We start from the raw sequence: 72,089 nt of genomic DNA, 5'->3' as shown, positions 1-72,089 counted from the left end.
TTATCTCCTTATTAGATTAGGAGATAGATCCATAAGAGATTATAAAAGAGGAGGGGGCAGACCAGACCAAGATAGCTCCATTTTTTTTTGTAATTTCTAGTCCTCTCTACACCCTTTTGTCTCCTAATTTTTTTCCAGTTCAACCTCAACTATTTGGGACTGATATAGATTAGTTTTTTCTCTGATTTTTGTAAGAGAAATCTAGAGGATTTTCATGCTCACGTACCCAGTTTGATCCAAGCAGTTGGGTTGTAGTTTTGTTGAAAACTACGTTGTTGAACCGGCTTCAAGAATACACTATGCCATCTTTAGTGGGGGCTGGTTTTAGGACTACCGATTTGGGTGTGAACTTTCCCCTTGGGATCTACATTTGTGGTATTTGTATCAGGTATACATTTCCCTCTTTGGTTGGTTTCAAATCTAGTCCGATTCAGTGCAAGACTGATCTTGAAAAATGTAATTTTTCAAAACATAGGGAATTCGATTCCCAAAAGGATTAGGAAATTTTTGAAATTTTACCCGACCATCTAGCATGGTTCAATCATCAATATGATAGATCATAACCCTTCATTCAGTTTGGTTTAAAGGAAAAGGTAGGGAAAGGAAGGGAAAGACAGGAAAACCTAAACAAGATTTGTATAGGTTTTTGCAAAACACCAAACTGATTGGTTTGGTTAAATGAATTTTTTGGTCCAATTTCCTTGGTTCAGGTAAGTTTTTATTATATATTTGTGCAGTATTATGTTTTATGTTCCACCATTGCTTACTATTTGTCCAACAGATTTTGTAACCAATATGGTTGCAGAGGTAACAATTGGAAGTACTAGATCTTAGTTGTAGGGAGCAAACAACCAAAGGATGAGAAAGTGGCCATATTTTCATATGCCATGAATTATGCCTCAATAGTTGATGGTGTCTTTCTTGATAAGCTTAAAGAAGTAAAGGTGTGATGAAATGCACAGCCAAAAGAAGAAAGTTGGAACAGCCAACCAAAGCAAGACAGACAGATACTAGCAAATTTAGCCATTGTTTGAATAAGCTTTGGCTTTTAAACTTTTCAAAGTCCAAAGTAAAAAGCTAGTTTCTAGATTTCTACTTTGGACTTTTTTCTATGTAACTTATTTTGTAAATTTTTCTTCCAAAGCATTTTTTCAAAGTAAAAGCCCAAAATGGGTATTTGGTAACATTGAACTACTTTCTGACTCCTATAAACAAGCAACTATCTCCCTTCAAATCATCCACAATTATCATCAATATTTAGATAGATAGATAGATATAATAGGGTTGCTAGTTTTGGATAAAAAAATAGATCGAAATAACATGGTTGTTTGATCCTAAACAAAATAATAAACATTTAATACATGAAACATTCAAATGATACATCCATATTCAAAGGGGGTCTAACACGTGGCTGTTAAACAAACAATGGATCAAACATGGAGGGGTGTTTCATGCTTGTTTTCAAGTAACAAATCAGATCAATAATAGGGCTATTTATTTCCAAAAGCATACACAGAACATACATTCGAAATGGCTGTTAAACAATCAATAGATGGAAATAACATTGAAATGATAAATTGAAATGGGGTTTAAAACATGGAACTTACATTCAATAATAAAGGGCGCTTGATTTCACATATGAAATAGGTTTTGCACAGGATAAGCAAATAATAGATAGAAAAAAATGACAAAGAAAACAGAGTAAAAGGAATTAAGATGCCATACTTGAGAATAGTTGGGGTTTGGTCGATCAAAAATAGAAGAAAATGGTTTTCTTACTATTAAGGAGCTAGGCGTGCGATAGTCGAGAAAGACAAGAGAGCAAGATAGTTGAGAGCATCGTTTTTAAAACCGATCCGGAGACCGAATCCATCCGTTTTGACAAAAAAATTAAAAATGGTCAAAACCATTTAAATGGTTAACTGCCCGGATCAACAGTCGGTTGACCAAAATCAATGTTTTTTTAAGAAATCCCAGTTTTGGAGAAAAACGAAAACGGTCACCTGACCGGTTCTTGGTTTTTTCGGTCTGACCGTCTAGTCCGGTCCAGTTTTGAAAACCATGGTTGAGAGGCGAGTGATGTGATATGCATTTTGACCAAAAAGCCCAAAGCCTATTATTTTGACTTTGGGATTACGGACCTTAATGGGCTTTTGCTTTTTGGACTTTGGCTTCCAAAAGTAAGCGCTACCGATACAAAGTAGATTTTTTGGCTTTTTGACTTTTGGAAGCCAAAAGTCCAAAAGCAAAGTTTATCCAAACACTGCCTTTAGACTCTTAGAAGTTACTCTCTTTCTTTCTTTGGGGTGCAAGAAAAGAAACAAGATTGAATTACAAATGATACTTCACAGAAAGCACAATGTTTTACTCTATGATGTTTACTAAGCTTGCCAAATGTCACCGTTTTTATTTATTTATTTTTATCAATAACAACATTTCATTACTTAATCACAAAAGTAATTACAGAGAGGAAGATAAACTTTCTTATCTTCCAAAAGGAGCTTAACACACCCAAGAACAAAAAGGAAAAATTACACTTGTGCCCAAAACATTGACTCCCTCTCGACTCCTTGCTTATCTAACCCATCCGCAAAGGAGTTAGCTGATCTGTTCACCCAGCTAACCTTAACTTCCATCTCTTAAACTAGCCACCTAAACTTCCTCCTCTCATTATTGTACATCCATAAACTATTGTTTTCTTTATTCAGCCACCCTACCACCACCTCTAAATCCCCTTAAATGATGAGTTTTCTTATATTCATTTTCTTGGCTCTTTGAACTCCTTCCATAAATGCAAAGATTTCAGCCCTGAGAGAGTCACCCACTCCAATTGGGCCGAAGAACATGACTGAGACAAATCCATTCTCATCCCTAAACACACCTCCAATCCCCGATTGTCCAGGATTCCCTCGACTACTCCCATCAAAGTTCAGTTTTAAGAAGCCAATCGGTGGGGGAGTCCAGGACACACACAAGATTGCTTTGGTCTGGGTGTAGTTAGCAATCTCACCCCACTTCCTCAATAATCAACCACTATCAAATCTGTAAACATGTTTGAAGATTTCATCCACTAAGCAACCCTTATATGAATCAATTCTCTTAGTTCTTCATTACTTTTTTCTACTTTAGAAAAGATTATGGAGTTCCTTTCCTCCCATAGGGCCCAACAAATTGCAGTCCTCAAACATCTCCACATGGTCCTTCCCCTTTTCCTTCGGCTCCTAAAGAGAGAAGGGGACAAAAGGCTTTGCAAATTTGAAGGATGACTCCAACTACACCCAAAAAGGGAAAGATCCCACCCCCCAATGGACTTAGCAAACTGGTAAGTCACCAATAGGTGAGAACCAATATCCCCCTCCACTTTACAAAAAACACACCAATAAGGGGATAAACAAGTCTCATGTCTTTTATTTTGGAGCAGATCACCAGTGTTGATTATTTCCAGATAGGCTTCCCAACAAAAACTACCAACTCTAGGGGGAATAGGTCTACACCAAACCTCCTTAACAGGACTAGGGGGCTGACTTAAGACTTTGAAAAAAGAGGCACAAGAAAATGAGCTAGTGGGAGTGGAGGTCCAAATTCTAGAATCCAACTTAGTCAGGTCCAAGAAAACATTATCAAGGATACCTAGGAGGCTCGAGATATAGTCAAAGTCTATATCTCTCACAACACTTCTTAAACCCAAATTCCAGGAAAACCTAGAAGAGAAAGGTGAAGGGCTAATAAAGAAAGAAATTGGCCCATTTTTTAAATCAGAGAGGGTATACACAAAAGGGAACAAATCCTTAAGAGGGGCAATCTCCACCCGAGTTTGTTCTCATAATTTTGTGGAAGTACCTTAGTTCAGATCATACCTGATGAGAGGGGTGAAAGATGGAAGCAAATTGTGAATGGCTTTCCACAATGTCGTACTTGTGGTCCTTGCTCGAATCCTTGCATCCCATCCATTTTGCTCCATCCCATGTATGCTTACCACTATTCTTGACCATAGTCTCTCCTTTTCTATGGGGAGCCTCCATAACCATTTCCCTAAAAGATCCATATTCCTTTTCCTGATGTTCCAAGCCCCAAGCCCTCAAGGTTTTTACTTTTGGTCACCACCTCCTAACTCGCCCTATGGTCTCTTCTATCATCTCCTAGATCCCAAAGGAAATCTCTCATCACCTTCTCCAATTTGTTAGAAACCCTTGTAGGAATTTTGAACATTGAGAGGAAGTAAATGGGTAAATTAGCTAGAGTAGCCTTAATCAGTGTAATCCTCCCGCCAAGGGGGAGATAATTCTTCTTCCAAGAGGCAAGTCTCTTTTCGAATCTTCCCACCACCGAATTCCATAAACTCTCCTTCTTTGGGTTATCACCCAAAGGCATCCCCAGATAATTCAATGGCCAACTTGAGACTTCATAACCCAAAATTTCTGCACTTTCCCTTATCACACCCTCCTCCAAATTCACACCCACAACACAACTTTTTCCAAAATTCACCTTTAAGTTGGACATCTGTTCAAATAGTTGTATTGCCAACTTCAAATTCCTGATATAACTCAGGTTCCCACCTTCACAAAATAGGATTGTATCATCTACGAACTGTAAGTGGGTAAGAGGAATACCCTGCCTCCCTATTCTCAAACCTCTAATAAGTCCCCTAGAATATGCTCTATGAATAAACCTGCCAAGAACATCAATAACCATAGTGAACACAAATTAATGAACATTCCAAACACACCCCAAGATCCATTTGCACCATCTTGTGCCAAACCCAAAATTGGACATAACTTAGCCAAGGGTAATAATTTTGGGCAAGACACAAAATTTGGTGCCGTTGCCGGGGAATCCATACCAACAACTAAGTTTGAACATTCTTTACTTCTCTTTTATTTCCTATGTTCGTTTCATTTTCTTTAGTTGCATTTTATTTTCTTGATCTTATTTTCCTTTTCTTCTTTTTGTAAGCTAAACAAAAAACAAAAAAAATGAGCATGGGGTGTATGAATAGACCAAGGGACAAAAGATGGAGATTCGCTAGACAAATATGAATAGACCCACCACCGCTTACTAAAGAAGAAGTAGCATCTAGTTTGTCCTCTGATTCTAAAACCATGAGTCAACACGATGACAACCCTGTTAGGTCTTTAAAAGACTATTTGCACCCCACCCGGACAGCCACACCATCATGCATCATGTTCCCTCCGAATACACCACAATTTGAGTTCAAACCTGGAATGATCCAACTCTTGCCTAATTTCCATGGTTTAGACAGTGAGAATCCATATGTGCATATTAAGGAATTTGAAGAGGTAGTGGCCACCTTTCATAACTGAGCTGATATTGCAGACATTGTTAGGCTGAAATTTTTCCATTTTTCCTTGAAAGAGAGAGCTAAGAGTTAGCTATACACATTGAGACTGAGATCCATAGGTACATGGGTGGAGATGACCCAAACTTTCTTTAACAAGTACTTCCCACGTAGACCAACAACCTTAAGAGATAGATCTCAACCTTTTTCCCAAAAGGATAGTGAAACCTTATACCAAGCCTGGGAGTGATTCAAAGAGCTATAGAACATGTGTCCACACCTTGGGTATGAAAGTTGGAGGCTAGTTGGTTACTTTTATGAGGGATTAACCAGCAGGAAGCGCCAAATCATAGAGATGATGTGTAATGGTGAGTTTTTGCAAAAGGATCTTGAAGAAGCTATAGATTACCTGAATGAGTTAGCTGAGAAAGCTCGCACGTGGACTGGACCTAGTGCTACTGATAGTACTAATAGGTTATGTTCAACCGGGATTTACCATCTTAAGGAGGAAGACAACCTCGAAGCCCAATTAGAAGTTGTAACTAGGGAACTTGAGGCCTCAAAGATGAGAAATAATAAAGTCAGCCACATGGTTGCTATGGGAGAAACTCAAACCTCATGTTTTGTCTATGGATGATTGGATCACTTAGCCCAAGATTGCCCAACCTATGGTGAGATGAGAGAGGTTTATGAAGAATAGTGAAATGCCTTAGGAATGTATAGAAAACATTTTTCACCCTATTCAGAGACCTACAACCCTAGCTGGAGGAACCATAACAATTTTAGTTGGAAGGCTGATCAAAACCAACCCACATCATCCAACAATAATTGGAGTGTAGAGGTGCAACCATCTAGATTTCATCCTACACCTCAATACACTGCTCGATCGAATAGGAATCCTTTAGAGGAAACACTTCAATATTTATGGAGGCACAGAATAAGACTAACCAAAAGTTAGAATATGTTCTTGCACAGGTAGTTGAAAACAACAAGGATATCAAGAGTCAGATAACTAAGCTTACCCATGCTCTTATTATACAAGAGAGAGGCAAAATTCCATCTCAGCCTCAAACCAATCCGAAGGGACCACATATGGTACAGGGATCCACCTCTGATCTGGAAAACATTAAGAGGGTTCATGCCATCACTACTCGCAGTGGCAAGGTTTTAGATGGGCCTTTTCTAAGCCTACCACTCACAAATGTCACCACTTCAAGCAGAACTGAAGATGCCCCCTCAAAAGAGCCAGAAAAGGATGCTACGATCCAAGTGCCCTTTCCCCAAGCTCTCAGATCTGGAAGAAAATTTTCAGACAACCAATGTGAGATTTTGGAACATTTGAAACAAGTTAAGATTAATCTACCTTTGTTGCATGTGATTAAGCAAGTACCAGCTTATGCGAAGGTGATTAAGGATCTATGTACCATGAAAAGGAGACACCATTTCAAGAAAATTGCATTTCTAACAGAATATCTAAGTGCGGTGATTATGTAGAGAACGCCACCAAAGTACAAAAATCCAGGGTGCCCCACAATTTCCTGCCATATTGGGACACAAGAATTCGGTCAAGCTCTCTTGGACCTAGGAGCAAGTGTAAATTTATTGCCTTATTCAGTTTACTTGCAATTAGGTCTTGGAGAGATAAAACCCACGTCCGTGGTGTTACAGTTGGCTGACCGTTCTATTCGAAAACCAAGGGGGATAGTGGAAGATGTTTTGCTTTAGATTGATAAATTCTATTATCCTGTTCATTTTTTGGTTTTACATACCCAATCTGTAGTTGATAGTGAGTCAAAGATTTTGCTTATTTTAGGAAGACCATTCCTTGCTACATCCAATGCTCTTATTAATTGTAGGAATGGTTTGATGAAGCTTTCATTTGGAAATATGACTCTTGAGGTGAAAATTTTTCATGTTGGGAAGCAGCTCCGGGACGAGGATGAGTGCTATCATACCAACATGATAGACTCTCTCATTACAGAGAAAGTAGATGAAAGGGAATATTCTAAATCTTTAGAATATCTCCTTTGTAATTCTAATTTGAATTCTGAATTTTTGTTTTATCCCATTAATGATGTTTCTAATGTTTCCTCTATTTCTAATGATATGTAGGATAAGCAAAAGAAGTTTTGGCAACCACGCTTTGAGGAGTTTCCACGTGAGAGAGACCAGCCAAAGCCATCTTCTAAGGACAAACCCACAGTGGATTTATCCCCACTACCTGAATGATTGAAACATGCATTTTTGGGACCAGGTGATACCTTTCCTGTTATAATATCTTCTAAACTTAGTGCTGAGTAGGATGAGAAATTGATAAATCTGTTAAGAGAACATAAGGCTGCACTAGGTTGGACCATAACTAACATTAAAGGTATAATCCCACTAATATGTTCCTATAGGATTCATTTAGAAGAAGGAACTATCGAGACCCCCAAAGAAGACTGAACCCAATGATGAAAAAAGTTGTTAAAAAGGAGGCTTAAAACTATTAGACACAGGAATCATAAAATCTTATATCTAATAGTAAATGGGTTAGTCCTACATAGGTTATGCCAAAGAAATCAGGGGTCACAATAGTTGAAAATGAGGAAGGAGTTCTTGTTCTCACTAGGGTAGTAACTGGGTAGCGCATGTGCATTAACTATAGGAAATTAAACACAGCCCCCCAGAATGACCATTTTTCATTACCATTTATTGACCAAATCTTAGAACATGTGATTGGCCATCCTTTCTATTGCTTTCTTGGTGGTTATTCAGGCTATTATCAGGTTGAGATAGCTTTAGAAGATCATGATAAGACTACTTTTACATGTCTTTTTGGTACTTATGCTTTCCGTAGGATGCCATTTGGTTTATGTAATGCTCCAACTACTTTTCAACATTGCATGCTTAGTGTGTTTTCTGATATAGTTGAAAAATGCATGTAAGTCTTTATGGATGATTTGACTATTTTTTGTGATTCTTTTGATTCATGCTTATTTAATTTGAAAGCGGTTTTCACTAGGTGTAAAGAAAAAGGACTTGTGCTTAACTAGGAAAAATTCTATTTCATGGTGTCTTCATGTATAGTTTTGGGACACATTGTGTTTGAAAGAGGAATAGAAGTTGACAAGGCCAAAATGGAGTTGATCTCTAAATTACCCACTCCCAAAATGGTAAGAGAAGTCTAATCTTTTCTTAGACATGCTAGTTTTTACAGGAGGTTCATACAAAATTTTTCTGCTATAGCACGACCATTATGCAACCTCCTAGTCATAGATGCTGAGTTCGATTGGACCCCAAAGTGTGAAGAATTTTTTAGAACTCTCATCACTAACCTAACCACTGCACTGACCATGCAATCACCGGATTGGAACCTTCCATTTGAGATTATGTCTGATGCTAGTAACTATGCAGTGGGAGTTGTTTTAGGCCAATGAAGGGAGGGGAAGCCCTTTATTATTTATTATGCTAGTAAACTCTTAATATTGCTCAAAGGAATTATTCTACAACTAAAAAGGAGCTACTAGCAGTTGTTTTTGCTTTAGATAAATTCTGTACTTATCTCATTGGTTCACCTATCACTGTGTTTACTAACCATGCAACTTTTAAGCACCTTCTTTCTAAGAAGGATGCTAAGGGTTGCTTGGTTAGGTGGATTTTTCTTTTGTAGGAATTTGATCTAACGATCAAGGATAAGAAGGGTGTTGAAAATGTGGTGGCTGATCATTTGTCCCGATTAGAGTTCAATAATTCTACTGATGATGACCCACCCATTCGAGATGACTTCCCCGACTAGCATTTGTTCTCCATTAGCCAAGTGTCACGGTATGCCCACATTGTTAACTACTTGGTTTTAGGTGAAGTTCCATTGAACTGGAGTGCACAAGATAAGTGTAAGTTCTTAGTTGAGGTGAGAATTTTTTTTTTGTGATGATCCCTACTTGTTTAAGTATTGCCCTGACCAAATCATGAGGCATTGTATTTTAGAAATTGAGATTAATAGTGTCCTTAATTTTTGTCGTTCTAAAGCTTGTGGTGACCATTTTTATATGGAGAAGACTGTTGCAAAGGTTTTGCAAAGTGGTCTCTACTAGCCTACTTTGTTGAAGGATACTAATGCCTTTTGTCGATCTTGTGATAGGTGCCAAAGTTTAGGTACATTAAGTCATTGTCACATGATGCCCCTTAACCCCATCTTGGTAATTGAGATTGTTGATTGTTGGGGTATTGATTTTATGGAGCCATTTTTGTCTTCTTTTGGTTATCTTTATATTCTACTTGCTATTGACTATGTGTCTAAATGGGTTGAAGCTTTGCCCTGCCATACTAATGATAACAAAGTTGTTGTTAAGTTCTTAAAAGAAAATGTGTTATCTAGGTATGGTACGCCACGTGTGATCATTAATGATCAAGGGGCACATATTTTGTAATTGTTCTTTTGAAGCTTTGATGCGCAGGTACGATGTTATTCACAATGTGTCAATTGCTTACCATCCATAGACCAATGGGCAAGCTGCGTTAGCTAATAGGGAGGTCAAGAAAATTTTGGAAAAGACAGTCAACCCGAATCATAGAGATTGGTCTTTACACCTTTCTGATGCACTTTGGGCATATCATACTGCTTACAAAACTTTCCTTGGGATGTCACATACTGACTCATTTATGGGAAAGCATGTCAGAGATAGAAGAACTAAAAGTGGCTCATGATAAACAAATCATAAGAAAGAATTTTGAGCCAAACCAATGGGTGCATCTGTATGATTCTTGTTTGCATCTCCACATAGGAAAGCTAAGATCTAGATGGATAGGTCCATTTGTGGTGAAGCGAGTCTTTCCCAACGGTGCTGTTGAGATTGAGGATCCAACCGATGGGAGAGTTTTATGAGACAATAGACAACGGTTGAAGCATTATGTGGAGAGGGTAAACCAACCTGAGGAGATCGCTTTTGTAGCTCCGGTCTACAATTCTTAATCAAGTTCTATCTTTCTGCACTACCACTTTTATTTTTCTTCTCTTTTCTTTGTTTTTGTTTTTGTTTTATTAGTTTTTTATGTTTCCTTCTTCTAGTTGATAAATTTGCAAGTCTAGTCTCAATCCATCGATCAGGTGTCCCCTACTCTTTACTTTGCCATCTCTTTTATTTTTATGCCAATGAGGACAATGTCTTGTTCAAGTTGGGGGTGATAGGATTGCATGCACATAATATGCACACTTTTTATATATACATTATTCTTGTGTGAAAGAGAGACAACCAACACTCTACTTATTGTTTATATTCTGGTAGTTTTTGTGTGAATAAGTTTGCATTGCATGCTTGAGAAGCTTAGAATGGATTTTCTGCTCTTCTATCCATGTATGATTTCAAAATTATTTGATTTAAGTCACTTTTCTATCTTGATTATCAAAGAATAACTTCTAAAAACTTTTTACACACGATACTAAGCTTTGTGGTTTGATGGATGTTCAATATATATAGCTAAGAGAACTGTCATGTTTAAGCACACATTTTTCTAGACTCACACATCTTTTGTGAGTAATGGAGTGTTGAGGAAATGACTTATGAACTTTCATTGATCTACTGAATTGATTAGTTGTTGTTTAGAATGGCATTACTTGGGTTGAGGAATGTTTGGATAATAAGCTAAAGGATGATATTAGTCAATTTCCAAAAAAAAAGAAAAAAAAAAGAGAGGGGAACAAGTTCGTGTTATGTGAAGCCTTTGGAATAACATGTGTAATATTAGTTATGTGAGAAACTCTGCACTTTCCCTACTTTGCGTAATCAAAAAAAAAAAGAAAAAAAAATAAGAGAAAAAAAATGAAACAGAAGACTCAGTACAATAAAGTTTTCTGTCAATTCAAAAGACAAAATTCTTTTCTTCGGGAACAGTCTTTCTCACTAGGCTTGATTTCTATTTGTATTGCTCTCATATTTGACTAATCAAAATCCTGAAGCCGATTTGTGGTAAGAAAGGTGGAGTTCTAAATAGCTAACTTCCCTATCTTCTGATAAATGATCATTTGTTTGTTTGTTTGTCCATAAATTTGGCATTTTTCTTAAGTGATTATCTGATTTCCAACTCTATGAGATTAATCCCTTGCCTTAAAATAGCTTACCTTTGAAAATATGGAGTTGAGGCTTTTACTTTGATTATTTCTCAAGGATATATGTGTTGCGGTTTGTGGTATGAAGGTTTTGCTTAATTCATACACATTCACTTTTGGAAGTTATAAATTAAATAATCTTGATAGCATTTGTGATCTTTTTTCGACCTTTTTGTTTGAAATGCTTAGGTGGTTTCGCTAGATTTCTGTTTAATCTAATCATCATGCTTTGTCTTTTTATTTGCACTTAAATTTCTAGGGACTAGCAATAAGCTGGTTGGGGGTTGTGACAAAAGCATGAAAATGTATATCTAAAATGTGCTCAACAATAGACATTTGTAAAATAAAGAGCTTAAAAGTAATATTTTTCCAACAAACCCAAACCCAAGTTCAATGAGACAAGTATTAGTGTTGATTCATTTCCCGTTTTACTCTAAACAGAGTCCAGTATTTTGGGCATATATTTCTTTACATAAGTCAAAATTCGGTGATTCTTGAGGCTATGGACATCTAAGAGATAGAGCTACAATTCAACTTTTGATAGCTTTCTATAAATTAATTTATCTAAGCGAAAATTGGGGGACAAGACACAGATTTGTGCTTAGCAGATTGAGGAGCTTGGTAGCACAATAAAAAGGAAAAGTCTAACCTAAAAGGGGGATGACTTTCAAAGGTTATTTGTGAAGGGATAGGATATCCATCACATGGATGCCCAAATCATTGGAATGGACTGGGCGAATTTCAAAAAATTTCTCCCATCTTTGTAGGGAATCGAATTCCCTATTTTAGAAAAACATATTTTTCAATGATCAATTTTGAACCATGAGGAGAGGTCAGGAGCAATGGGAGATGTCCCACAAGTTCCAGGTAGTGACCAACCTAGATAATCCACTCGGGTACCCAGGCCACCAGTCTGTTATGCTTATGACCAGGATAGTTACTTGGTGAAAACCTTGACTAGTGAGGAGGATCCCATGACTTACGCGGAAGCTATGTTGGACATAGATTCCCAGAAGTGGGTGGAGGCCGTGAGAGCAGAAATGGACTCAATGGAGACCAATGGAGTCTGGACTCTAATAGATCCTCCCTCTGGGGTAAAAGCAATCGGTTGCAAATGGATTTACAAGAGGAAGAAGGGCTCCGATGGTAGGATTGAGACCTTCAAAGCTCGTCTGGTGGCGAAAGGGTACACTCAGAAAGAGGGCATCGATTAGGAGGAAACATTTTCGCCTGTGGCCATGCTTAAATCCATTAGGATCCTGCTAGTTGTAGCAGCATACCATGATTATGAGATTTGGCAAATGGATGTCAAAACTGCATTCCTAAATGGAGATCTTACTGAAGATATCTATATGCAGCAGCCACAAGGCTTCATAGCTGCGGGTCAAGAAAACATGGTATGTAAACTCAATAGATCCATTTATGGACTTAAGCAAGCTTCTAAAAGTTGAAAAATACATTTAGAATCTACTGTCAAATCGTTTGACTTCGAGCAGAATTCGGATGAACCCTGTGTTTACAGGAAGTACAATGGAGATAAGGTTACCTTCTTGGTTCTGTATGTAGACGACATTCTACTCATTGGGAATGATGTAGGAATACTGACTATGGTGAAAGTATGGCTTTCACAGCAATTCTCCATGAAAGATCATGGAGAAGCCTCCTATATACTAGGTCTTCGACTCTATAGAGATAGATCGAAGCGGATAATAGGATTATACCAATCTACCTACATTGACAAAATAGTCAAGAGATACAGCATGGAAAGCTCCAAGAAAGGAAATGTTCCTTTCAGGCATGGAGTCACTCTCTCCATGAAGATGTCTCCTAAGACTTCTGAGGAGATTGATGGCATGAAAGACGTTCCCTATGCCTCTGCCGTAGGGATCATCATGTATGCCATGCTGTGCACTCGCCCTGACATTGCTCAGGCAGTGAGTGTAGTAAGCAGATTTTAGGCCAACCTAGGGCAAGAGCACTGGACTGCTGTGAAAAACATACTTAAGTACCTTCGAAGGACAAAAGAGTTTTGTCTAGTATTCGATGTTAATTCACTATAGATCCAAGGGTATACAGATGGCGATTTCTAGTCGGATCCAGATGAGAGAAAATCTACATCCGGATATGTTTTCACGATAGAATCGTGTGTTGTTTCCTGAATGTCAGCAAACAGGGGTCCTGAGTAGGGAATTAATAGTCCACAACCCAAACCGAGCGCATTGCCGTAAATGAGGCTGCCTTATGAATGAAAGTGTTCATTCCTGAATTTGGAATTCAGCACATCACCCATTCCACTGTTGTATGACAACACTGGACCTACGGGAGGATGATAGTAAGAAGTAGCATCAGCGTAGAATGTGGTAGACCCATTGACTAAGCCACTATCACAGCAAGTGTTTGACAAACACATGGAAAGCATGGGACTCCGGCTAATACCTAATTGTACCTAAGTGCAAATGGGAGTTGTTAGATAGTTTTGTATGCCCTTAGCTTCAATCAAAATGATGTACTTTATGAGTTTACTGTAAATGAATAAAAGTGCATATTTGATACATGTTCCCTTGGTATGTTTCTGTGTAATACCCTTAAACTGGACAATTAATGAGACTCATGTTAGTTTAGAATGTTCAGAGCCAATGGGTCGATCTGGGGAGACCTATCCTGATTAGGCTGACACTGTGGTGCCACCAAGTCGGTTGGGGTGGCTTCTCTCAGCTACCGGGGTGAGACCCTAGGCACATACAGTGTGGGATTAATTGAATCTTTGAATTAGACCAGATTTCCAGTATTGCCCTGGACCTTGGAGATTGATGGGAAAAAACTGGAAAGTTACACCCGACCCCTAGACTCGATTATGATACTGCACTAGGTGTCCGATTGGGCAGTCTTTGATGTACCAATCAGTGAGATCCTTAATAGGGGTCAAAAACTGGGTATGTTGGGACAGTCTGAGAATTCATTTGAGTGGGTGATCATAGTGACAGGATCAACCACTTTGTCGGACAAAGGTAATGATCGGGGATGCACTCTCACTAATGGAAACCAAGACTGTCGGCAACCAATTTCAATCGTTGAAATTTTTTTTGCAAAACATATTTTATATGAGATGTAAAAGTATATAAATTATGGTTTCGAAATGATTTGCAAAAGGTTTTAATTCCCAGGATCCATAGTTGAGAGAGTGCAACACTGTTCCTTGTAGCCGAGGGAGAGGTCCTTTCTTGTCGGGCAGTGTATGATCATTATGGGCTGAGAGATTAAGTGTAAGACCATTGAGGATAATACCAAATGGGCTAACCTTGCATCCGCCCACAATCCCTGTGTGTTACAAGATGGTTTGGCCCAGGGACAACTTAGGGTAAGTGTTAGGCCCATAGATGGGTTTCAGGGAGTGCACTGTCCATAACAGAGTATTCAGCCAGGCCTTGTAACTAAGGCTGGGCTAAACCCATGTGCCTGATGTGTAGATCAATGTTTGGGTCCCACACCATACAAGGAAACCCAAGTGGGCAGCAGTTTGGAAGGCTAAATGAATACATAACCCTGAATGGGCCTTAAGCCCATTACGAACTGGGCTAATTTGATTAGTCATTAAGGGGCGAATTCTGAGATAAGATCAGCTAATAGGATTGGGCCCACACCCTATCCACTTAGAGCGTCCAAGATCTAAATGAGATTTAGATCTGGAAACTTCTTAGTTAAATTAGGAGATGACTGATCTAATCTGCAGATAGGATAAGGACTATCCCTTATCTTAAATGGACTTCTAATTCAGATATGATTTGAGTTAGCAAATCCTAATGGGATTAGGAGCTGATCCCTTTAAGTCTATAAAAGGAAGAGGGGGCGGCAGCCTTTAGACACACAACCATCAGCAACAGATAGTCTTGTCTTCAGATCCAAAATCACAGAAGAGAGAATTTTGCACCCTACAAATACTCTCTTGCCACCTCCATCCTACAGTCGCCACCTACAGCAGTTCGATCTCCAGCTCTTGGGAGAAATCAAGATTGGATCTTGATTCCAATCTTTTGGAGAAAAGATTGGTGGGAGTTGTATTTACAACCGTTCAGGTGATTTTTGAGAAGGATCAAGTTCTTTTGGAAGAACACTGTTGATTCTGCTCCACCCTACACTGTGCCATCTTCAGTGGGAGCAGATTTTGGATCCTACCTTGGGCGTGAACACCTCCACTGAGAGATAATGTTTCTCTGTATCAGGTATTATCTCTCCCTACTCCTTTTGGTTCTGATCTGGTTCAGTTTATGGTTCAAGAATGATCCTTGAAAATATGATTTTCTAAATAGGGAATTCGATTCCCAGTTAAAGGGAGAGGAAAAAATTTTGAAATTCGCCCCCTTATTCCGCAATCTTTGGGCGTCCATGTGATGGATTTCCTATCCCTTCAGGGACTGTCTGAGAATTCACCTGAGTGGGTGATCATAGTAACAGGATCAGCCCCTTTGTCGGACAAAGGTAATGATCGAGGATGCACTCTCACTAATGGAAACCAATACTGTCGGTAGCCGATTTCAATCATTGAGATTTGTTTTGCAAAATATATTTTATATGAGATAAAAAAGTATATATATATATATATTGGTTTTGAAATGTTTGCAAATAGGTTTTAATTCTCGGGATCCATACCAGAGAGAGTGCAACACTGTTCCTTGCAGCCGACGAAGAGGTCCTCTCTTGTCGGGCAGTGTATGATCATTATGGGCTGAGAGGTTAAGTGTAAGACCATTGAGGATAATACCTGATGAGCTAATCTTGCATCTGCCCACAGTCCCTGGGTGTTACAAGGTGGCTTGGCCCAGGGACCACTTAGGGTAAGTGCTGGGCCCATAGAGACCACGAGATGGTTTTCAGGGGATGCACTGTCCATTAGTGTATTCGGCCAGGCCTTGTAACAAAGGATGGGCCGAACCCATGTGGTTGATGTGTAAATCAATGTTAGGGTCCCACGCCATACAAGGAAGCCCAACTGGACAGCAGTTTGGAAGGCTAAATGAATACATAACCTTAAATGGGCCTTAAGCCCATTTTGAACTGGGCTAATTTGATTAGTCACTTAAGGGGCGAATTCTGAGATTGATCAGCTGATAGGATTGGGCCCAGACCCTATCCACTTAGAGAGTCCAAGGTCTTAATAAGATTTAGGTCTAGAAGCCTCCTAATTAGATTAGGAAATGGTTGATCTAATTTGTAGATAAGATAAGGGTTATCCCTTATCACTTAAGGGGACTTCTAATCCAAATATGATTTGGGTTAGCAACTCCTAATGGGATTTGGAGCAAATCCCTCTGAGATTATAAAAAGAGGAGGGGGCAGCAACCTTTAGACATGCAATACACAGATCCTTGTCTTCAGAGCAGAGATTAGTAGAAGAGAGAATTTTGCACCCTGCAAATACTCTCTTGCCGCCACCTTCCTGCAGTCACCACCTCCAGCAGTTCGATCTCCAGTTCTTCGGAGAAATCAAGATTTGATCTTGATACCAATCTTTTGGACAAAAGATTGGTGGGAGTTGTATTCACAAGCCATCCAGTTGATTCTAGCGAAGGGCCAAGTCCTTTTGGAAGAACACTGTTGATTCTGCTCCACCCTGCACTGCGCCATCTTCAGTGGGAGCAGAATTTGGATCCTTCCTTCGGCATGAACACCTCCATTGGGAGATATTGCTTCTCTGTATCAGGTATAATCCCTCTCTACTCTTTTTGGTTCAGATCTGATTCAGTATATGGTTCAAGAATAATCCTTGAAAATATGATTTTCTAAATAGGGAATTCGATTCCTAGTTGAAGGGAGAGAAAAATTTTTGAAATTTGCCCCCTTATTCCACATTCTTTGGGTGTCCATGTGATGGATATCCTATCCCTTCACAGCCTTTGTTACAAGGCCTGGCCGAATACACTGTTATGGATAATTCACCCCCTGAAACCCATCTTATGGGCTCTATGGGCACAACACTTACCCTAAGTGATCCCTGGGCTAAGCCACCTTGTAACCCCCAGGGACTGTGGGTAGATGCAAAATTAGCCATCAGGTATTATCCTCAATGGTCTTACACTTAACCTCTCAGCCCAGAATGATCAAACACTACCCGACAAGGGAAGACCTCTCCCTCAACTGCAAGGAACAGTGTTGCACTCTCTACTTATATGGATCCCGGGAATTAAAACCATCTTGCAAACATTTCGAAACCATAATATATATATACTTTTATATCTCATATAAAATATATTTTGCAAAACAAATCTCAACGATTGAAATCAATTGCCGGCAGTCTTGGTTTCCATCAGAGAGAGTGCATCCCCGATCATTAACTTTGTCCGACAAAAGGTGTTAATCCTGTCACTATGATCACCCACTTAGATGAATTCTCAGATTGTCCCAACATACCTAGGTTTTGACCCCCACTAAATATCTCACTTATTGGTATATGAAAGACAGTCCAATCTGACACCTAGTGCAGTATCATAATCGAGTCTAGGGGTCGGGTGTAACTTTCCAATTTTGCCCATCAATCTCCAAGGTCCAGGGCAATACTGGAAATCTGGTCCAATTCATATATTCAATTAATCAAACAATGTATGTGCCTTGGGTCTCACCCTGGCAGCTGAGACAAGCCACCCCAACCGACTTGGTGGCACCACAATGTCAGCCTTGTCAGGACAGGTCTCCCCAGACCGACCCATTGGCTGTGAACATTCTAAACTAACACAGCTTCATTAAGTGTCCAGTTTAAGGGTATTACATAGAAACAAACCAAGGGAACATGAATCAAATATGCACTTTTATTTATTTACAATAAACGCATAAAGTACATCATTCTAATTGAAGCTAAGGGCATACAAAATTGTCTAACAATTTGGCATTATTTTCTCAGTCTTTCACAGGGAAGAGGGGAGAATGACGTCCAAGTGCGGCTAAAGCTTCAATAAGGCTAGGGAGGATCTTGATCGATGAGTTTTACTTGTTATTTTACTTTGATTCCTTGAGAGATTTCAATGTTTAATTTTGTTCTTGAAAGATTTTTTTTTTATCATTTTGATAAACCTATAAATTATATTCTTCAATTTCCATATAAGGTTAGTCATGCTCTTTTTATGCGCAATTTTTTAAAAAATAATTGATTGGGTAGATTTATTTTATGAGTTGACTGCAATACTGTCAATTTGATATATTGTCATTCTTGGGTAGCTTGTAAGAATAGTTCATTCTGTTCTTTATTGAAAATTAATTCTCCCCGAACAAATACTTTTGTTCTTGTCATTGGCTTTAAAGTTATATTTTTTGATTGTTTGTTTGGAATGTGAAACTTGCAATTGAGTGATAAATAGGAATCAACGTCGACACTAGTTAAAGCAAATCGATCTAGTGAATCTCGAATCAAAGTCGAGACTACTTTTCATCATTTAATCATCGTTACTTTTACTCAAATATTTTTTCTCTTCTTTTTATTTTTAGGAAATCCTTTTCTCTAGGTTATTCACTCTTAGCGGTAACTCCTTTTGTTGGTTTAATTAGCTTCTCTATGGATTCGACACTTAACTATGCTTCAACGACCACTTAGCCAAGGGTGATAGAGATGAGAGATCCATCACATGGATGCCCAAACATTGCGGAATAAGGGGCGAATTTCAAAAATTTTTCCTCTCCCTTCAATTGGGAATCACATTCCCTATTTAGAAAATCATATTATCAAGGATAAATCTTGAACCTTAAACTGAACCAGATCAGAACCAAAAGGAATGGGAGAAAATAACACCTGATACGGAGAAGTAATATCTCCCAACGAAGGTGTTCACGCCCAAGGAAGGATCCAAAGACTGCTCCCATTGAAGATGGCGCAGTGCAGGATGGAGCAGAATCAGTAGTGTTCTTTCCCAAGAACTCTGTCCTTTGCAAGAATCAGTAGAATGGTATTTCTCAAAGAATTGATGTCAATATCCAATCTTGACTTCTCCCACAGCTGGATATCGAACTGGCAAACAGGGCAACAAGAGCAGGGAGGCGGCAAGAGAGTATTCGTAGGGTGCAGAGTTCTCTCTTCTTGATTTCAGCACTAAAGAGGATCTGATGTGTTTCTAGCTAGTCTCTCTCAAAGCTGTCGCCCCCTCCTTCCTTTTGTTAACTTGAAAGATCAGCTCCTAATCCCATTAGGAGGTGCTCATCCAAATCATATTTGGATCAGCCTTCTCTTCTAGTGATAAGGATAAACCCTTATCTTATCTGTAGATTAGATTAACTTTCTCCTAATCCCATTAGGAGGTTTCTAGATCTGAATCACATTCAGATCTGGACTCTCTGAGTGGATAGGATTAAGACCCTATCCTATCTACTAATCCATCTCAGAATTCGCCCCTTTAATTAACTAAATAAATAGCCCAGTTCGAAATGGGCTTTAGGCCCATCAAACTTATGTGCTCACTTAACCTTCCTAACTGCTACCCAATTGGGCTTCCTTGTATGGCGTGGGACCCAAGCATTGATCTACACATCAGCCACATGAGTTCGGCCCAACCTTTGTTACAAGGCCTAGTTGAATACACTGTTAAAGATAGTGCACCCCCTGAAACCCATCGAATGGGCTCTATGGGCCCAACACTTACCCTAAGTGGTCATTGGGCCAAGCCACCTTGTAACACCCAGGGGCTGTGGGCAGATGCAAGATTAGCCCATCAGGTATTATCCTCAATGGTCTTACACTTAACCTCTCAGCCCTTAATGATCATACACTGCTCGATAAGAGAGGACCTCTCCCTCGGCTGCAAGGAACAGTGTTGCACTCTCCACTTATATGGATCCCGGGAATTAAAACCTTTTTGCAAACATTTTAGAAACCATAATATATATACTTTTATATCTCATATAAAATATACTTTGCAAAACAAATCTCAACGGTTGAAATCGGCTGCCGGCAGTCTTGGTTTCCAACAGTGAGAGCGCATCCCCGATCATTACCTTTGTCCGACAAAGGGGTTGATCCTGTCACTATGATCACCCACTCAAATGAATTCTCGGATTGTCCCAACATACCCAGGTTTTGACCCCCGCTAAGGATCTCAGTGATTGGTACATCAGAGACACCCCGATCCGACACATAGTGCAGTATCATAATCGAGTCTAGGGGTCGGGTGTAATTTCCAGTTTTGCCCATCAATCTCCAAGGTCCAGGGCAATACTGGAAATCTGGTCCAGTTCAAAGATTCAATTAATCCCACACTGTATGTGCCTAGGGTCTCACCCCGGTAGCTGAGACAAGCCACCTCAACCGACTTGATGGCACCACAGTGTCAGCTTTGTCAGGATAGGTCTCCCCAGACCGACCCACTGGTTGTGAACTTTCTAAACTAACACGAGTCTCAATAAGTGTCCAGTTTAAAGGTACTACACAAAAACATACTAAGGGAACATGAATCAAATATGCACTTTTATTCATTTACAATAAACTCAGAAAGTACATCAATTTTGATTGAAACTAAGGGCATACAAAACTGTCTAACAAAGGGTAATAATTTTGGGTGAAACAAGCATCCACAAACCGATTAAATTTCCTCATACTAGTTGTCACCCTCTGATTGCTAATATTGGATTCCTCCATGAATCTAATAACATTGAAATCCCCACACCCACACAAAGGCCCATCCCAAAGTCATCTGACATCAGCTAGTTCCTCCCACAAATCCTTCCTCTCTCTATAATCATTCAGACCATAAACATTTGTTAAAACCCACTCGTAACCATCCGCTTGCTACTTGATCTTCTGTGAAACTGAATATTTCCCAATAAGCTCCTTTGCACCTTCAACCACATCCTTTTTCCACAAAGTAACTAACCCCCTTGAGGCTCCCCATGAGGAGGAAGCCACCCCAACTGATCCCCTTAGCTTTCCAAATACTACTAACCCATCTGCCATCAAAATTCATTCTTTTGGACTCCTGTATTAATACAATGTCAGGATCAAACCACTTTTACACCCCTTTGATCATTGCTCTTTTCTTGTACTTCCTATACCCCTCACTTTCCAGTTAAGAATCTTCATTAACAACTCTCACTTACATCCCTTCTTCACCTGCCCACAACTTCCTCCCTTTTCTTCTATCTCCTTTCACCCGAAACTTTTTATCACCTTCTGCAACCCTTTTCAACCTCTCAACTTCACTTAGTTTCCTTTTCTTCACTTTGATCTCCTCCTTTCTCTTCTGTAAGCCACCTTTTAGGATGTTCAAATTCTCCAATCTACAACGCAGTTTCCCCACGAATTATGTTATTGAATCCTTTGTCCTGTTTTCTTCCACTAACACACTCCCTATCATTTCCCTTTCATTTCTCCTCTCCTTTCCTAATCAACTCCCTCTTGACCCCTCCCCTCTGATCTCAGTCACACCCTCTGATGAGAACGAAAAATATCATATTTTTCTCCCTTAGTAATTATCCTTTTATGTTTATTTTATGCCCAAATGCATTCATAATTCTTATGTTTTGGTTTAAGGCACGAAAGGAGACGTTGGGTAAGAAACAAGACTAATCGGGTCATTTTACACAGTTTCGCTGCTGTGTGATAGATTGAGCATAACTCTCTCATCCAGAATCCGATTGAGATAATTCAAGATGCATTGGAAAGATAAAGAAAAATTATACAACTTTTCTATTTTGAGTTTTGATAGAATCGGAATATATTGAGGTCAAAATCAGACCCGAATTCTCTGCAACTGCACTAGTGACGTGTTGAAGACATTCCTTAGACTTGAAGCTTTCATCCGCAATTTCACCATTCTCCCACTCATACAAGAACTTTGTTTTATCTTATTTTTGAGTCTTTTCTAAATAAATCAAACTTGTAGATTGACCTAGAGGAATTTTAGGAGATTTTGTAGGCTTCTCTTGGGGGAAGTAGATAAGAGGAGAAAACCCTAGAGAGAAGGCAAGCAGATTGGGAGCAACCGAACCTCTCTTCTCTTCTCTCCACCCCTCTCTTCTTCATTCTCTGATTTTCTTGGAGTTCTCACCATGACCATGCATGGCTAAACTCTTGTACTTGGTTGAATGAAACAGAAGCCTCAAAATCCACCAAACTGTGAGATCTAATTTGGTTTTTATTATTTAATTCATGCTTTGGATATCGAATGTTCTTCTATGTTTATATCTATGATTGTTTCGTTTGATTTCTAGGAAGGCCTACTAATTTATTATTTGTTACAATCTATTGCTAGATTAGATATCAAATCCATAATTGTTTGGTCCCTCTACTCTATGAAGCAACTAGGGTTTAATGATTTACTGCGTCAGAAATCGTTAGATCTTAGGAAGAACACTTGACTAAATTAAATGCAACCGCTTGTGCTTGTGTTGTTTAGCTTCATCGATATCTAATGCTTAATGCTATTGCTGGATTAAATCTTTAACTCTTGTTTAGGGGTTATTCAATAGTAAGGGTTAAGAGGATCGCTTGTTTTCCGATTAACTGATAATAGGAAGATGCAGGAAATAATTCCTACGATGAATATTCAAAGTCTGAATTAATTTATTTGGGCATCAATGAGCAGTAGTGAAATTCTGATGGTGGATGTTATCCTAGACCAAGATTTGTTCTTTTGGTTAATTACTGCACTCTAAATTGTCTTGCTTCACATTTAAATTTTGTTTTCTTTAATTCTGATTTTCTTTCTTTCAAATCTGGTTTTCGTTACACACTCCCCCACCCCACCATCTCTGATTCACGTAGTACATAATTCAGGTTAGATATTCTCTGTGGGAACGATCCTTATTCGCACTACTACATTTTTTCTCACGAGTATAGGTTTTATTTTTGGGTGCCTACGGCAGCACGCCAAACTTTGGCGCCGTTGCTAGGGAGTTTTTCTAATTTGTTTTGTGCTTCTCGTGATCATTGTTTAGTTCTTGAAATTTTCAAAAAAATATTCCTTGTTTTTCTATAGATCACTTTGATTGTTTGTGTTTTAGCATAGATTATTTTCCGTTTTATTCATTTATCTATTTATTTAATTGTTCCTGAATTTTTTTTTTATTTGTTTTATGGTATGTCGTTTAGGGTTTATTAGGTTTTCCTTAATTTATACCTATAACCTGATTCTCTAAGAAAGGTAATTTGCAGTTCGATCCGGAAATAGAAGGGTTGCCAAGGTTAAGGAGGGAAGCTCGGAGTCATTCCGAGAAGAACGATCCAGCCTTCGATTCTCTATCTATTAGCGGATCTGATTTGAGAGAAGAGGACAAAATGGCCGGAAACCGAACCTTGAAATAGCTTGTTGCACCGGCTTTAAATCAACAACCCTTATGCATAACTTTTCCTGTTTTAGATGTTGATGTTAATTTTGAATCAAAATCTGAATTGATACATCTCTTACCCATTTTTCATGGTCTTGCAGGTGAGGATCCTCACAAGCATTTGAAGGAGCTGCATGTGGTATGAACGAGCATGATACCCAGGTAACTGAAGAGCAAATCAAATTGAGAGCCTTCTCATTTTCTCTGAAGGATTCGGGAGTGTTACCATCTTGAACGAGATGAAGAGGCTATTCCTAGAAAAGTACTTCCCAGCTTCAAGGGCTGCCAATATCAGAAAAGAAATATGCCGTATAAAGCAATACAATAGGGAGTCCCTACATGAATACGGGGATCGCTTTAAGAAGTTGTATGCAAGCTGTCCCCATCATCAAATCAGTGAACAGCTACTTATTCAGTATTTTTATGAGGGACTTCAACCTACTGATAGGAGCATGATTGATGCTGCTAGTGGAGAGGCTTTAGTAGATAAAACTCCCGAGGCCACGAAAAATCTGATTGCAAATATGGCGGCCAATTCTCAGTTGTTCGGCTATAGGCTTAACCCTCTAGCAAAGCATGCTAATGAGGTAAATATCTCTTCCCTAGAACAACAAATTGCAAGTCTGACCTCTCTTGTTCGTCAAATGGTTGTAGGTAATATGCAAACGGTGAAAGCCTGTGGGATATGTTTGACAGTAGGGCATCCAACGGATATGTGCCCAACTCTTCAAGAAAAGCCCATCGAGCAAGTAAATGCGGAAGGTGGTTTTCCAAGGCAAACACAAAGGAAGTATGATCCCTATTCGAGCACATACAATCTAAGATGGAGGGATCACCCCAATCTCAGCTATGGGAATTAACAGAATCACCCAAGTTTCCCACAATATCATCCAACATTCCAGCAATATCAACCGCACCCCCTAGACAATAACCAGCCCAAAATTCTTATTCAGGTATGCCTTTAGAGGATATTGTGAAATCTCTTGCCACTAACACTATGCAATTTCAGTAGGAGACGAGGGCCAATATCCAATGCATGGACAATCAGATGGGCCAAATGGCGACCACAATTAGTCGGTTAGAGGCACAAAGTTTGAGGAAATTACCCTCTCAAACGGTTGTGAATCCAAAAGAAAATGCAAGTGTGATTGTTTTGAGAAGCGGTAAAGAGTTTGAGGCACCAACAAGGGCAGCCCCCGCATTGTCAAATCAAGGAAAGGAGAAAGAGATCATTCCCAATGACGATGAAGTACCCAAGCATAAGTTTCCTGATTATAAATCGGTACCTCCTTTTCCTAATGCTTTAGAAGGATCTTGGAAAGAAGATCAATTCAAAGAATTCTATGAAACTTTCCATAGATGCGAGGTAAACATTCCACTCTTAGATACTATTAAACAAGTACCTCATTATGCTAAATTTATGAAAGAATTGTGTACACATAAGAGGAGACAGAAACTAAAAGGATGTGAAAAGGTGAGAGTAGGGGAGAATGTTTTTGCAGTCATTAAAAAACTCCCTACAAAGTGCAAGGATCCAGGTATGTTCACTTACCCCTGCATGATAACACTAGAATTGAGAAGGCCACGTTAGACTTGAAAGAATGGTAGGATCCATCGTATGGACACCAAAAAGGTTGCGGAATGGGTGGGCGAATTTCAAAAATCTCCTACCTTTCTTCCAACTGGGAATTATATTCCCTAAATTTAGAATACAATATTCAAGGGTCCTACTTGAATCATAACCAAACTATATCTGAACCAAAAGACAAATGAGGGATTATACTTGATCCGGAGAAATAATATCTCCAAAGTTGGTGTTCACGCCCAGAGAAGACACCAAGATCCGCTCCTACTAAAGATGACACACCAGCTGTGGAACAGAACCAACAGAGTGCGTCCTACACACTGAATTCTTCAGAATAATCCTCTGGAAACAATGAAAACCGAACTTGATCAGTTTCTTTTGGAAAACTGATATCAAGGACAAATTTCTTGATTTCCTCTTCTCAAAGATCGAATCTTGCAGTGAATGGCGATGGCTGGAGGAGAACTCTTGAGATGAAGATGGAGAATGCTGATTCTCTTCTCTCTGGAGTATATGAAATCCTTATCTCAATTCGTAGGAGGATTTTCTGCTTAAACCCTAGGTTCAAATTCTGTTAATCATCCTTAGGGTTTCTCCTCTATCTTCTTGATTATGGACACACCACCCGGCAGCACACTGCAGCGTAGTCATAGGTAGCAGCACTTACAGCGGGCCGCCCGACAACGCGGAGCACATACCGCCCAGCAATGCGCAGCATGTACCGCCCGACTGCGCGCTGCACGCACCGCCTGGCCACAGCACTAGGCAGCAGCATGCACCACACGACAGCAGCACGCACCTCATGGCAGCAGCACCGCGAGGCGCGCGTGCCACCCAGGGCAGGGCCCACATGATAGCTCATCAGGGTGGGGCCCAAACTTATCTTACCACATCAGCTCTGCCCGCCAACTTGCCGCCAGCTACACCACTCCTCATCCCTTATCCCTTATCTTATCTTATCTTAAGTGAGAATTGTGTTATTATTAGGAGTAGGTAATTAGGAGTTTGAGTTTAAGTTGGATTTCCTTAGCCTAGCCGAATCCAACAAGGAATTTCCTTTTGTAAATATCTTATTTAAGGAGCTATGAGTTGAAATAAAGCATTCAGTTTTCCCAGTCAAGAGAAGAGTAAGGAGAGTTCTGGTGGTCTCTTGGACAAATCACCCATTAGCAGAGTTCGGGTGGTCTCTTGGACAAATCACCCATTCCGTTTCCACAATTGGTTATGCACGCAAGGGAGCATGCAAGGGGAAAGCAGGGCTTTCTCCCCGTGGACGGATCCGTGACGAGATCCTACGCGCGGGCCCATAACATTCTGGCATTAGAGGCTACCGTCATGGGGGAACAGGAGTTGCTATCTTCCAAGGTCCACGAGCTAGAGCATAGGCTCGCCAAAACCTGCTTGGAAGCTTGTGAGGTCAAGGATGATGTCCGGGAGCTGTGACACCTGTTGGAAGCTTTCCTTTCCAACAAAGAAAGAAGCTCTGAGGGAACCGCCACCACCAACAGTTGTCGTCCGAACGGGGCGGAGACGTCCAGCGAACAGCAGATCGCTGCCCCAACAGGCGCTATTATTCTTGAGTATAGCCAGCTGGAATTTCCATCCTACAACGGCACTAGAGACCCACTGGGATGGTTGCACCGCTGCGAACAGTTCTTCCGCAACCAGCGCACCGATGACAGGGACAAGGTCAGCTTGGCCGCGTTCCACCTGACTGAAGAAGCACAGCTCTGGTTCTACCGAGTGGAGCAAGAGGAACCAAGTCTTAGTTGGGGGCAGTTCAAGTCGTGCTGCCTCTTTCAGTTCGGACCCCCACTATCAAACAACCCTATGGGGGAACTCATTAATCTCAAGAAGACCGGTACCATAGCAGAGTATTAGCAGTAGCTCCAGACCCTTCTCGCCAGGGCCTTTTCAGTACGCTCAGACCAGCAGGTGGATATGTTCACAGCTGGTCTAGCCGAACCCCTGAGAGTTGATGTAGAGATGCAGAGCCTGCCTAACCTGGTCACGGCAATGAATTTAGCCCAAGCCTTCGAGCGCAAATTGTAGATTAGCCGAGGGACGTTCAGCATGGGATACCCAGCAGTGGCTGGGACAAACTCGAAGCCTACTGGAAGAGGGTCTTCGCCGACAGCCAACAGGGAACCACTCGAAATGGCTCCATATCCAGCAGCTAGCCCAGAACGGAAGCCACAGACGAGCACCAATTCCAGATCAGCATCCAGTGTGGGGAGCAGCGGCGGTACACCCCCTATTAAACACTTGTCCAGGGCTGAGATGGCAGAACGGAGGGCGAGGGGGCAATGTTTTAATTGCGATGAACTCTACTAAGCAGGGCATAGGTGCAAGAGAATTTTTTGCCTCCTGGTGAAACAAGAGGAAGATGAGGATTAACCCCCTCCACAGGAACCCGATCCAGGAGGGCAAGGCCACCCAGGATTTTTTTGAGGGTGTTTTCGACACCCAATTCGAGCTTGAGGACAAGCTCATAGTCCGGGAGGGGTGTGATGTTATGGACACACCACCTGGTAGCGCACTGTGGTGCAGTCATAGGCAGCAGCACGCACAGCAGGCCGCCCAGCAGCATGCATCACCCGGTAGGGCGCAGCACATACCACCCGTTAGCGCACTGCACGCACTGCCTGGCCATAGCACTAGGCAACAACACGCACCACATGGCAGTAGCACGCACCTCATGGCAGCAGCATCGTGAGGCGCGTGCGCCGCCCAAGGCAAGGCCCACATGACAACTCATCAGGGTGGGGCCCACACTTATCTTGCCACATCAGCTCTGCCCGCCAACTAGCCGCCAGCTACACCACTCCTCATCCCTTATCCCTTATCTTATCTTATCTTAAGTGAGAATTGTGTTATTATTAGGAGTAGGTAATTAGGAGTTTGAGTTTAAGTTGGATTACCTTAGCCTAGCCGAATCCAACAAGGAATTTCCTTTTGTAAATATCTTATTTAAGGAGCTATGAGTTGAAATAAAGCATTCAGTTTTCCCAGTCAAGAGAAGAGTAAGGAGAGTTCTGGTGGTCTCTTGGACAAATCACCCATTAGCAGAGTTCGGGTGGTCTCTTGGACAAATCACCCATTCCGTTTCCACAATTGGTTATGCACGCAAGGGAAAGTAGGGCATTCTCCCTGTGGACCGACCCGTGATGAGATCCTACGCGTAGGCCCATAACACTAACCAAGTAATCCTAAAAGTGAGATTGAGCATAAAATGCACTCACTTTCACTAAAAAAACAAAAGAAAAGAGAAAAAAAAAACAAAAAGAGAGAGAGAGAGAGAGAGGAGATAAAAATGTTTTCCGTACTTTACTACCTAGTTTGTAGTAGCAAAAATTGGATTGGTTGATCTATGAGTCATGTATAACTTAGTTGTATTCATTTAACGGTTTGCAATAGTGAACCTAGAATATTTGTGGAAAAAGATGAAGGAAGATTTTGGTAGAATAGTTTGCTTAGTTTGCTTAAGTTCTGTCTTGCCCGAGGACGGGCAAGGTCTAAGTCACACCCACACCTCTGATCTCAGTCACACCCTCCCTCCTCAAGACATTTTGTTCCAACTCATTAAAAACTCCTTCAATAATTTCCCACACCTTCTCATTTTTGTACCTTCCTATAAGCTCCCCTTCCTAACCCTTCATCAACCTCTCTATGAACTTAAGGTACCCACCTTTTAAATTGGCTTCACATACAGGGGCTGCAAAGCTTGGAATGGGATCGGAATCTGGAACAAAGGACACAGAAGACTCATCAGTAACAAAAACTGAATTGACTCGGTTACCTGGGATTAACTAGAGGGGTGGGGTTGCCTCTAGGTAGAATTTCTCGGCCTCCCGAACTGGTTCAGAAAGTTGGTAATTAGTTGTCCCCCTAAGTTGGTTGGGAATCAAATCTGTCCTATGGCTAATCTGGCAACCTGTCCTCTCTCCCCAATGTTTACCCCTTGGTGATGTATTCATGCTCTACTTCAGGTTTTCCTAATTTTCCACCCTAAATGCACCTTGCACAATCTAAAGCCTTGAAGATGGGTTACACCCATAAGGTTCAGCAGCCTCACTTACTCCCATTGTTCTAGGACCCCCCACTATTCCGATCAAGCCTTCAAAGCCGCCTGGACTGCATCTCCTCACCACTTCTATGTCCCCCTGAAATAATCCCGCAATGTTCAGGCCCAAATCACCTTCATCAAGACCCGCCTCGTCCTCCACACTACCAAGACTAGAACCGCTAACTGAGTTATCGTCCAAGTCCTCACTGATCTCCCTACAATGATCCGATTCTTTGTTTGCCCTAGCATCTTCTTCGCACCTTTCTCTTTCGAATCTAGGGTTTGGTCTCTTGGCATAACGTCTCAAAGAGCTTGGACCTTCACGATCTTGCCAACGCAACCACAACATCTCACCCTATATGCCCTATTTCCACCGCTGCTTCTTTTCCCCAACAGATCTCCCCATTGAAGACGATGATAGACCGAAGGGGCAGTCTATAGTCAGCCCAACTACCACCCCCTTTAGATTCTAGTGGTGGCCCCAACAACCAAAGGCCAATTCAACTAGAGGGCGACACTAACAATGGTTAGCTCTTGCCTAGAAGAAGGTGCAAAATAGCACTAACCCATGTTCTAATCTTGGTTGCATCTACCATGAACCATTGTGGTCTTTGGGATTAAAGCCGACTGCTAAGCGTTATCGTAATTGTGTTTGTGGAGGAAGAGTTCAAAGGATGAAGACAATGGGTGGGAATTACCTAGATAATAAAGACTGTAAAAATAGGCTCCAAGCGGATCAAATAGGCGATGGATACCACAAGTAGTAACTCAGCAGGTCCCCTAAGAACCAGTATCGAAGTGAAATTGATATTAAGATGATGTGACCTCATCTCATGGTTGGTTTAGAAAACCAAGGTATATGATTACACATAGAGTTCCATTGAAATTTAGCATGAAGCATCGCTGCCAGTGTTTTAACACGACGCAAATCACCTTCTGTAGCCAACTCGAGTGATTACAAGGAGTACACCTACCTCACCTCTTCATTTGATCTGTCATAATACCCCTTCATGTCTATACCACATGGCATCTTTCTTACTGAATTAGTCACATCTATAATATCTGCTATGAGTAGACTTAATATCTTTATGAAGTTTGCTATTTCGATTTGAACTATCTTTTATAGTTTTCTTGTCTAGTTACTCGTTTTAGTTGATCCAGTAATCTTTTTATATAGCCTTATATTTTTTTTACTTTATTTTCATGCGTCTTTCCCTCTGGTTTTCCGCTTTCTTCTTCTTCTTCCTTCTGCCTATCTATTTCCTTCCTTTGAACCTCACTTCCTCATCATGTTCCATATCGAGAACTTGGAAGCTCTTAATGAAGCCTTCCAGCAAATGCTCCAAGGAAACGGAAATGCTGGAGTAGATGTGGTCAACATCCAACACCTCATCCCTCCCAGTATAGGTGAGAACCGGTAGCTCTCCCTCATTTGTAGACTCTTTCCCCACTTAACTGACCAATTCGAGGATATAGTGCAAGGCCTATGAATTATAGAACATGGATTTCAGTAGCCTTCTCCTAGCACCTTTCAATAGAGGCCACTTCCATCTAAATTTTAGATATGCTGAGGACTTTGATTCAATCAGAACAAACGGCCTTTGGACCCTCAATGACCAGTGGATCCTTATGCAACCTTGGGTCCCGGGTCGTCCTCAATATGCCTAGAACATCCATCAAATTGAAGTTTGGGTTCAAATACATGACCTCCCTTTTGAAACCCTTTCTGTCGATGTAGGATGTCCTCTCTTCGAACGCATTGGTCCTACCCGTCTAGTCTCAGTCGTTCACAATTATATTAGGGCCAAAGTCACTATCTCTAATAATTGTCCTCTTCAAACTGGTTCTTTTGTAAGTATCCATAACTGGATTACTTACAGATATGAAGACCTCCCTAGAATCTATAATGTTTGTGGAAGAATTAGTCACCTCTATCGTCAATGTTCTCAATCTCTCCCAAATACCTCTGGATGCCCCTTTGAGCAGTTTTTTAACAAGCAAACTATGAACCACCTAGGACCCTAGCTGAGAGCGGAGCAAGCCTTACGATGGTCATGGCGTCATCCCACTTTCGATGATTTCTTAAACCTCAACAATCCTACCCCCCCCCCTCCCTCTAAAAACCTTCAGGATGTAGCAAACACTTCCCCACCCCAATCAGCCCACAATAATGAAAACCCACCACCTGCACTGCCAGTTTCTAACAACCAAGCTTCTCCCTCGAGTTCTACACCCCTTCCTTTACGCGTTTTAGTAGAGACTTTTCAGCTGGCATCAACTACCTAGGATATTGTCAATTGTATTTTTGAAGATGAACCCGGTCCCTCTTCTTCCAGAGGTAAAAGACCCTGCACTGACCTCTTATCAAATCTAGAATCTGAACAGCTGACCCCTGATCTACTCACTGATAGAACTAAGCCATCACGTACAACAGACCAAGAAGAGAAAATTGTTTCTATCAATCAAGTAGTTTTGACTGACTTGAGCAAGAATCTCAAAATCAGGAAGCGATAAATCTCTCTCTATTTTATTTATCTTTTGTTTCATTTTCTATGGGTGGGGGTGACTGGCCCTTATCAGACCCACCTATTCCAATGATTGTCTTAAGTTGGAACTATAGTAGGGTTGGGTGTCCCAAGGTGGTTCAGGGTTTATAGGACTTTACCATTTAAGCCCAGATTTTATCCTTTTATGTGAAACAAAAATTCCAAAAGAAAAAATAAATACTTTAGCTACTAAACTCTGTTATCCTAATCTAGTCAATATTAATCCTAAAGGAAGAGCAGGAGGTCTAGAAATATTTTGGAAAGCTGATTTTTTGGTTACTGTTGAGCTCTCTACCCAAAGGTATGTCTTCCTTAAAATTCATTCCTCAAACAATGATTGGTTCTTGATCTTTATTTACGGACCTCCTGTAAAACATCTTAGAAATAAATTTTGGTTTGAATTTCATCAAAATCTGCATAATTTAGATAGTCCTTACATGCTTATAGGAGATTTTAATAAAGTTGCCTCTGTTAATTCTTTGTCTCCTTCTACTTCTTATAACCCTTCGAGATTAGCCTCCAAACAATATAGAAATATGATAATTGAACAAAATCTGCTAGAATTAAACTTACAAGGAGGAGGCATTTCTTGGACAAATAAAATATCCATATGACATATTCAAAAAACCTTGGATAGGGTTGTTGTATCTCCAAATTGGCTCTCTCTTTTTCCTCATGCAACCCTTTCCTTAGGTTCAAAATGGAGTTTGGATCATCACCCCCTCCTAAACCTGAACCCAAAACTTCTTAGTCACCCCAAACCCTTCAGATCTTTTGAGATGTGGTCGTCTAAGTCTTCTTGTACTCAAATCACTGAGGATAGTTGGCAAACTGTCATTAAAGAACATGCACCCTATCGAGTTACAAAAAAAAAATAGATATCCTGAAGCACCATTTAATAAGTTGGAGAAAATCAAAATTCATAGAACCCATAATTAAAATCCAAAAGTTAGAAGAACAAATTCTCCAACTAGAGCAATTAAACACCTTGGGTCAAGAAAATTATTTATACAAGGAGCTAAATCATGCAACTAGCCTTCTAGAAAGTTTTTGGAGACAAACTTCACGTCAAATTTGGTTGTAATTGGGAGATAAAAATACAAGTTTTTTTCATAAGAGTACTCTTTTTAGAAGAAAAAAGAACTGCATAGAAATTAAAGATGATCAAAATAACTAAAAAACTGAGCATGCTGATATCACTAAGATTTTCCTTGATTATTTCACTAATCTTTACTCTTCTCAACCCTATGAACAATAAGACGAACTTTCAAATCTTTTCACTCCAATAATCTCAGAGGAAGAAAATAGCATGCTCACAGCTATCCCTTCAGCTGAGGAAATTAAAGCAGTCCTTTTTAGTATTTGGAGTTTAAAATCCCTAGGCCTTGATGGTATGCCTGGACTCTTATTTAAGGAATTTTGGGATCTAATGGTACTGAATGTAATTCTGTTGGTACAAGAATTTTTTCAAAACAAAAAAATACTGAAAAGACTAAACCACACTTTCATTTGTCTCATCCCTAAAAAAGTAGACTACTCTAAGGTCTAAGACTATAGACCTATCAGTCTTTGCAACGTGCCTATAAAATAATTGCCAAAGTTATAGCTGATAGGCTCCATAAAGTCTTAGACAAATGTATCTCTCCCAACCAAGAAACCTTTATTCCTGATAGATAGATGTCTGACAATTCGGTCATTACCCACGAGGTCTTTCACTTTCTCAAACATAAGAAACGAGGAGCAGGCTACCTAGGTCTAAAGCTAGATATGTCAAAAGCTTATGACAGACAAGAGTGGCATTTTCTCATCTAAATTCTTTCCTTATTGGGTTTTGCCTCAGATTTCTCATCTCAACTGTTTCGTACTCAGTCCTTACCTATGGTACCTCAGAAGGACATTTTCATCCTTCTAGAGGCTTAAGGCAAGGAGATCCCTTATCTCCTTATCTTTTCATTCTAGCAATGGAGGGATTTTCAAGACTCCTCCACCAAGCTGAACTAGAGGGAAAAATCCAAGGTGTACCCATATCGAGATCTTCACCCAAAATTTCTCACATTTTTTTTACAGATGATATTATGATTTTCATTAGAGCCCATAGAACTTAAATAGATAACCATATCCAAATCATAGATAAATTCCAAGCCCTCTCAGGTCAACTAGTTAACATAGACAAATCTGGATTATATTGCAGCAAAAATATCCATCCCCAACTTCAAAGATTAATCTCTAGACAATTAAAAATCAGACCCTTCCACAAAGATTGAAAATATCTAGGACTTCCCATTTTTTGGAATAAAAATAAACATTCTAAATTAACCTTTATCCTAGATAATCTAAAATCAAAACTAAATTCCTGGAGGGCCTCAGCCATAAGTTAGGCAAGGAAACAAGTTTTAATCCAATCGGTTCTTCACTCCATCCTAGTTCATGCCATGACATTAACAAAATTCCCCCAAAAAACCATAGATAAAATGGAAAAAATAATAAAAAATTTCTGGTGGGGAACCTCCCCTTCTAAACCTAATCCTTTCCATTGGTGTTCCTGGAATACTTTAATGTTACCCAAATCCCAAGGAGGCTTAGGCTTTAGGAATCTTCAATTAACAAACAAAGCTCTCTTCAAAAACATAACTTGGAGATTCTTGAATGAACTAGATAAATTATGGACCCAAATAGGAAAATCTAAATATCTCAAATCAAAAAAAAAATTTCCCCCACTCCACATCCTCAAGTTCTTTCTTCTGGAAATCCATGGCACCTTTCCTAATCGAGCTTTCTTCTGAATGTGAAGCTATAGTTAAAGAACATTCTAATTTCCCGATTGATCAAAGACCCTGGACACAAAATCAGCATCAATTTTCTTGGTTAGCTTTTCCGTTAGCTCCAAGTCTCAAAAATATGAATATAGATCAGCTTATCTAGCAGGGTCATTGGAACAAGGACTTAATTCAAACTCTTTTTAACATAGAAGAAGCATCTAAAATTTTAAAGACTCCCATTTTCTTAGAATCCTACTCTAACGATTGGATCTGGACTCATCATAACTCAGGCAAATTCACAGTAAAAGAAAGCTACAAACCAAATTTATGAGATGTGGATACTCAGATTGATCCAAACCTGTTCTTTTGTCTTAAAAAACTATGGAAATTGAAAACAGCACCTCGTTTTCAATTCGTTTTCTGGAGTGTGTTAAATAATTTCATCCCTGTTAAAGATAAACTTTTTCATGATGATCAACTTAAAACTTGTTCTTTTTGTGGACTACAAGCTAAAAACGTAAACCATCTGTTCATGGATTGTACTTACAGTCGAGTAATTTTATTTGCAATCTTTGGAATATCCAGTTTCATTTTCTTTATCAAGGATCATGGAGTAATTGTATTAAAAACTTATATAATCAGATCCAAGATAACTCATTATTCGTGAACATTCTCAATTGGATAGTTACAGCCTCCTACATTTGGTATGCTCAAAATGAATTGATATTTAATAATAAACTCATTCACCCAATCATCCTTCTCCTGAAAATTACCAGCTCTTATCAAACAGCTCAATACCAAAATACAAAGAATCCTAACAGAGATTTGCATATAATGAATAAGATCCCTCTTAATATATCCCGTTTAGTAGATCTAATTATTTTTATTGATGCAGGTAAAATCTCATATTCTCTTTTACTCCTATGGTGTTGTATTTATCTCCAATAACGTATCCTGTATTCGAATAATTGGAGGAAGAACAAATGATATATCATCTGTTTTGCAAGATGAATTATTTGCTGTTTTGCAGGCATTATCAGATATTTCGCAATGGGATGTAAATGAAGTATGTATATATTCGAATGCTCAACGAGTTATAGAAGCTCTGAATCAGAAGAGTACTCTTGACTGGTCCTGCCATCGGTTTTTGTCGAAGATCAGTTCTTTAGTTTCTGAATATAGACATGTATACTTAACTATGTAAATAGGAAATATAACTACTCAGCCCACAAGGTATCCCATCTAGCTAACCACTATCGTACTTCATTTTTTTGTCTATCTAACTATCAGGAAGGGATACCTAAACTGGAAGACCTTGTATCTTTTTGTTTTGTTTAATTATAAGGAATCCTTCAAAAAAAACTATTCCAGTGGCTTTTATTTAGTTTCATTGGATTTATTTGTTGACATGTATTTACCTCTTTAGATTCTAGTGATTTTGAAAGGTAAGAAATTTTATTGTTACTAGCTTGCATTACTTTTTGCTTCTTTATATTCTTTTTTGTAGAGTGAACACTTGCCTTCTGAAGAGGTTTCATCATAAAGTGTGTTAATAAACATAAGTTAATTCTTGGATTCCAAATGCTTCACCACAAAATAAGAGGATGTTTTACTCTCTCACCACTACTACAAATAAGCTTGAAATTCTTTTATTAAATAAAAACAAGAAAAGAATAAGAGTATAAAAACATTCTTTAAATGCTTCACTTAAGACCATTTATTTTCGCTCCCCACTTTTACAACCATCACAAATATTGTTTGAATTCAGGAGAGAAATAAATGGACTAAAGGACAAGATGCAATATAGTAGAAATTTCCGTGCTGGTTTAGAGATTCATTGTAAAACACTCGGTATAATCCTTGAAGCCAGTCTTCTAAACAAGGCTATGTGCTCTTGGATATAATACATCTTGGATGCTCTACAAACTGGCCCCAACTTGGTAGACATGTTATAGAACCACACAGAAAGTTGGGTATTTCCAAGCCCAAACTTGTTCTCTGATCAAAACAAAGTGAGAACATTAGGGAACATTCTTATGCAACAATAAAATCTTAGGCAAGCGTGAGAAGATTTCAATATAAGAATCCACATCGTGCAAAAATTCCAAATATTAGATCCATGTCCAGCCCACCCCTCCCTAGAGACCCCTGGGCCCTGGCAGTTAGGACCACCATGGGTAAAGGTCTTTTATTGCATTCGTTGAAGACTTGAAGCAATAACCATTAAAAGGAATATGATACAATGTCTTTATAGTATTCCCTAATTTCAGAAAATGCACTGTGAGGGACATGATACACTATCCTCATCGATCCTTTCTGAAGCAATGAATATTATCTCTTAAAAGTAATTTCTATTTATCTCCATTTTTGTTAGGGGTTGGATAACAAACTTTTCCACATCACAATGCTAACAACTTCTACATTGTTCTCAGAATCCCTCAAAAGAATTTCATACAAAAAAAAAAGAGGATGCTCTACTAATTCCATTACGTCACTAAACATCTCTTCCATTACAAAAGACAACTGCAGGGGTTGATTAATCAATATCCATATTAATATCCTTGTCATTTCTACTGCTTGACCATAGCTTGATGGTGCGATCATGTGCAACAGTTGCAATGTATTGTCCTTCTGCCACATAAAAAATAATAATTAAAAAAATAAATAAATAAGAAAGGAAAAGACTCAGCTAAACTTATAGCCACATTATCCATATTCAGGGTATTCATAAAAAGTAAAACACAGGTGCAAGATGCAACATAAGCAGTATTATCAATGCAATGAGGCAACGAGGCAACGAGTAGTTTTGGCTTCTGTGGTCAATGTGATGACTAGTTGTAGGGGAGAGCAAAAAAAACCGAAAAATCAGTTAACCGAACTGGTCGGTTTGGTTTCGGTTCAGTGTTTTAAAAAAAAACCAAAGGTTTCAGTTTTGGTTAACCAATATAAAAAATCGGCAATTAACCGAACCGACCATCATACATATACTTCTATATATTTATGTATATTATATATATTTTATATATTATAAATTAATAAATAAACATTATATATAAATATATATTTATAATATATGATATATTATTTATTATTTAAATATAATATTTTATATTTATTTATAATTTTTTATTATATATTTATATATTTTTATAATATATATTGTAAAAAATAAAAAACCAACGAACCAAACCGACGGTTAACTGAACCGATTAACCAAATCGGTCAACCGGTTAACCGATTGGCATCGGTTCAGTTTCAGTTACCAGTTTTCCAAAAACCGATAGTACCGGTTTGGTTCGGTTAACCAAACCGTGAGCACCCCTAACTAGTTGGTGCCTAACCACTAGTCAACGAAAAAGATACATATTGAATTTTAAGATATCATAAATAAATCAACATAGATTACAGCCATGCAATAAAAAGAACGATATTTTCTAGTTTAACATTTTTGCTTGTTTTCTAATTTGTTTTATTTGCTGATTGGGTTTTTTTACAATAGAAATAGAGAATGACAACTGAAGAGGGAAGTGGCAGTGTTACGCATAAGGCTCAATCAAAGGACCCTGCAGGTAACATACATTTTGGCATGACTTGGAAGACAAAAATGCAATTTCATGCTCATTATGTGGTAAAGTTGTTAAAGGAGGAATAAAAAAGATACAACAACATTTGATTGGGGGTATGGGGATGTTACTAAATGTCCCAAAACTACTGCAAGTATTGCCAAGGAGATGCAAGAATACATGTAGAAGAATAAGAGGAAGAAATCATTGGATGATTTTACCATTGAAGATAATCGTGGGGCATGAGAGTAGATTGTATCTGAAAGGGATTCCAACAATCAAAGTAATCAACCCATAGAAGTAGGTGTCTCCATTTCAAGTGGTAGGAACACTCCAACTTCAAATTCCCCCTTTCCACCAAAAAAGAAGGAAAATGTTGACCTAATGGATAGTTTTGTGAGACCAAGTTCAGAATAAGTTGTTGAAGCAAGGCATAAAGGACAATTGGTTCAAACAAGCATTGAAAGTCGTCTGAAGAAGGAAGAAAGGATAAAAGTAAATGAATATGTAGCAAAGTGGCTCTATCAAGCCGGGGTTCCTTTTAATACGGTGAAATTGAAGAGTTCTGAAGTTATGGTTGAAGCAATTGCACAATTCGGGTCCAGATACAAGCCTCCAAGTTACCATGAGTTACGAGAGCCACTCTTGAAAGGGGAGGTTGAGAAAACAAAGCAAATGTACAAAGAGTATGAGGCTTCTTAGAAGACTTATGGTTGTACCATCATGTCTGATGGATGGACTGATAAAAGGCAAAGATCATTAATCAATTTTTTGGTGAATTCTCCTAAAGGGACTATTTTTTCTAAAATTAGTTGATACATCAAATGAAGTCCATAATACAACTTTTCCATTTGAGTTGATTGATAAAGTTGTTGAGGAAATGGGGGAGGAACATGTGGTGCAAGTGGTTACTGATAACCACTCTGCTTATGTTGTTGTCGGTGATCTTTTAAGATTGAAGAGGAAGAATTTATTTTGGACTCCTTGTGCTGCTCATTGCTTAGACCTTATGTTGGAAGACATTAGAGAATTGAGGTCTACAAAAAGTTGTATTGCCAGGGCAAGACAAGTAACTACTTTTATTTATAGGCATCATCTTCTTCTTGCACGCATGAGGGAAAAAACAAATGAAAGAGATCTTGTGTGATGTGCAATTACAAGGTTTGCCACATCTTTTCTTACTTTACAAAGTTTGTATACTTTCAAAGAGCCATTGCGTGCTTTATTTGTTGGTGATGTGTGGAACAAGAATAAATGGGCTAACAAATCAGATGGACTAAGAGCATCAAGCACTATGCTTTCTATTGGGTTTTGAAAAAAATTAAGAGTTGCTCTTTTGTCTACCCAACCAATTGTGGAGGTTTTACGATTAGTTGATGGTGATGAGAAACCCCGCAATGGGTTCTTTTTACTATGCAATGGAGTGAGCAAGAGAGAAAATAAATGAAATTTTTAGTGGGAAAGAGAGGGAGTATAAGCCCATTTTAAACATTTTTTATAGGCATTTGACTAATATGGTGCAACATCCATTACACCTTATTGGTTTTTTTCTCAATCCATCCCTTTATTATAAGGCTAAAGCACAAGATGAAGCACCGGTTGGAAAGTTTGAAATGGGCTTTCTAGATTGCATTGAGAGAATGGTCAGTGATATTAAAATTCAAGACAAGATCTCTTATCAATTGGAAGAGTATAAGCATGCCCATGATGCCTTCTCTAAAGAATCGGCAATTAGGCAACGTGAAATGAAACAACCAAGTAATAAGCCCTCTTTTCTTGAAACTTATATTTATACTTTACTCTTGCTATTTTAAATTTATATTGTCTTAATTCATTTTATTCTATTTTGTAATTGATTGGTGGCATAATTATGGACATTGCACCCTAGACCTTAGGCATATTGCATTACGCATATTAGGTCTTACATGCACTTCTTCTTCTTGTGAGCGCAACTAGAGTGATTTTGAGCATGTAAGTTCCAAGTAATGGTTGGTTTTGTTATAAAATTATTTATAAAAGTTAAAAATACTTATTTTGTTGTGAATGTAGATTCATACAAAAAAGAGGAATAAGGTTGATCAAAAGAGACTCAATGATTTTGTATGTGTTCAATACAATCAACACCTCCAAGAAAGATTTACAACAAGGCATGCAAATCCAAAGCAGTTTGACCCTATTTGTTTTGATAGTGTAGATGAAAACTAATGAATGATTGACTGGGAAAGACCCCTCAAATGACTCCGTCTATGAAGGGTGTGATCTTACATGGACTCAAGTTGATAAAGCATTAGGTGCATATGAAATCCTTGAAGGGTCAAATAGGTCAAGGAGAAGAGGATAGACGTGGAAATGCAAGTGGGGATGCAAGTACAAGTACAGGTGGTGGTCGTGGGAAAGATGATTATGGAAGACAAGATAAAGGCAAAAATGTAGTTCAAGAAGAAGAAGAAAAGACTTGATGTGGGACAAAGATATGGAAGATAATGAAGATGATGAAGACGATATTGATGTTGAAGATGATCATGATGATGACAATGACAATGATGATGACGAGGATGGTAATGATGTTGGTGCATTCAATGGAGGTGTTGGTGGTTCTTACTTCTTAGACACTCCAATTAATTAGGGAATAGAGAGTTTTCTTTAAAGATTGTCTATGATACATTTAAAGCTTTAAACTTCAGATTTATGTTTTTGTGGACTTGTGGAGATGAATGCTGATATATACTTCTTCATTATATATGCTTTTTTATTTTTTAATGGTTTCATTACTTTCAAATTTCATCTTATTATTTCTTAATTGGCTACTTCCTAGTTCGTACATAAACTACCAAGCATCAACCAAGGTATGTATTTTAATCCTTAAAGGATTGATACTGAATTCTTATGAAATTTTTTATTTTTGTTGTAGTGCTTCTTCCATTTGTTAATGGCAAAGTTGATTTCTTATTGATTGATTAATTCTTTTAATTTGTTTTTTTGTTGAAGGCAAAGTTGCAGAAAAAAATATATTCAAGGTCAACATTCAATCACTCAAAAGGAATAGTTTTATGAAACTAAATTAATAAATTATTAGTTTTTTTAGTGTTGCCATGTTAGACTTGTTACTCTCACTTCACTTGCTTGGTTGCTTTTTTTTTTTGATCAGCCACTTGTCTGATTGCTTATTTCTTTTAATTCAAATGTTCAATTTTTATGTTTTCACATGAAAATTACACTTACATGAAAGATTTTATTGATTATGCTTAGTGTTGTAATGTGTAGCTGGTAAGCAAATATAACTTATAAAATAGTTTAGGTCCTTTAGTAAGTGTAGAAATCTATAAATTTTATATTTATAGATCCCACCACCTAGTCACCTGGCACCCTATGGTCGCCTCATCACCTTGACAACTATGTGCTTACCACCTACTTATATCTTGTCCTTTGGCTTGTATTTCGAATTGGTTTGCTACCCTTTTTAGGTGTAAATTGTTTGATACTTACTAGGTCAGGTGTCTAGCAGATGGTTTGCCAAAGCAAGGAGTTGATAGACAACAGTTTTTTAGGCTATGTTGTGCAATGCAAGGGTTGGGTGGGATAGCAAAAGCTATTTGATTGTTGATTGTAATAACAACTCCTTGTTGTATCTTCTTTTCTTCTGATTAATGAATGAATATCTCTTCTTGTTGCTGATAAAAAAAAAAAAAAGAAAAAAGAGAATCACCCAACTAGCACAATCTATTTTTCAGAAGTTCTTATAAAGTGACGTTCTTGCTTCCTCAATAATTTATTTGATTATTTAAGAGAAGTCAATGAGAACGAGAAAAGAATAGAAAGAAGAGAATAGAACAGATGCCAATGAGAATGAGAAAGAATTATTATCATGAGGCTTATGGTGCCCAATTCTATTTTATTATATTAGGGAGATAACATATAAAATGACAAATACGCCCCTGAACACGTTTACATTTTACAACAAGTACCATATCACATACAAGCATATTTCAGAGAAAGGCCAGTTATCTTCTTTTTAATTGGCAATAGGTTTCCTAAATCAAATTCACATTCAAACCAAGCATGAGGCCAATAAAACTCATCCATGAAGCTCGCGAGCTTAATCAAACTTGTATTATATATAATATTGTTAAATTTTTATATGTATAATAAGAAATAATTTTTATATTACAATTTATATATATAACCTTTTATATGTATAATTATTAATTTTTTACATGTATAATTTTTATTTTTATTTGAAGCTTGGCTCACTATTGAGTTTGAGCAGAGCCAAGCTTAAACAATATGAGCTTTTGAGTCGAGCCAAACTCGAGTTCATCTTTCTAGCTCAAATTGAGCTCAAGTCCAAACTCGGGCTTCATGGTTTTTCTATCAAGTCAAGCCAAATATCTAGATCTACCCCTATTCACAAGCTTTAATTAACAAAAATAATTTTGAACCTTTTTAAATTAAATAATTTTTAAGGATATAAACTTTTTACCTTGTATTGGGCTTCTCTGTAATTTTTTTTTATCCTTTGTTATGTCCATTAACTAAAGGGTTAAAGGATTGATGGTTTCCTCCCTCTCCCCTCCTTAGAGGGGAGGTAGCATCTCGTGCCTCTCCCTAAATTGTACTATCTTTGGCTATGATTTAATAAATCCTACAATTCACTGATCCTAAAAAAAAGGATATAAACTTTTTATCAATATTCAAACATATAGACTTTATAAATTCATCTATACATTTTATTGTTAGAGAACCAGATTGTGCATCAACCCAAAAAGGGAGAGAGGTTCACCTGAGATCAACCCAATTAAAACAAAGGCCCCAAACCACAAGCCTTCTCATCCAAACAAGTGGCAACGTACTCTTTCAAGAAAGTACTAGCGGGGACTAAAAATTATGCCAAGATTCAAATAGGTTTCAACGAGGAAGAGGGATTTCTTCCAGTCTACAGATCTATGGGCAAAAACCTACAATTGAATGATTGAGAAGACAGAATTTGAGGATCTGCTTATTACACTGAAAATAGTGGTGGAGGAAGGTGGAGGTAAGTAGATGGAGGACGAGAGAAGGTTCAGAGTAGTAGGAAGGTGGAGGTCTGAGGTGTCGATCGAAGCCAATACTTTCAAGTTCGAAGAGGAAACGATCAAAGGTGAGGATGCAATGAAAATCAGAGAGAATAACAGGGCGACTGTGTTGGTGTCAAAGGAGACATTGTCTGGATGAAAGGTTTCATAGATGGGGCTATCAACTCTGGTAAGGTGAATAGCTGGAAAAACTCAATGTCAGTTCTAGGTAAGAAATATGTAACAGAATTGAAAAGAAACAGAAAGGGATGGTTTATCTCTGTGGTGGAGTTTTTTGGAACAAATGGAAAGCAAATGCTATGTGTGCCGGAAGGGAGACTACGGAAAGGGTGGATGGATTTTGTGAAGGTGCTACAGTCTTTCCTTGTAGCCTTGGAAGTTAAGAGAGTGGATGGGGTGAAGAGAACTGGTCAAAAATCCAAAGACCAGGGTCAAAAAGTTCAGGAGGGGGCAGGTTCGATTAGTTCCTCTGGGAGTGTTGAAGTGCAAGGCCTTCTGACTGAAATGGTGTTTGCTTGCGCTTCTATTCATCGTAGATTATTGGTAGGAGCAGGGAAGGATGAGTGGAAGAAAAGAAGGGTGCTAGTGGCTGATAAAGGAGTGACAGATTGGAGGAGGGTTCTGAGTACAGTTGCAGGGGAGAAAGGTATTGGGAGTGAAGCTATACTGTTCCCTTTTGCAGAGACGAAAGCCATGCTTGATGTAGGCGACCAGGAACTAAGTTTTAAAGCAGTTGTGGTGGATGGAGGTCTGATACAGGTTCAGAACTGGAGCCCAATCTGCAATGAAGTCGAAATCCAAGATGGGTGTGTCCGGCTGAAGCTTGTAGGCCTTCCATTTCACCTCTGGCGAGACTCTGTTCTTGAGCACATCGTGCAAAGTCTGGGAGGCATCTTGGTGAAAGCTGATAAACGAAATCTGGGTGTCGTGGAGTTACAGGTAGCTGGTAAGGCATGAGAACCTGTCGAGGTTCTTTGAAATCTGCTCGGATGAAGCCTGGTACAAGGTGTGGGTGGCTTCCGAAGTTGAACGGTCGTGGTGGGAAGGCGCTCCTAAGGTAGAAGATGATGAGCTGGCTGGGTGGTGGACACGTGGAGGGTAGAGGTTGGGAGATGAAAAGGTGGAGCAGATGAAAGATATTTTTGGGGTTACAAAGCCGGTTGGGGAAAACCAAACGACAAGCAACGTAATTAAGGAAACTAATTCAAATGGGTTTGAATTAAACAAATTAATGGTGGGCTCTTCTTCTTATGCTGATGTGCCGAAGAGGCAGGATGGGTTGGGGAGCCGAAAGGTTTGATCCGAGCCGTTGAAGGTGGCGGGTGGGTCAGGTGGGGTGAAGGTTGAGCTGGGACAGCGTTGGAAGGGCCCACATGACAACTTAAAAGGTCACGCGGGCGGGTCGGGTAGGTGTAACACTGAAAGGAGGCTCCACTTGAAGGACCCACGTGATAACTTAAAATGTCACGTGGGTCGGGGTATGGGGACTCTTCTTGGGTCGCTGATAGACGATGTTAATGGTCTATCATCGTCCCAAGTCACGAGAAAGGGGGGGAATGCGCGCAGTGGCGGAAAATGGAGAAGAAGCGAGATTTGCAGTGGGTTTCCCGATGAAGTCTGAAGGAGCTTAGCCCCTTGCAATGCTCCTCAAAGAGGCTGAATCCAAGATACGCTAGGGAAAGAACTGAAGAGAGGGAAGAGAAGGATGAAGGTTGGGTGCAGTGCAGTGAAGAAGATGAAGAATCGGAGGACTTTTCTATTGAAGGTACTAGTGTGGCAGCGTAATCGACGAAGGTAGTTGTGCTGGAGGTGACATGGATGGGTGGAATATTGCAAGTTTATTTCAAGGTGAAGATTGCAATCGGTTTAACTCTTTCCCAAGACTACAGAGTGTGCAAGGATTATCAGAAGGGGCAAACCGGGAGAACCGGAAGCAGGGCAGGAACACACCACCTAGGGGTGAACCAGGGGTAGAGTGGAAAGATCACCAGGCTGACACCAAAGGACAGAAGTACTTCCCAACCAACTCAAGGAGATAGATGGTTACCAACCTCTAGAACAAGAGAGGGAGGCCGGGAGCAGTCCTTTTCTAGCTTGTCCATCAGTCCCAGGTAACCAAGTGATTTCGGTTTGTGCTACTAATGTGTCCTATGTCTTTGGTTCCAGATTCCGTTTTTGTTCCATGTCCTGTATGTAGCCCATGAATATGCAGCCGAGCTAGTAGGCGGGCTCTCTGAGGAAGGGGAGAGGGGAAGGAAGGAAAGTGGAAAGGTGTGGGAAGAAAGGTATAGGAGTGAAAAAGTGTGGGAAATCATTGAAAGAGTGTTTAAGGAAGTGGAAGGAAAGTTAATCTAGAGGAGGGAAGGGGAGGAAGGAAGAGGAGAGGGGTTAGTGGAGAGGAGGGAAAGGAAAGAGGGTAGAGATGGAGAGGGCTACGGGGAGAGAATAGGGAAAGAGGGAGGTAACAGGAGAGGGAGGATGGATGGAGAGGAAAGAACAGAGGTGGGGCCAGAGGAGAGGAAGAAAGGGTAGGTGGACAGAGATGGAGGGGATTCTGTAGGAAGGGTAGGGGTGGAGGACTCGGTGAGAGAAGATATGATAGAAGAATTTGTAGGGAAGTTGGGTTGTAGGTTGGAAGATTTGAATGTATTGAAACAAAGCTTACAGAAGAGGAAGAAGGAGATCAGAACAAAGAAGAGGAGATTGAGTGAAGTAGAGAGATTGAAGAGAGATGTAGAAGGAGACAAGAAGCTTGGGGTAAAAGGAGATAGAAGGAAAGGGGGAAAGTAGTGGGTAGGTGGCAAGGGGTTTAAAAAAGAAGCGGAATGAAGATTCTTAGTTGGAATGTGAGGGGAATTCGGAGTGCAAGAAAGAGAGCGACAATAAAAGAGGTAATAAGACGGTATGACCCAGACATTGTGTTGTTGCAAGAGTCTAAGAGAATGGAGTTTAATAACAAATGGGCAAGGAGTGTATGGAAAGCCAAAGGGATTAGCTGGGTGGCTGCTCCCTCGTGGGGTGCTTCCGGGGGGATTGTATCAATGTGGAAGAGGGATGTGATTGAAGGTTTGGAGGAGTTGATCGGAAAGTACTCGATTTCCATGAAGTTTAAGCAGCAAGAGGATGATTATATGTGGGTGCTCACAAATGTTTACAGACCGAATGACTACAGAGAGAGGAAGGAGTTGTGGGAGGAATTGGCTGATGTTAGAGGGTTGTGGGATGGACCCTGGTGCATGGGTGGGGATTTCAATAAGATCAAATTCTAAGAGGAATCCAATAAGTCTAATCAGAGGGTCACAAAAAGCATGAGGAAGTTTAACGGTTTTGTGGATGCCATTGAGCTTAAAGAGATTCCCCTAGCCCATTAGACATTTACATGGTCAAATCTCCAATCTAGACCCATTTGCTCTAAATTGGATAAATTCTTGCTCTCTTTCGATTGGGAAGAACATTGGGGAACCTTGCCTTGTAGAGCTCTCCCAAGGGTGACCTCGGATCACTGGCCCATAGTGTTATGTAAGGAGGAAAGGTGTGGAGGTCCTACCCCCTTTAGATTTGAAAATATGTGGTTACTTCATCCAGGGTTTACTAACAAAGAGAGGGAGTGATGGTATGAGTGTAACCAACTGGTGGAATGGGAGGGGATGAAATTCCATAAGAAACTACAATTCTTGAAAGCAAAAATCAAGGAGTGGAATTTAGTGGAGTTTGGGAGGATAGAAGAAAGAAAGGGAGATCTGGTGGATAAGATTGAAAGCCTTGACCCTAAAGAAGAAATGGGAGAATTTGGATAGGAAGACAAAGATCTCAGGAGAGATTTGAGAAGACAGTTAGAGGACTGGCTGCACAAGGAGGAAATTAGCTGGAGGCAAAAATCTCGATGTAAATGGTTGCAAGAGGGAGACAGAAACACTAGGTATTTCCACTCTCTAGCAGATGGCAGGAGAAGGAAGAAATTTATCTCCAAATTGATAGTAGATGGAGTTGAGTTAGTACAACATGAGGAGATTGCCGGGGCCTGTGTGGAGCACTTCAAATCTATTCTAAGAAGGCCTGTGAGTATAAGGGTGTGGGTAAAAGGATTGGATTGGCCAGATGTAGGGGTGGAGAACAGGAGAAGGTTGGAAAGAAGCTTTAATTTAGAAGAGATCAAAGGAGGTTGTGTTTTCTATGGATCGAACAAAAGCTCCAGGGTCGGATGGGTTCACAATGGCTTTTTATCAGGACTGTTGGGATATCTTGAAAGATTATCTTTTGCGGGTGTTTGAGGAGTTTTTCAGGAGAGGAATTGTCAATCTGGGTGTGAGCTCTACATTTATAGCCTTAATTCCAAAAAAAAAATAAAAGATGCATCCCACCCAAAGGATTTTAGGCCAATTAGCTTGGTTAATAGCTTGTATAAGATCATTGCAAAAGTGATGTATTTGAGACTGAAGAAGGTATTTCCAAATATCATTGCACACTATCAAGGAGCTTTTGTGAGTGGAAGACAAATTATTGATCATATTTTAGTTGAAAACAACCCTCTTGTAGTCTAAAATAGCTTGAAATTAGATACAAAACCAGAAAAAGAACAAGAGAAGCTTAAGAAGTTGAGAGAGGAAGAGAGCTAGAGGCAATGAGAGAGTTAGAAAAGAGAGGTTCGAACTTAACCTCCCTCTAACACTCTAAATCATTTTATTAACTTAATCTTTGAAATATTACAAAGGGGCCCTTGGATGGGCAAGAAATTATAAAACAGAGTATGTAAGAGTACGGGCCCAGAATAAGGCCCATTACAGAGAAAAAACATAAACATAACATAGAATGACAGCCTATGAGCCATTCGTCCCATCTCCTCTACACTCCCCCTCAAGCTGAGCATAGATGTTAATCATGCCCAGCTTGCCAGTGTCATGCTGAAGCCTTGCCTTGAGAATGCCCTTGGTGAGAAAATCTGTCAATTGTCCTTCAGAAGTGATGAATGGAATACACACTTCACCCGAAGAGGCTTTTTCTCGAATAAAGTGTCTATCAACCTCAATATGCTTAGTCCTATCATGTTGTACTGGGTTGTGGGCAATGTTGATGGCTGCCTGATTATCACAGTACAATGTCATTGGTTTGTCATGATCAATCCCAAGTTCTTCCATCAATGACCTTAGCCACAACAGTTCAGAGACTCCATGAGCCAAGACCCTATATTATGCTTCTGTTGAGGATTGGGCCACAATTGATTGTTTCTTGCTCCTCCAAGAGACAACATTACCAGCCACCAGACTGCAATACCCTGAAGTAGATCTTCTGTCATCAATATTGTCAGCCCAGTCAGCATCAGTATAAGCTTCAAGCTTCATATGACCATGCTTAGTAAATAGAATTCCCTTTTTCCTGGAGAGCCTTTCAGATAACACAAAATTCGTTCTGCAGCTGCCATATGAGTATCTCTGGGAGCATGCATGAACTGGATAATACAACTGACAGCATATGCAATATCTGGCCGAGTCATGCACAAGTACAGGAGTTTCCCAAGAAGTCTCTGAAAGACCCCTTTGTCTTCCAACAATGTTCCATCCGAAGCTGAAAGTTTGTGACTCATATCAATGGGCTGGTCTAGCACCCATCTTTCCAGTTTCAGACACGAAATCAATGACATATTTCCTCTGGGAGATAAGAATCCCATCCTTAGATATAGCAACTTCTATGCCAAGGAAGTATCTCAACTCTCCCAGATCCTTAATCTCAAATTCTGTGCGAAGGAAAGACTTAAGGGCCCGAATGCCTGAGGCATCATCACCAGTTACTAAGATGCCATCAACATACACAATGAGATACACTACTAGAGATCCACTTTTCTTCACAAAGATAGTATGATCTGACTGTGTCTGGATATAGCCGAATCTAACAAGTGCAGCTCTAAACTTCTCAAACCAGGCTCTAGGAGACTATTTGAGTCCATAAAGTGATTTCTTCAACTTCAATACCTTTCCTTGCATATATTTCCCATACATTCCTGGAGGGAGAGACATATAGACTTCCTCATGTAAATCACCATTCAGAAATGCATTCTTTACATTTAACTGATAAAGAGGCCAATCAAAGTGAGTTGCCAGAGATAGAAGAACCCTCACAGATGTCATCTTGGCAACCGGAGCAAAGGTCTCCAGGTAGTCAATCCCATATGTCTGTGTGTAACATTTTGCAACCAGTCGAGCCTTGTACCTCTCAATAGTCCCATCAGTCCGGTATCTAATGGTAAAGACCCACTTGCATCCAACAGGATCCTTCCCTTCAGGAAAATCCACCACTTCCCATGTATCATTTTTGTATAGAGCATCCATTTCAGACTTTATGGCATTTCTCCATTCTGGAATCCCAAGAGCTTCTGATACAGACCTAGGAATAGGGTTAGAAGCAACTGAAGAGAGGTAAGTAAAGTATGAAGGAGAGAATAGATCATAAGAAAGGCGTTTGGAAATGTAACGTGCAGTGCACTTCCACTTTCCTTTCCTAACAGCAATGGGGACATCAAGATCTGGGAATGATGGTTCCAAAGGGGCTAAAGCAGAACCTGTTATCCCATCTGTGATTGGGAGTATATGAGCCTCATTTGTTGTAAGGGAAACAACTTGCTCATTTTAGGATCTTTCCCTTTGGTACACTTTTGGATTATGGGTAGGACGAGGAGGTAAAGAAATAGGAGAACCAGGACAGGATGAATGAAGTGGTTGATCCTCCTTTGGTTCATTTGGTGAGAATACAGGCTTGCCAAGAGACTCAACTGGGATAGGAAGAGGAAGAGCAAATATTTGTGACAAACTCTCCCCCTGTTGACAATGTCCTTCTTGAGGGGAACCATAAAAAGGTGAAAGTTCATCAAAGGTAACATCCATAGAGACATGCCGAGTACCAATCTTAGGATCAAAACAACAATAACCCTTTTGTGTGGGGGAATAACCCAGGAAAATGCACTTGTGGGCTTTTGATTCAAACTTATGTCTTTGGGCACTTGGAATGTGAACATAACAAGTACAACCAAACACACGAAGAGGAATCGGAAAAAGATCCCTGTCCGGATGAAGAAGACTGAAGGGGAATTTAAACCCTAAAACCCTGGATGACATACGGTTTATAAGATAGGTAGCAGTAAGAACAGCATCTCCCAAAAATCTTGTTGGAACATGTGAGACAAACAAAAGGCTTCTTGCAACTTCAACAATATGTCTATTTTTCCTTTCAGCAACTCCATTTTGTTCAGGGGTTCTAACACAAGAGCTTTGGCCAATAACCCCCATGTTAGAGAGATACAAGGATAAGCTCTTTTCAAAGTACTCTTTTGCGTTGTCAGATCTGAAAACTTTAATTTTGGTATCAAATTGGGTTAAAATAAGCTCATGAAATTGCCTCACAAGTCTTGGAACTTCATCACGGGATTTCATTAGGTATATCCAAGTGAATCTAGAAAAATCATCAATAAACAGGGTGAAATATATGTAGCCCCCCTCATAGAAGATAAGTGGCAAGGCCCCCACACATCAGAGTGCACAATATGGAAAGGAAAAGATCTTTTATTTCCCACTGGATAATTGTTTCTACAATGCTTTGACAACTGACATGACTCACAATTAAGACTAGACACACCGACTCCCTTAAACAATTCGGGAAATAAATGACTCAAAGCAAAAAAAGGCAAATGACCAAAACGACAATGACTCAACAAAATTCGACTGACTGACTCCGAAGAAGTAGAACCAAAGGCAGCGTTCTTGAGATAATCAAGGCATTGACCAGGAGTGTCGAGCAAGTATATTCCGTTCGCTTCATGGCCACTCCCAATCACCTTCCGAGATTCCAGATCCCGAAACACACAGTGAGAAGGAAAAAATGTTACACAACAATTCAATGACTTGGTCAAGCTACTTACAGATAATAAATTTGTATTCAATTTAGGTACATGAAGAGTGGAAGATAAGAGTAAGGAGTCAGTAGGCTTGACAGTTCCCTTGCCAGAAATAGGGGCAAGAGAACCATCAGCTAAGGTGATTTTGTCACGACCAGGAAGCAAATCATATGAAACAAACAAAGTGAAAAGGTTTGTCATGTGATCAAAAGCACCTGAGTCTACGATCCAAAGGATCTTGGGATTACCTGAGGTGGATGCATGGTTAGCAGAAGTTCTTATACCTGAGTGAGCAAATGCGGTGGTGACTGAACTTCCAGAAGGGTTGGATGATGAAGTTACACCTTCAAGTTGGCTGATCATCTTTCCAAATTTCTCATATTCAGCTTGAATGGCTGCCAATTGTGCACTGGCTGACTCAACCTTTGTATCTGTACTTGTGGCTACATGTGCACTTCTCGTCTTTCTACTATCATTCTTCTTCTGGAATTGGATAGGGACAAGACTGGGATGCAATTTCCAGCACTTGTCCTTGGTGTGTTTCAACTTCTTGCAACATTCACAAACCACCTCCTTTCCTGTGCCACTGGAGTTCCTATAACCCCTTTGGGTTTAATTCTCATATTTGCAAAATGATCATTGATGTTGATTCTTTGAACCTGCACTTGCCTCCCACTCTCTTCACTGCTGACCAAAGCATATGCTTGAGACAATGATAACATCTTCCTTTGACAAAATGTTCTGCTTTGTGATGTCATATTCAGAATTCAGCCCTGTCAAGAACTCAAAGACCTTGTTCCTTTCAACTAATTTCCTGTATGTTTCAGCATCTAGGGGTATCCCATGTCACAACCTCTATCAAATCAATCTCTTGCCGTAGAGATTTTAGGGTTAAGAAGTATGCTGCAAGTGACTTCTCCCCCTGCCTTAGATTCTTCACATCACTCCTCAGTTTGTAGGCTCTGGCAACATTCAACTTCTGAGAGTAAGTTTCTGCAACACTATCCCAGATTTCCTTAGACGAGTTCATCCAAAGATAGTGTTGACTAATCTGTGGCTGCATTGAATTCACAAGCCACCTAATCACTGTCTTGCATCCATCTCTCATAAGATGGATCATCCTCTAGAGAAGCTTTCTTGCTCCCAGAAATAAAACCTCATTTCCCTCTGCTACAAATATGGATTTTCACTGATTGTGACCATGCTGAGTAGTTGGTCCCATCAAGTTTAACTGTAGTTACAGCCAACATAGAATCGATTGGGGTTCCCAAAATCTATCCATATTCAGCAGCATTCTTGCTTTCAAGGTTCGAGAAATCCATCATGCAAAGGCTCCAATTAAGATTTTAATAAGATTTCCAAGATACTGGGGTTCTTGATGAACTTAATTTGAATTGAATCGGCAACAACAACCAGCTCACAGAATCAGTTCAGTCTTGATAACTGTGACAGTCCAGCTCGGTGGCAGCTCTTTCTAGAGTAAGAAATAACTGTGATAGTCCAGCTCGGTGGTCTGTAAGTTGGACTTGGAAAAGGCTTAGTGGACTGGGATTTCTTGAGGAAAGTTTTTGACTAAATTTGGGTTTGGGGCTAGATGGTGTAAGTGGATCATGGATTGTGTCCAGAATTATCATTATTCAGTGCTAGTAAATGGGACAGTGGTAGATTTCTTTCCAACCAATAGGGGTATAAGACAAGGAGACCCCGTTCTCCTCTCTTGTTCATTCTAATTGCGGAGGTTTTGGGGAAACTGATTCACAGAGCATATTCTAGGGGGCTCATTAAAGGCTGGAGAGTTGGGAGAGTGGAAACCCCCCTCACTCACTTACAGTTTGTTGATGACACGATTATGTTTTGTGAAGGCGGTAATGTGAGCTTTATCAGGAACTTGAAGTCGGTGATACAACTGTTTGAGCAAATGTCCAACTTGAAGGTTAACCTTGGGAAAAGCTGTGTCGTGGGGGTGAATCTGGAAGAGGGAGAGATCAGGGAGAGTGTTTAAGTGCTAGGGTGTGAAGTCTCAGGGTGGCCTTTGAACTACTTAGGTGATAATCCTATGAGAGAGCTTTTGGAACCCGGTGGTGGAAAGGTTTGAAAAAAAACTAGTATCTTGGAAAAAGAACTACCTCTCTCTTGGTGGGAGAATTACACTAATTAAGGCCATGCTTGCTAACTTACCCATCTTTTTTCCTGTCGATGTTTAAAATCCCAGTGAAGGTTGCTAACAGATTGGAGAAACTAATGAGAGATTTCCTGTTGGAGCCGAGAGAAGAGAAGAGGGATCATAGAGTTAGCTGGGAGATAGTGTGTAGGAGTAAGACTTGTGGTGGTTTGGGGCTTGGGAGTATTAGGAGAAGAAATATAACTCTGTTGGGAAAGTGATTGTGGAGGTTCCCTATGGAGAAGGAGAAGCTATGGGCTAGAATAGTGGCAAGTATACATGGGCTGGAGCACAATGGATGGGACGTTGGAATCAAAGCTAGGACCACAAGCAATTCTCCTTGGAAAGTCATTCATGACCTGCTACCAGTTTTCTCCCCTAATATCAGGTATGATTTGAATTCCAGTAACTCCATAAAATTTTGGGAAGAAACCTGGGGTGGGGAGTGCCCCTCTAAAGGATCAGTTTCCTTCTTTGTATGCTCTTTCTGATTTGAAAAATGAGTCAATCTCGTCTTTCACCACTTCTGGGATTGGGTGGAACTTGGGTCTAAGAAAGGATTTGAGGGACTCAGACTTCGACAGTATTTCGAGCTTTATTGCATTTCTTGATAACGTTGTCTTGGACCCCACTAGAGCAGATTCTAGAATTTGGACACCAACCCCCAATGGCATCTTTTCTTGTGCTTCTTTCTTCAAAGTCTTAAGTCACTCCACCAGTCCTACTTTCCCCCCTTTCCCTATTGATGAGGTTTGGTGTAGAGCAATACCTCCTAGGGTTGGTAGTTTTTGTTGGGAAGCCTGTCTAGAAAGAATCAACATTAGTGATCTACTCTAAAAGAAGAGACCCAATACTTGCTTGTCACCTCAGTGGTGTGTTCTTTGTAAAGCGGATGGGGAGACTGGTTTTCACCTACTGGTGTCTTGCCATTTTGCAAGGTCAATTTGAGATTGGGCTTTCTCCCTATTTGGATGTAGCTGGAATCCTCCATCAGACTTATAGGGCCTTTTTTCCCCTTCTTTTTTCAGGTGGCGAATAAAAAGGGGAAGGACTATGTGGAGAGGACTAAGGGTTGCAGTATGTTAGACACTTTGGGAAGAAAGAAACTCCAGGATATTCTCAGAAGCTGAGGAGCAGCAGATCTGAGGGCTATCATACATATTAGGGCGGTATAGTGGTTGAAATCTTTGGAGCTATTCATAGATTACACTGTGGATGATATGTTGAGAAAGTGGGGTAAAATTGCAAATTGCACACAGACCAAGTCAGTAATGAGTGTGGCTTGGACCCCTCCACCTGGTGGATTCTTGAAATTAAACTTTGATGGGTGTAGGGGAAATCCGAGACAATTGAGGATTGGTGGTGCTTTTAGAGATGAAAATGGGGTCATTTCTGCCATTTTTTCAAGCCCAATTGGAGTGGGTGACTCCCTTAGAGTTGAGATTTTTTATGTTATGGATGGAGTCTGGAAAGCTAAGGAGTTGAACATCAGGAAACTCATAATTGAAGGGCATTCAGAGGTAGTGATAGGGTGCCTAATTAAAGATCACAATGGCTTATGGAAGTACAACAATGAGAGGAGGAAATTCAAGTGGCTGGTGCAGGAGATGGAAGTTAAAACATGTTGGGTTAAAAGATCGGCTAATTCCCTAGCTGGTGGTTTAGCTAAACAAGGGGCAGAAAGGGATTCACTGTTTTGGACTAAGCTGTAACTTCAGTGTTTTTTTCTTTTTTTTTTTCCTTTTCTTGAGGTTCTTTGTTGCTCTTGGAAGATAATTGTGTTTGTCTTCCTCTTGTAAATCTTTTATTGATGATTTAATGAAAGTGTTATTGATCAAAAAAAAGGTACTAGCGGGGACCCGTGCGATGCACAGGATTTATTAAGAGAAAGCTAAATAATAAAAAGGGTCATACGCTAAAATACCCCTTATAGTTTCATGGATTTACTAAAATCAACCTTATAGTTAGCATTTTACTAAAACACCACTTATAATTTGCAATGGATTTAATCAATCTTCCATTAGTTGACAGTGGAAAATGACAGTGTTGACCTAATGTTCATTTAAATAAATTTAATCAAAAGAAAATAAAAATAAAAGTACCATTTTTGCCCTGAATAAGACACAGGTATGGGCTATGTTTGTTCACTTTTGTTTAGGAATAAAAAATCATGGGCCTAAGGGCAAAACAAACACTCCTTAATGAAATCGTGGGCCTAAGGCCCCGACCTCGATTCTGAAATTAACGCCCATCCCCGATCCCTAACGGGGATTGGTTCCCCGTGGGGACCCGAATACCCAAAATATTTTCAAATAATAGTATTTTTTTTAAATAAATTTATTAAAAATAAATAAAAATTTTAAATTATAAATAATGTTTTAAGTATGTTTTGATATATATATATATATAATAAAATAATATAATAGTATATTTAATATAAATAGCATTTAATACACAGATAAATATATATAAAGTCGAGGTCAGGATGGGGCAGGGAACTCAATCCCCATCCCCGACCCCGACCCCGACCTCGACCAGGGATTCCTATTAATCCTCATCCCGACCCCCGCCCCATCAAAACAATCCCCACCCCCAACCCCATTGGGTCGGGGAAGTTAGGTCCCCGTTGGGGATGGGAAAATTTGTCATCTCTAAAAGTGTGTTCTAATAAATGACCTTAATAGAAACACATAAGAGTATACAATTGTTTTATATTTTCAACTTTTTAAATAATTAATAATTATTCATATTTTATATACTACTTTTAATAATACAAAAACAACATAATTAATTTCAGTTAGGTTTATTTATTAAACTGATGAAACAAACCAACCCAATTAACTCGACACGAGTTGGTCGATTTTCTAGTATTTTAGGTTGGCTTTGGTTAAAAAATTTCCCAATTCGACCAAGTTGGATTAGTTCCACTTTGGCCATTTGTAAACCGACCAAAATCGAACAGCCTAACCATGGATATATATTAATATTTTATACATTAAATATAAGTTTTAATATGAAAAAGTGGGAATTTTCCCATAATTCTAAGTCTAAAATGTTTTATATCATAAATCTAATTTTTAAATTTATTATTTAATAATCACACTGTAATTTTTAAAATTAAATTAAATTTTTAAGTTTAAATCTTTTGAACAGACTGACCAAACTAAAAAATCAACCCAAACCAATACAACTTGAGTGGATCGGTTTTCACAAAAGGTTAGTCGATTTCAACTGACCAACTCCCTAACCTGACCAAGTCAATTTGATTGGCCAAATAGCCTACGACTGCACCGAACCAAGTCATGAACACTCATAATTTCAGCTAAATTAATAGTCTTATCTCTAATAAATAACAATAGTTTAATCTCCCATAGTTATTGAAAATTTAAAGAAAAAATACACAATTATTGAAAATATATTGATAATGAAAACTACAATAATTACAAAAATTACAAAAATACAATGAGTACTAAAAATATATTAACTTAGCCAGTAAATTAGAGATAATTTAGGAGATAAACTCTACTAAATTAGAGATAATTTTGGAGATAAATAGGAATTAGAGATAATTTAGAAGATAAATAGGTATTAGAGATAATTTAGAAGATAAATAGGAATTAGAGATAATTTTGGAGAAAGTGGGGGATAGTGGGGGAGGTAGTTTAGGAGTAATTTTAGGAGAGGAGATTATTTAGATTATTGGGAAAGTGCATCACATTGGTTGTTTAAAAATGACAATTAAAAAATAAAAAATTCAAAAAAATGAGAAAATAGATAAATAGGTTCTCTCAAAGAAGAGACATGCTGACATGGCAGGACCAGTTTTAATATAAATATATATATATAGATCAAAAGGGTGGTTATTTCCAGTCTCAAATAGAAGCATTCCTTTTCAAACATGTGTCCACCCACTCTCAAGAAATGTATGAGCTTGAAATGGTATTTACCTCCACTCTCAAAAAGGTCAATAGTAGTTACCTCACAAAAAAGCAGCAAAAAATAGGAAAAAAAACTTTCAAATCATGTGAGATCCATAAAGTGGGTTATTGTTAAGAAATAAAATATGTTTGAATCTTTTAAGTAAAATAACAAATCTACATGTTAAACTTATAAATAAATAAGGTGTGTCAAACAAAAACTTATCAGAATACTGAACCCTTACTTAATATGAGGTGGTCATTCTCTAGTTTTAATAATATATAATATATATATAAAATAATTGTACAATATATATATGTATGTTATATAATATACATAATAATATTAATTATATACATATACAAAATATATATAATTATATTCTACTATAACATATTATTTTATTCTAGTTATAATTATTTCATATAAAATTTAGGATTTGAGGCCAAAAAAAGGCATTTTCACACCTCATCATCACATAGATCGCAAAAAAAAGTAACCCAAAATCAAAAAAAAAGAAAGGGTAAATTGCTAAAACCTCCCCTGAAGTTTCTGCCATTGCTGAAACCTCCCCTGAAGTATTCATAAAAAAAAAAACCTCCCCTGAAGTGTGGTAATTGCAATCACCTCCCTGAACATTTTGACATAATTGCAACTTGCAAGTAGACCCCCTCCATTAGAATCCTCTAACAAGAGGCACGGAAATGTCCAAAATACCTATGCAGTTACTATTGAGACTGATTTCTACAGAAAACAATACAATTTTATGAACAAAAAAAGAGAGTTAAAAACTTTACCTTTAGGCAATTGATATCAAGGGAAATTTTTGAAAATAAATCAATTTTGGAAAAGAGATTGGAAGGGCTTGGGGTAGCAATTGATATGAAGAAAATATTTGGAAAATAAACATTTTAATCAAAAGTTACTTCATGGGTAATTTGGACATTTTCATGCCTCTTGCTAGAGGATTCTTACTGAGGGGGTCTACTTGCAACTGTCAAAAACTCCAGGGGAGGTGATTGCAATTACCCAACTTCAAGGGAGGTTTCAGCAACGGTCAGAAACTTCAGGGGAGGTTTCAGCAATTTACCCAAAAAGAAATGATCACCCAGTTTTGGCCTCCAGAAGTGAAAGAATGGAAGAAAACTGGTTGGTTTTCTGAAACTGGGGCCAGTTCACTGATTTTTCAGTTGGACTGTCTGAGTCAACAGTTTTGGCTAGTTTTTAACACATTCCAGTTTTGGGGGTATGACTAAACAGGCCAGGGGCCCAGACCATGGTACAAACAGTCCGATTAGCCAATCTGGTCTAGTTTCAACAGCTTCAATACCAATAGTACAATTCAACTGCAATAAAGAGAAAAGTAACAATATATGGAAGTATTGTATATAGCTTGCTAACATTACCAATGAACCCCTAAGGATGTGGCTAGCCTATTTAACTCCAGTTTCTTAAGGCAACAGAAGAAAAGGGGAAGACCTCTATGGAAAATCACAAGAGCAGCCTCGGTATGGACCATTTGGGAGGAGAGAAACCAAAGAATCTTCCAAGAAAAGAGTAGGTCAATAGAGGAAGTGATTGAATCCATAAGGATCAGATCTGCACATTGGGCTAAAAATTTGGAGCTGTTTAGAGATGTTTCCACAAATGACTTATTATGGAAATGGTCTGAAGTGGTACAAACAGATACACAAAGAAGTAGTGATAATGGAATGGAAATCTCCAAGGCCAAACAAATTGAAATTAAACTTTGATGGGAACTCCCTTGGTAATCCGGGAGGGCGGGTATAGGGGGAGTTTTCAGGAACCATCTAGGTGCAGTTGGGGCTTTATTCTCTGGGCCAATTGGATTTGGTGACTCGGTTAAGGCTGAGACAATGGCTCTCTTACAAGGACTAAAACTGGCAACACATATGGGTGTTAGAGAGCTTGAAGTAGAAGGAGATTCCTTATTGGTTATTTCTTGGGCAAAACAAACTAGTTCAGCTCCTTGGAAATATAAATTTGCTTTCAGGGAAATTGACAACCTTGCAAAAAGGCACGCACCTTGCCTTGAGCCTTGTGACTCAGGCGCAAATTGGCCCCTGCGCTTTTAAAACACTGACTGAGAGAGAGAGAGAGAGAGAGAAGCAGATACAGTGATTTTCATTGGTGTGTTGGGAGGTGCAAAATCTAGAGGAGAATATCCTGTTTGATCAACTTTTGGATGCAAGAGATGGTGAAGAAGATCAACGCCACATTAGAAACCAAAGAACCAACGCTACCACTACCATTCCAGTGATGTCAGATTGGTTGGCACCTTTTTTATTATCTCTTCACTGCACAGGATGCTTTTACATCGTCTTTAAAGAGGTTTTAGAATTTTGTCATTTAAGCTTGACAAATTAGTAAAAGAAATAAGGTCAAAATTGTCATTTTACAAATCCATTTAATGAAATGAGTAATAAGTAATGCAGTTGGGAAGTATACGGGGTATCTTAGTAAATGACCTTAAAATAAAAATTCAAGTCAAGAAAATACAGTAAGTTTCCTGAAAACTACAAATTCTAGAAGTGGCATTTTGGATTCTCTATGGCTCTATGCAAAAAGTAGAAGACTGAGACTAACATGGAATTAATTTGGGTGTATAATCAGAAGCTTACATGGAAGTTTGGCAAACAGATACTATAAGAATTTGATAGAAAAAAGTTAACCATAGTTGACTAGCACATAATAGAAAACATTAGGTTGAAAGATTATTCATCATGGCAACAGCATAAAAACAAAACACATACAACCAAGAAACCACAGACATTTAGTGTGCAAGAGAGAGAGAGAAGAAATCAGGTTCCTCAGAATTATCTTGGACTATTTCAAGTTAGAAAAACTTACCCCCTACTATGTCTAAAGATGCAACTTTTGCTTCATGCCCAGATAATGTCTTGATAGGCTTGAAATCTCGGCCTGACCACACCTGATCAGACAGAACTGGCCATGGTGAGATGAAATTATATAGAAATGACTAATGAAATGAAAAAAGTTTTGAATTCTTCAATAGGAGAAAAATATGGTAACCAGAAATAAAATAAAAAAGTACCTTAGCTGTCATATCATATGAAGCAGTAGCAAGAAAGTAACCCTCCTGAGGCTCAAATTTTACTTGTGAAATAAGGTTTGCGTGAGCTGGTATTATATACAAGGATTTCTTCTTTCTCAAATCCCAGATTCGACAAGTATTATCTTCACCACCAGTAGCCAAGTGATAGCCATTCGGAGAAAAGCTGATACCATAAACCTAGAAAAAAGGTCATAAAGCTCTGTTGAAAAAAAAAAAACAAAAAGATGATGCAGCAAAGATGAGCACAAAAGAAATACTGCAGCCACACCCTAAACCTAGAAAAAAAGACCATATCAGTTAAAATCTTACTGGCTTAACATGACCTTCCAAGGCAAGAATGCTTCTTCCAGTACGAAGATCCCACACACGAGCAAGTGCATCTAAGCCACATGATGCAGCCAAAGAACCATCATGGTGGAAACATACTGCGTAAACACTCCTACTATGACCTTCTTGAAGAAGCAATTCCACACCAGTATCAATATCCCACAATCTCCAAGTCTTGTCAAAGCTAGTTGTTCCCAAGTACTTCCCAGATGGATGAAATGCAACACGAGCAAGACGGGCCAGATGGCCCTCAAACGTCTTCAGAAGAGACCCATCTGTGCTCCATAACTTTGCAGTTCCATCTGCAGAGGCAGTTGCGATGTTGTTGTGCACAGGAGAAAATGCAACATCAGTTGCACGCTCTGTGTGACCCTTCAAGGTGCTGACCTTGTTTACTTGGGGCATGCTCCATAATTTAGCAGCTCCACTCCAAGCACTTCACAAACCAACATTGGAAAGAAAAATCATGGTGTGATCTAACAGGTTACTTGAAAAGCCATCTAAAAAGCATCCTTACATAGGTAAATCATGATAACATGAGAAAATATTGATGCAATACTTGTGTGATCCTTTCAGGTGTTACATAGCATACAAGAAAGCAATGCATTAGTAGTCAATAGATTTACTCGAGCTGCATTTAATTGACTACGTAATGATAATAGTAAACAAGGGAACAACAATGTATGTCACATACATTATGACTGCAAGCAAAGGGCATAAAGCAAAAACAAATACTACATAAACTCACACAAAACATAGCAAAAAATGTAAAACATATTAAATGCAGTCAAGCAAGGGAGAGGAAAGCAAGCTCAAAATCCCCCAAGCAACCAGAGAAGAAAAATATAGGCAGAGAGAAAGAAAGAAAGAAAGAAAGAAAGAGAGAAAGAAAAGTAAGATGATTGAAAGGACTTAACTTGGAAGCTAAGAGTTCTGCAGAAATAAATTTTAGAAAACAAATGACATTATTAAATCAATGCCTTCCCCCACCAACCATTAATTATTTAATGAAAAAAGGGTAAAAGACTTAAACATACCCTGAAATTTCATAAATTGTCTAAAATGTACCTTGAGTTATTCAAATAGACTTAAATATACTTTATGAGTTGACCCCACAGGACTTAAATATACCCTTCATCAATAAAACATCACATGAATTCCTATTTTACCCTTCTGGGTAAGAAGAAGAAGAAATACATCGGTGGTGGCTTCTCTCTCGTGTAATTACAGTGTAAGCCCCAAAACCACCATTAACCTCTCTCTCTCTCTCTCTCTCTCTCTCTCTTAATGCTCATTCCTTTTTGCTTCAATACATTTCAAAAAAAAACGGAATTCTAATACAGCTTTACCTTCCCAACATGACAAGCTTCACCATTACTTGCTCTGCAAAGCCTTCCTCTATCACCTATGGAGACACCGAAGTACAACATCATTGAATCTCATACCTTGTATCGCAATCCTAAAGTTGTATCTCCAACTTTGATGATCATCAAGAAACTTTCCCATAAAAACGTAATGAAAAAAAAAAAAAAAAAAAACTAAAGCAGAGACCTATAATTGGAGGGATTTATGCATGAACTTGGTGGAAATGAGCCACAGGGGTAAATGGTTTCTTTTAATAATTCAGAAAGCAAAGGCAGATCAGCATACTCTTTTTAATATCTCAAATGATTAGACTATGTGTTCCTACAAGGCGATACAACAACCCAATTTGCCATTGTTACTTTGAATCTGTTTAAACTAGATAATCCAGTTGATTATTTGGTTACTGGGTCTAGGATAAAAAGCTGAAAAGTTCTGCAAAGCTAACACCATTTGGTTTGGAGAAATTCAAGAAATATTTGAAGATCCCATCTTTATGAAGAGTTGAAACAAAACTTGGATGCCAAGTGCTCATATGTTTGTGCCAAGAGTAGCATTTTCCATGCTTTGGATGTGTTAGGTGGAAGAATGCCACCACTGTTAGTTGGTCAATTGTAGCAGACATTAGAGAGCCCATCCTTAATTTTCTAAGTGTCTATTGAATAGACACCAGACACCTTATGTAATGGCATTAAATGGGTCCATGGTATCCGGCAAAGAAATATAAGTTTCCCATATAAATTTATTAAAACAACCAATTTTCAAGGAAGTGAAATCATTTGGAGCATTCACCAGATCTAGTGGGCATAGGTTCGTGTGTTTTTCATTTTTGTAGACCCAGCTGTTTTCTTGACCATCACCAGTGTTGTACTTCAAGAACAGGCCACACACACACACACAGAGAAGTCCTATGTACCCACATGAGTTTGAAAAAGTCAGAGTATATTTTGAAAACTTGAAGAAAATAAAGAGTAAAAGCGTCACAAAGTATATTTAAGTCATTTTGCAAAACTCAAGGTACACTTAAGTCAATTTATGATAACTCAGGGTATCTTTAATTCTTTTGCTCTAAAAAAACTAGCAACACATGAAAACCAGGTAAATCAGTGGCAAGAGGTGCATCCCCACCCCATACCACTCATCAAATGATATATTATTCAGGCATTAATGGAGTGTCTGAGTATTCATTCATTAAACATTCAATGCGAACAATTGGCAAATACCAATTTTGAGCTATGAAAAAAAAAAGTTTATGAGGAACTTTGTACAAGTCAACCAAGATAGAAAGGATTCTAAATCTCATATTGCAAAGATGAACCATAAAATGGACATCAACTATCCACTTAAAAGTTAAAATAGCATTAAGTCCAACTCCTATAACGACATAATGACTATAGGTGCATTAACATGTAATTCACAGTTTATGCTATGTTTTAATATAACCTACCTGTACTTTTTGGACACTGCATTTGGCAGAGAGTCCACTTGTACTCATAATGTATGCTTCTCAGAAGTCACATGAACAGCACCAGTGAAAATTTAGAAAGTGGGACTTCTTTAACATACATTGTCATTTTCATTCGCTATTTTTAAATCCTTGACCTCTCAAAATAGGTAGTGAGAGTGCCCAACCTACCCCTAACTGAGATGTTAATACTATAGAAGATTGTAAATAGGATGAAATCCATAGAATGGGAGTTCAAATGGTTATACTTTGAAGTTGTAGTCCACCATGCCATAAGCCACCCACAATAAAGCAACATGTGTGCGAGTTCAGGGAAGAGTTTATTGGAGGAGATAAAACACGGATCTTGATAGAGCATAAGGGATGGGATAGGATTTTATTTTTTGATAAATTATTAAATTATTATTATCAAAAGATTTAAACCACTAGAAGCAACCCTTCAAGAGGTGCGAGTTGTGACCTCTCCAAATATGGTATTTAAATTACAAAAAAAATAAAGAAACAAATTACAACAGGTTCCTATTTTCCCCTTTTTCACAGGGCAAGTCATCAGGCCCGTGCGGCACTCAAGTGGCACGAATAAGCCTAAGAAACAAAGAAACAATACATGAAAGGCAACAAAAAGGTACACAAACTACTAAAAGGCACTTTATATTGCATTGATAAGCCAAGTACAGACACACAATTAATGTGTAAGGGGGGCCTATGCTTAACCTTTACACCTTAGTTCCCTTCTAACTACTCACCTCCCTATAAAGAGGATGTTAAGCTTTCTGAGGATCTAACATGAGGATACATCAAAATGTTGAAAAATCATACTAATAATTAAATTAATGCCTGGCACTCCCCCATATACAAAATGTATACAATGCTCCACCCAAGACACACAAGCTAACACTCGAATGGCATGCTAATTGCACAGTCGATGATGTCAATTGTAACAATCTCTCCCACTCAATTCAATCTATGTCCTTGGAGATCTACTTCAGTATGGTCCTTTGGTTTTGTTGGTAGTTGACAAGGAAGAAAGATTCTTCAACTGTTCCACAAACATTTGCTTTCCCAAGGCTTGCTCACATGCTTGGGCGGTACTTTCAAAGGTTCTCCACAAGATGGGTCTTCCTAGGGTTAAAGTTTGCATGACCTTGGTTGATTCATGGTGCCAACTAGGGTGGTTTTAGAAACAAAAGGTAAACTTGGATTGTGAAGGCTTTGGTTCTTGTTAATGGTCCCCAAGAGTGACTCTTCACAAGGATACTACAAGTGTTGGGTCAAGACCATGTAGGGATGTGATCCCTAACTAGTGTGGGTGGCTCTCCTTCTTCTCAATTGGCATGGTAATAGGTTCAATCAATGTTGTTGATGGCAGTCTTCTCTTGGGCTCATTAGTTGATGGTGAGCAAGGCTTCCACTGCTAGTATGATGGTAATGGCAATGACTTCATAATTACATCCTGGTGCATGGCTTCCATGTGCTGAAATTGTCATGTCGGTATCCACTTTTTGTCAGCATCTTGAGTCGGCTTTGGACTTGTGGTTGTGACCATAGTGGAGGTCATAATTGGTACCATGCAAGGGGAGCACTCATCCAAAATGCATAGAGTCTATATGAGGAAAGTGAGCTACTTTCACTTCTATCAAAAAATCCATCCCCAAGACAACTTCAAAATCATATAGGGGTACAACAAATAGGTTAATCTTTCCTTCCCAAGGATCAACCCCACGGGCCATGCCTTCAATAGCCTTGGCACCAAAGTTAAGACCCTTGAGCCACCTTGTCTCCTTAGTGATGGTTAAGTCGCCTTGCCTTGTAAACCAAAAGGAAGTTGTGTGAGGCCCCCCTACATCAACTAGGGTCCGATTTGGCTTCTCGTTGAGGGTGATGTCTACATACTTGATACTTCAACCCCTTATGGGCTTTGTTGGGTCGTTTAGGAGTGGCCTCTTTCTTCATCATAGCATTGAAAGTTATACGGCGCCCAACCTTGGCGCCTACACAATACACTAGCTTCTCCTCAACACATTGTTCATCATAACTAAGTTTGGCAACAAGGGCATTTATTTTCTACTTCATAGGGCAATCACGAACACAATGTCTATCCCCACAAATGAAGCAAAAACGTGGAGGACTAGTGGGTTTCTACTTGTACTTGTGTTGAAGGCCCTGATATCCCTGTAGCTTTCCCCTTGCATGGTGTTTTGTTAGCTTGTTGAAGTGGAGTTCTCCTTAGGGGAGCGTCATTGTTTCTCTCCCCCACTCAAGTTCGAGGCACGTGAGCTGAGTGACTTGTGGTTTTCATCATCAATTAGTTTGCCACTGCCACTGCCATGGCTATGGCAACGTCTTGTACACCTTGGTGTTAAAGTTCAAGTTTGACCCATACTTTGTTGTCCATCCATGATGTTGAAAAGTTTGGCTCATCATTAGCTAATAAAATGTGGCCAAGGGGCTAGGTGATGGAGATCACTTTGAGACCGAAGCGCCACATAGAATTCATACTTATTTTAGGCATAGATGGCATTAGTTTAGAGTTTGCCTTGATTAATGCAAAATTTGGGTTTAATTGTAAAATTTCTTCATAGTAGGGGTTATTTGTAATTTTCATATTTGCTAGGGATTTAAGTGTAGTTTCATATTTGGTAGGGATTTAATTGTAATTTTTTGTTTCTAGGTTTCTTATAAATTCACATTATGTTAGGGTTGTATACTTGTATTATGTTATATTTTGAAAAATAGAAATTTTCCAAGTTCTCTTCTTCAACTTGTCTTCTCTATTCCTTCTCTTCTTCCTCTTGTCTTCCTCCTTTCTTGTAACAAGTGGAGGTGCTACATGCCCCAGCTCCACCAATGAACCAAAGCTGCTGCAGCGCAATTTTCAATCGTTGTCTTCTCTTCTTCTTAATAGGGGGTTATTTGTAATTTTCATATTTACTAGGGATTTAAGTGTAATTTTCGTATTCGGTAGGGATCTAATTTTAATTTTTAATCTCTAGGTTTCTTATAAATTCACATTATGTTAGGACTGTATTATGTTATGTTTTGAGAAATAGAAATTTTCAAGTTCTCTTCTCCAACTTGTCTTCTCTCTTCCTTCTCTTCTTCCCCTTGCCTTCCTCCTTTCTTGTAACAGGTCGTGGTGCTGCATCAGTTTGGTATTTTCCCAGCTCCACCAATGAACCAAAGAAGCTGCAGCTCAATTTTCAATCATTGTCTCTTTACACCAACTGAGCAAAGGTCAGTTGTATCTCTCCTTTTCTGTCTTCTTTCTCTCCTCTTTCTTCTTCTTCTTTCTCTCTTATCTCCAATCTGCATCTGAACCTTACAACAGTCACCACCTCACTCTCAGTTTCTTTTCTTCTTTTCTCCTTTTTTCTATCTTTTTTCCCCTTCTTCTCCAATTCTATTTTCAGAGACAGAAACTTAACAATAGCCGTGTCACTCCAATCACTTTTCCTCTCTCGCTGTTTTCCATCCGTCTCCCATCTCTTCCTTATTTATTCTCTTCCTTTTTTCCTCCCTTTTTCTTTTTTTCTTCTTTTTCTTCTTCCTTTCCTCTGTGGCTCTTTCTCTCTTTTCCCTTTCCTGCTGTTACAGATATTCAGCACCAATCCTGTCCCCTTGGTTGTTTTCTTTCTTTCTTTTCCCCTCTCTCCTTCCTTCTTCTTCCATTTGTTTTCTTTATTTTCTCTGCTGCTGCAACCAAGCTAAAAATGCCTCTGCCAGCAGTGTCTCTCTCCTGTCTTTCTATTCAACGAACCAGAAGCTAATTCAAAGTAAAGAACCTAGTGTAGCGGCAGATGAAACAACCACTTCTTGGCTAGAACAAAGCTGCAAACAACGTTGGAAAGTTGCTGTCTTCATTCTCTACAACTGAATCAAGCTAAACCAGAATACAAATATCGAAGGCTCTCATCTTCAGCACAGCTACTAGCTAACAGAGTGTGTTCCTTCACGAGAACCACAAAAGAGTTTGCTATAGCTGAATCCAGAAGTTAGAGGTCACCAGCCCAAAGGATAGAGAATTCAGTTCTGGTCAGAATTCCAGAAAACACATCACAATTGAATAGAAAGGTAATTAGGGACTTCAAAAAGGTATATCTCCTTTATATGGATTTTGGATTAATTCCTTTGTTTGTTGGGTAAGTTGATCATTGCTATCAGGTCCTTAGCAATTTTGTGAAAACCAAAAAATACATACTTAACCACCTTACCATCAATAACCTGCACTATTGTGTGTCCTGTCGGTTAGGAATGCACAAGCATAACCCTAATCATCAAATTATTGGTCTATATTGACAATATTTTAGTTCCACTAAAATTCTCATCCACCTAAAGGCATTCCCAAGAAAGGGAAATTTTATGTTCTTTCCAAAATTTCCCATCAAGTCTTCCACTTATGGAGGATTATAAATTTAGATCATCTCAAAACATTACAAAAATAATGGTGCCATCAGCAAATTATAAATGCCACATCTTGAACTCATATCCTCCCACTCTAACCAGATCGAGTGATTCAGTTTTCAATAAAAGTTTAGCAGAAAAACATCCTTATAATGGCAAAAAGAATCAAACATAGAGATCACATTGGCATACCATTGAGAAAGATGGAGAAATGCAACAATAAGAAAGAACCATATATCCGCTTCATGTATCCATGAAGCTGGGTCCTTAGCAATTTTGTGAAAACCAAAAAATACATACTTAACCACCTTACCATCAATAACCTGCACTATTGTGTGTCCTGTCGGTTAGGAATGCACAAGCATAACCCTAATCATCAAATTATTGGTCTATATTGACAATATTTTAGTTCCACTAAAATTCTCATCCACCTAAAGGCATTCCCAAGAAAGGGAAATTTTATGTTCTTTCCAAAATTTCCCATCAAGTCTTCCACTTATGGAGGATTATAAATTTAGATCATCTCAAAACATTACAAAAATAATGGTGCCATCAGCAAATTATAAATGCCACATCTTGAACTCATATCCTCCCACTTTAACCAGATCGAGTGATTCAGTTTTCAATAAAAGTTTAGCAGAAAAACATCCTTATAATGGCAAAAAGAATCAAACATAGAGATCACATTGGCATACCATTGAGAAAGATGGAGAAATGCAACAATAAGAAAGAACCATATATCCGCTTCATGTATCCATGAAGCTCTATCTTTCCAAGGTATACACCAAAACACATTTAGTCCAGATGCTGTAAGCACTGTAGAAGTAAAACTTGCACAAACACCTCCATTATCAAATTTCATCATTTCATTCACATGCTCATTCACAATTAATATCAGGGGTATCATAAAAAAATAATATCACAGGGATCTTTATCAATATAACATTGTACACATTCCCACCACGATCTAATACTCATCAATCCACCAGAACTTTGATAAGTGTAGTTATACAACCACGATATTCCTTTTTTTCCTTCTCTTTTTTCTTTTTTCTCTTTTCTTCATTTTTGTATTGATACACAGGCAAAATACATTCAAGGCATGCTCAATGTGTAGGAAAAAATGAAAATGCTATAGGTTGCATTATTTCTTCAATTTTCTCAAGCATTAGAGGCATCTATAACAATACTGAGCTCAGACCACCAAAGAATTTCCATAAGGATGTATGCCCTACTAATATTTTTAACATAATAGTTCCTAGAGGCAAGCAAGAAATTTTCATGTTGCAAAGATTCAAACACTTAATTCATAAAATGCAAAGCAAACCTTTTCTTTATTTGCGAATTTATTATGAGAATTTTATCCCATAATGCATTTAAAAAGCAAGGTCAAACAGAAAGAAGAAAAAGAACCAAAAATACCTGGTGGCAAGAAGCTTCCCATCTTGTGAAAATGAACAACCTGAGAGTGGCCGATCATCCCCAACCTCACTACAGTCAAGCACAAAACCACTAGCCTGCTTTAAAGCTGAATCCATCTCTGCATCTAGATCTTCATCAGGATCATCCCTTCTCCTCCTTGCACGTTCAAGCCGCATAGCTGCCTTCACGATAGAATACTTAGCAATATCAACCCGAGCCTCCAAAAGTTCTTTTGACCCTTCAGTGTAAAATGGATACGTCTGTGGTCCTTCCCCATCCCCCTCAACTACAGTTGCAGCAGCTGCAGCCTCCTCATCCTCATGAGCTTTCAAGAGTTTCTCCAACTGCCCTTCAGCATCCAGTTTCACCATAATCATCCGTAACCTGTCCCTCCTTTCCATCTCCCTTTCTCCAAAAAGTGTGATAGGCTCACCAAGCCGGCGTAGACGGGCACGAACAGCTGAGTCATTGGTGGGCACAGCAAGAGCATAAGCACGCCGCTTCATCATGAGCTCCTGCATTGCTTTCTCCTGCCTTTCCCGTACTTGTTTGCTCTCTTCTGATATCTCATAATCCACGGAAGAAGCAGCAGCCTCATGGTCAGAATCAGAATCAGTGTCATTTGCTTCACCATTTTGCAGTCCTGGCGGGCGGATAACAGGAGGACGAGGAGGAAGTGGTGCCAATGGACGGAGGAGTGGAGTAGGAATTGCTGGTATTGGAGCAATGGGTTGCACAACCGGAGGTGGGATAGGTGGTTGTATGCGAGGTGGGGGAATGGTAGTTGGCGTTGGATCGACAACAACAGGAGGGGCAACGGGCTCAGTAGATTCAAGAGGAGGAACAGTCATGGCCGGAGCCGACGTCTGACTATCAACCACCATTGCAGAAGATTCTGGAGTAGTTTCTTCTTCTTCTTCCATAATACCCCTAATCAAGGAAAGTCAGACAACAAATTGAGTTCAGAAAAAAAGAATGCTAGTGATGTCACATTATCTCTTCTTTTTCTGTTTATCTAAGGTGGCCTTTGATAACTCTGAAATCTAATGTCCAAAAGGTTAAAAAGCTATCATTTAGGTCTGAAGTCTCTAAAAAGAGGCAAAAATGTTTTTATGTTTTTAGAGGCTCCAAAAGTAAGATTGTTTGAGTTGGGGCAATTCTCAATCGTCCAATCTCCAATGTTGAGAGAACTGAAAGAAGGGAGAGGCTCACAGGTCAGAGGTTCAACTGGGGTCGAACCATGATGACATAATAAATAAAATAGATATAATAAGAAAATTTCAAAAAATTACTGAAATAAAAGAAAATTGATCCAAAATACAAACAACACTTCAAATCTTCAATTTTTGGTTAAACAAAATTAACTAATTATATTTTCTTTCAATATCTGACTAAAATTACGAAAAAATTTTAGCAATCACATAGGCATTCAAATAATTACAAATCTATAATGGCATTCTACAAACGATTTTAAACTTTATTCAATAATTTTAGAATTAGAACATGTATACAATCAATTTTTAAAGTTGCATTTGCATGCAAACAATTTTAAATTTTAAAAGCTGCATACGAATAATTTTTAAATGGCATTCTACAAACAATTTTAGATTTATCTTATCCAATTCTAAATCTGAAAATGAATACAAAGAATTTTAAACTTTTAATTCCACAATTTGCTGTTAAACAATTTCACATTTCTCAGAATCAGAGCTTAAAAAGAGAACAAAAAACGGAGAATAATGGGTGAAAAGATGGTGTTGCCGCTACTTACCTTTAGTGAGATGCCCAACGTAGCCTTCGCGAAGGGAAGAGTGGCCTCTTTACACTGCAACGAGTGAAACACAGAAGCCCCAAGGTAGCCGCTGACCTTCACTTGAAGTGAACATTGCAAGCTTGAGTGGTTAAACAGGAGATTTGGCGGTGGAGACACAATGACGGAATGGAAAAAGAAGAAGAGGAGGAGGAGGAGGAGGAGGAGGAGGAGGAGGAGAGAGGAGGGAGAGAAGGAGAGATGAGCCGCAGCTCGCAGGTGAGACACAGGAGACCAAAAGGAGACCGTGGAAGAAAGAGAAAGAGAACAGCGGCGATGCGGTGGCCGTTTCAAGCTTAAGGACGATGGGAGAAAGAAGAAAAAGTGAAAAACGAGGGTTTTGCAGTTTTGGGGCTTCAAGTTTTAGGGATACAAAATCTATGATAATGCTACCAGAAGAGCTTTGACAGTGGCAAGTCGGAAGATTTTCCAATTGAAACTAGCTGGCTCGTGTGATGCACGGGAAAATCCAACCCGGTGATATAAACCGGATTAAAAAGGAAATAGAAAAGTATAAATTAATATAAATCAATAGTAATATTTTAAATTTGAAATTAATGTAAGTGAGCATATATTTCTTTTGGAAAAAAATAATGTATTTCAAATTCACCACTTTTTATTATTTATAATTTATATTTTAAGATTTATTTTTTAAAACTTGTTTTCAGTAATTACTATTTTTATTATTTATAATTGATGGTTTGCGATTCTTTGCTCCCTCCCAGTGAATAGCTCAGACACACAGAGAGAAGTCAAAGTGTTTGGGTTGGGCACTCTAAGTTAACGAGGTGTATTTAGAGAACTAGAAAGCAAGAGAGCTAGTATGATTGAAAACTAAATCATGCATACCTTTCTTGAAGAATGAGATGCCTTTATAGGCATAGCTTGTCGTGGGCTACACATAGCACGTCCAAGATAATCGCCTTGTCTGGTTTGAAGGTGGTTTCATGCCTAGAAACAAACTCCACGTAG

General features: G+C 39.0%; 1 protein-coding gene and 1 non-coding gene across 8 annotated transcripts; both read right to left on the bottom strand.

The window, feature by feature from the left end:
• Nucleotides 1-5,476: 5,476 nt before the first annotated feature.
• Nucleotides 5,477-5,584, bottom strand: LOC148846102 (small nucleolar RNA R71). Its single transcript, XR_016102768.1, has one exon. It is a non-coding gene; the product is annotated as a small nucleolar RNA R71 (small nucleolar RNA).
• A 31,384-nt stretch (nt 5,585-36,968) lies between these two features.
• LIS (WD-40 repeat family protein / small nuclear ribonucleoprotein Prp4p-like protein) lies at nt 36,969-71,611 on the bottom strand. 7 transcript variants are annotated; one of them, XR_016102404.1, is made up of 6 exons: nt 71,079-71,525; nt 69,308-70,237; nt 60,640-61,093; nt 60,310-60,529; nt 60,105-60,186; nt 36,969-37,268 (listed from the first exon to the last, which is right to left on the bottom strand). XR_016102404.1 is itself a non-coding variant. In XM_088955569.1 (6 exons), the coding sequence occupies exons 2-6, from the start codon at nt 70,228-70,230 to the stop codon at nt 37,174-37,176; spliced, it is 1,752 nt and encodes a 583-aa protein (XP_088811695.1). In that variant the 5' UTR covers nt 70,231-70,237; nt 71,079-71,611; the 3' UTR covers nt 36,969-37,173. The 7 variants fall into 7 exon arrangements, 4 of the variants coding, with proteins under 4 accessions (XP_088811695.1, XP_088811697.1, XP_088811696.1 ...); XR_016102406.1 differs by having other exon boundaries at nt 36,969-37,265; XR_016102405.1 differs by having other exon boundaries at nt 69,308-70,497; nt 71,079-71,504.
• Between the last annotated feature and the right edge of the window lie 478 nt (nt 71,612-72,089).

This window comes from Nelumbo lutea, chromosome 7 (genome assembly GCF_056320005.1).
Source record: "Nelumbo lutea isolate HS-2025 chromosome 7, American lotus-T2T, whole genome shotgun sequence".
NCBI lineage: Eukaryota > Viridiplantae > Streptophyta > Magnoliopsida > Proteales > Nelumbonaceae > Nelumbo > Nelumbo lutea.
Note: the sequence above shows the minus strand (reverse complement) of the source record. Positions and strands in the feature narration are given on the sequence as shown.

What these genes read in the sequence shown, in the direction of transcription:
- LIS (XM_088955569.1), bottom strand. Translation starts at nt 70,230, where the DNA reads ATGGAAGAAGAAGAAGAAACTACTCCAGAATCTTCTGCAATGGTGGTT. An exon ending in GGGAAGCTTCTTGCCACCAG is followed by an intron (nt 61,094 to 69,307) that starts GTATTTTTGGTT and finishes TGGTTTGTGAAG; the next exon opens with TGCTTGGAGTGGAGCTGCTA. An exon ending in TGGAAGGTCATGTTAAGCCA is followed by an intron (nt 60,508 to 60,639) that starts GTAAGATTTTAA and finishes CCTTTTTTCTAG; the next exon opens with GTTTATGGTATCAGCTTTTC.